The sequence below is a fragment of the Neopsephotus bourkii genome, unplaced genomic scaffold (genome assembly GCF_033783945.1).
Source record: "Neopsephotus bourkii isolate Nb327-2 ecotype Australia unplaced genomic scaffold, CSIRO-AGI_Nbou_v1 NB_991, whole genome shotgun sequence".
Lineage (NCBI taxonomy): Eukaryota > Metazoa > Chordata > Aves > Psittaciformes > Psittacidae > Neopsephotus > Neopsephotus bourkii.
Genome location: NW_026901483.1, coordinates 1,325,547 through 1,397,635, shown reverse-complemented (window position 1 = coordinate 1,397,635; position 72,089 = coordinate 1,325,547). Strand labels below are relative to the sequence as shown.

Here is a 72,089-nt window from a genome sequence, read left to right as displayed (position 1 = left end):
CTTCTTACTGCGATTCATTTCTTGTTTTCTCTTTCCTTGAAGAGCAGCAGGAACAAAATAAGCATCAGCAAGCAGCATTCCCCCTCCTGCTTTTTGGAAGGACTCCCCTTGGCTCAGTCTTGTGCTGCTTTAGGAGGTACAGCACGCTCCTCAGAGCTATAGTTCTGTCTTCACTGAGCACCTCTGAAATAGTGTAGGAGTTACATTACCTGTTAGCTGCAGGCTTCTCTTTGACCTCTTGTCGCAGGTGGTAGCACCAGGCATCCTCTTTTGTGATTTTACCATAGAGAGGAATTTAATCTGAGTGCTTAGTATTCTTGTATTTAAATGAGATCAGTTAACATATTTGCTTCCAGATCCCATAGAGGAGGACCATTAACACCTCATTGCTTACAATGTATCTACTAAACTCTGTGTATATTAAGTAGTATCTGGAAATTGCCTCTGCTGACAGGTTAGCCACCAGGCTGTTGTTACTGATACTGAATTCCAGTAGGCTAATGGAAGAGTTGAATGCGTAATATAGTATGTGATCAACTAATGCAGCTGGCTGGATCAGCTGTATTTTGTTCCTTGAAGCACGGACTTCTCTGAAAACCTGTCTGAAATAGGCCGTGATTCTGGTTTCTGCACGAGGAAAGGGTTAACGCTTTAGGGAAAGGTTTGGAAGCCAGGATTGACAACAGCTTCCTAAGGAGTGAGTTTGACAGCCAGAGAAACCACAAATGCAAGCAGGTGAAACTGTAAGAGTCAATAATTGCAGGACAATTGCCTATTTTTTAGCAATTCCTCCACCAATGAATGTGAAATAAAAGAAAATAAAAGTCCCCAGCACAGAGACTATTGATAAACTTTTAAGGCAGAGACTGTAGAACAACTTCTCTGACTAGCAGTGTGTCTAATGTTTATTGCATTTGATGGTAAGCTCAGAAAGTTTTGTTAACAGGATGGTCAGGAATCAGTCAGAGAAACTATAGCCTGGGGGGGGAAGCACCCTTTTGTTCTCTTGTATTGGTTTGAATTTTCTCCAAGTGAGTAAGTCAAGCAGAACAGGAAGTCTTGAAAGCATTTGTTCTCTTGCTCCTCTAAACTTGGCTGCTCTGCAGTGCTAAAATCCCCAATCAGCAGCTGAAGAGGTGAGATTTAAAAACTGGATATAGTTTGAATTAAATCAGCATTTCAAAACGTGATTTTCAGTGTTTGTGTGCTAGAAATGAGAGAAGCTACTTGTACCTACGTTAAAATAGCTTGATGATGTTCCCTTTCTCCTAAGTGTTGGATTTATATTACATTGTTATTCTTCAAGGATATGGCACTTTTCACTTCCCAGGTGTTCTATAGTACTTTCAGGGTTTTAAAAAGCTGTTGTTTTAGTTCTAACAATCCTCAGCTGCCTGGAATAACAGAATTTGTTTGGATCCTTTTGAGAGAAAGAGGAGAGGGAAGTGTTTGTACCGGTGTTTCTTGATTCACAACATGTGTAGACCACTACATATGTGTTGCTGGGTTTTCTCTGGCTTTCATAAGGAAGTGGAGATGCACTGGGGGAGCATGTCATCATCATCTAGGTTCCAGTTCAGATCTCTCATAATGTGCCATGTGAAAAAGGAAAGGGAAAACTGTAAAAACCTGAAAACATTCTTTAACTAAGTTGGTCTGAGTAAGGTGCCGACATGACTGCTCTATACCATGTTAGATGTGGTTGTATTGCCTGCTGTGATGTGACTCAGTCGCCTGGTGCAGATTGATGCATACTCTTCATTGCTTTCCTGTCTGGAGTGTACTGCGTCCTGAAACAGGCAGTTCACAGGTAAAACTGCCCTGCTGCTTTATGGAGCTGTTTTACAGAATACAGTACTACACTCAAAACGTTGTTGTCATCAGAATTACCTAGATTAACCTAACATCTGTGAGAAAACAGTGAGGCTGACAGCTTGTTTGCTAATCATGAAATAGAATATTGTTAAAACTGGAGAATGGGTCGTCTTTGATTAGCTGGCTTAAATATATGCTATGAACAACATCTAGTGCAATGATCAGTCATTTTGTGCTCGTCTGAGTAATTTTAGAAGTGAAATAAAATTGACTTTTATGGGAAACAGTCATACAGGAGATAGTTCTATGCGTGTGGTTTAACTGTTGCTGCTTTTCTCTCTTTTTATGAGGTTTCAGAATATTATGCCTTTTTTACAGCAATTCACTGGTGTGCCGGGGACCAAGGCTTTATGTACAAATAAGAGCAACTGGATAAGAGCCAAAAAGAAAAACACACACACTTAAATTTATAGCCTACATGAAATAGATAATTCTCTATTCTGCTTGTTAACCTCTCCTGCAGTCTAGTTTGCATTCAGGAAATGAAATCCCATACTAGTTAAAGGGCACTATGTTACACAGTGTAATAATATTAAAATACAAGACGTGTAGCTTGGTGTCAGGAAAAAACAATAAAATCCCTCAAACCAAAAGGAATAACTGGCTTGTCGTAACAAACACAGCAAGTGCATGACTTGGTTTAAGGGTCTTTTCTGGCAGCTGACAGGTCATTTCCTCCTGCCATCCCTTGTGGTTACATGCACCCTCACTTAAAAAACTTAATGGCTAAATATATCTTGGTACCCAAATGCGGTGCGGTTCTGAGGAGTGGTAGGCCAGCACAGGGATGATGAGTGATGATGTTTGGGATGTTTGTTGGTGTTTTTGGTTGGTTGGTTGGTCAGGTCTGTTTGGGTAGTTTTTGTTTGCTTATAAGGTTAATAATCTTATTTTCATTTTGTAACTAAATATTCTGTACTATGAGTGATATTGCCCACACATTTAATGTTTTACCAAACCTCCCTAGAATAATGTGTATTCTAAAACGTGACTGTCATGAGCCTGCTGTGATTATTTTCAAGGTAATTCTGAAAAGGTTAAAGTTGCTTAAAGAAAAACAAAATAAAGGTAATGAAACCTCTTCTACTTCATGACTGAAACCTCTTTGCACGTTGTATAAGAACTTCACAGTATCTTGCAAGGTGAATCAAAAAAATGGTGGAGGTTTGCCCAAAGCAAAGAAATGCTTGATCACCTCATTCTGGGGCTGTGACTGTTGCTCAGGCGGCTTCCACAGTTCTGTCTAGAAGCAGACAGGATCGTGGAGGGCACATTTCCAGGCAGAAAGGGAGGTAGTAATTTATACCCCAAGGAAAAATACTGAGAAGTGCACAGTGAAGTATTTCATAGTTTCTTGAAGAGGAAGAATTCATTAAGTTTTCTTCAATACTTTTCAGATTATTCCCTTCAACTAATTATTTGCTCAGAGATGCTTTTGCATCTTCAATGGAAGCATACAAAATACCTCCCTGGGTGGTTATATTGGTGCTTGTTTAGGGTAGATTCCTGTTTGTCTTCCAGATGTCTTCATCTCTGCTGTTCAAGGAGAAGAAATGAAGAGTTTACTCAGGGACTTTACCTTTGTCTCATCAGAGAATGCTGACTTTATGAGGTAGAGAAAGTAACACAGCAATCAGAAATGCAAGTTTATGAAATGTAAGTATTAATATTCATGTGGGGTTGAGAAAAAGGGGGGAGCACTTAACAGTGTTAGCAGACCAGTGTCTCAAGGATTTATGTTTCTCTCTGAACATGTTTTAATTTTCAAGGACCTGTGGTAGAAACGTATTATTCAAAACAGGATATTGGGCAAAACTTAAGTAAGCAAAGCACTACACATGTTGTAAACATTGCTTGCAAACTGTAACTTGAGTTGGAACAAAATTGTCCCTTATATAATTGATGGAAAGAGAAAAATAAAGAATCCTAGTCTGTTTGTTTTTATTTTGGCTCTGGTGCTTAGGAAACTGACATGGCTGTATCCCCATGCTCAGCTTAAACCCAGTCTCTCTTTTTACCAAAAGGGAAAGTGTACTTACAAGGATCTTTCCAGGTTTTGTGATTAGCTGATGTCCGTTGGAGGCAATACTGGAGAGAGTTGGCATTGCACAGCCAAGTGCTCAAAACATGGCAGCACATGCCCAGAGCACACATCCGTGCAGCAGAGCTCCTGCTGCCCCTTCCAAAGCCTGTCAGAGGGTGACTTTCCCAGAGTCTGATGATGTGTGGCCTTCCCAGAGCCTGACACAATGGGTGTCCTTCTGGAGCCTGATGGGGGCAACAGCTGTGCTGTGTCCAGCTTCTCTGGAGCTGGAGACATTCTCTGATTCACCCTTGACAGAGGGAGCATGGGGGCATTCTCCAATTCCCCCTTGCCCCCTTCCTGACAACAGATGTCTGAGAAGGGAAAGAGCAACCAGTGCCGCAGTTCAGAATGAGCTGTCTGAAGGAGTTCTGTTTATTTTTTCTTCTGTCGTGCCACATAAATGGAAAGGGGTTGGCAGCACTTATCGCAGTAGAAAGAGCAACACTGTAAAAATTACAAAAGAGGACTTGACAAACACTTAAAGTGGTTTTTAATTTCAGACACCCTGCAGCATGATGCATTTGAAAATTTTTAATTGGGAGCTTGAAGTTTGCTAGATTTAATTGCGAAAGATAGTCCTGAGCCCAATGAGAACAAACAGGAATGTATAGCATTTTAAAGCTTTCTTTTAATGTTAGAGAGCCACCCTGTGCATAAATATGCCTTGTTTGTATCATTCATGCTGTGACCCCTTCTTCCACAAGCAACCGAGTTCATCTCTAATTTTCAAAGCCTATATTTTTGTGTCTCAGAAGCTGTAAAATCACATATTAAAAGAACATGAGTGGGGGGATTCATAAGCCTCAGGCCAGCCGCGTAACCACAGGAACCACACAGGGCTTTTGTGTCTGCCAGTATGAAGGCCGATAGCGCTCCGTGTAAGTACCGTGTGTTGTCAGCTGTCAAGTTAAAACCACTCCACTATATCCTGAACAGGGTTTTAACACATTTCTTCAGGAAAAAAAGAGTTTATATCATCTGTTGGTTTGGGGTTTTCTGGGGTGGGGATGGGATTTTTGTCCTTTCTTAGGCTCCCTTTATGAATATCTTTATTTCAGTAATTCTTTCAGTTTTAGTCCAAGTTTCCAGCAGACAAATTTCATATATATATATATATATCATCATCTTACTTAAATACAGGGTTTGGTGTGTGTGTGTGTGCATGTTTGTCTGTTTTTATCATGCTGGCATGGTGTGCTCAAACACCACTCAGTTACACCCCTGTTTACTCAAACAGGAAAATCTACAGGGATATATATATATAGGGAGAATTAATCAGGTCCATCTGTGGGTCAGCAAAGTTGTGTATTGCTCAGGTAAATTGTATATGCTTCATTTAGAAGGGGTTTTTATTATTACTGTTATGCACCGTTAGTGCCTGCTTGAAGCTTGGAGAGCTTGTTGCTGATGATGATTCTGCCTACATGCATATCATATAGGAAAAAGTCTCCTTCATCCTGGTCCCTGAAGGTATATCTGTTTAGAGGAACTTTTTTAATTACTCTTTATAATGTTGCAAAACTTCCTTTGGGCTTTGGAGAGACAGTTACAGATAGAGAAGGAATCAATCTGGAAGCCAGGAAAAATGATCAACTCGAGCTGAGCTGAGAGTTAGAAATGCTCTAACTGTGTAAACAGAGTGAAATACAGGTTTCTTCCAGTGTTAGAGATTGCTGGGCCAGGTACTGCCCATGTTACCCTGCTGCCTGCAGTATCCAGAGGGTCTCCAGGCGTTAACCCAAGACCTGCTAAAATAAAACTAAGCACTGTTAGAATAAGGTTTTTTTTGCTGGCTCTTCAGTTTTCAATTGGGTATTTTCCCAGACTTGTTTGATTTGGAGCTTGGAGCTTGATTTGTTTGGGGTTTTTTTTCTTCTAAGTTTTATTATCAAAAGTCTCATCTGTTCAAAATATTGGCAGGCAGATAGTTGGAAAAAGAAATACACTTACGTAACAAAGAGATAATTGGTGATAAATCATGCTAAATACAAACTTCCCTCCCACTTCCCAACTACAAGCAGCTTTTTACAGCAGAACTTCATAGTACTACTTAACCTTACTTTGGAGCAATCTAGGAGTAAAACATTGGTAATATCCTAGCATTTTTTCAATCACAATGGGATGCTGAGCTATGTGATTTTACATGTGCATATGCAGTCTGGATGGGTAAAAGTTTTCTCAAATGGTTTGAGATGGGTAAAAGTTTTCTCAAATGGTTTGAAAATAACAGTCATATAATAGTAGTATCTTATTCATTTATCTGTTGTACTTTTCAGAAGATCAAAGCTTTATAATGCATTGGAAATATCTAAGAATTACACGGTTAAGTTAATGAAGTCGGTTTGCTCTTCCACTGAGTACAAACATCATTACAATTGAACGATTATTACTGAAATATGGGCTTCACAGGGTAACAAGGTTTAGGGTAGCTATTTTGCTTAATATTCCTTTCAAAATGTAATTAGTGAAAGTACTTTTCTTGTGAGTAGCTTGTATGGGGCTGGTCAAATTAATAAACTTCTTCCAAAGAAGTGGAATTGTTTCACTTTCACACATCGGCTTCTGAAGGTGGGGTGCAGGTTTCTTGGGTTTGTATTTCCATTGAAAACTGAAGACATTGGAGGGGGGGTGGAATATATAAAAGGAACAAGTGGAAAGGGGGAAAACTAAAGTAACTAATGAACTTCTTTGTGTTCATGTGCCTTGCTGGGAAACTGCTGAGCTAGTTGTGGAAAATAACCTGTTTGCTGTGGCATTATATGGTCTTACTTCCATGGAAATGACTTTGCCATTTTTATAGAGAAAAGGGTACGTATGTTTCAGTGATTAGTTAATTATTCTCTGTTGCCATCCTGCCCTTCTTACACCATAAATTAATTTTCTTTTAGCTGAATAGCCAGTGGAAGCAAAGAATCTATGAAAAAGTAGGGGATGGCTGGTAACAGAAGGAAGGAGAATTTATCTTCCAGTCAGTTGCATACTGAAAAATGCTGCAGAGTTCTCTAAAAATGTTACTTAGTTTCTTGGAGCAGTTAAGCCATACTTTTTAATTCTTAATTTTCTATACTTTCTCTAGAAGTAAGGGACTCAAGGCATTAAAGCTGGTGTTGAAGAGAAGTAGTTTTTAAGGATTTAGGTCATGATTCCGTACATGCGCACCCTATAAATGTGTTTGTTCTGTAGTTGCTGTTAAGCTCCAGTGCAAGGGTTTGTGGACAGATTTAGAATGAAATATCCTCAACAACTTTATTTTGCCCTTCTCAAAATCTCTAATATCTTGTGAGTCCTTTCAAATGATCTAGGTGTCCTTGCCCATGGCAGGGGGTTGGAAGTAGATGATCTTAAGGTCCTTTCCAACCGTAACTATTCTATGATTCTATATGATGCATTTTATGCCCATGAGGAAGTGATAGGTATCTTTTGGAGTTGCTGGGTTCTTGCATTGAAGAGTTGAGATCTAAAGACTTAGTACTGATGATGCCTTGTGGGATTTCCCCCCCAGGCCCCTATTTTTCCTATATAAATGTCCCCTTTAATCATAGCAGCTCTCCCTCTCATCTCACTTTTCTGCCCTCCTCACATAGATGACTAAAATTGCATCACCTTAATGACAATTTAGGGCCACTTTTTAAAGATGTCTGGTTAATATTCCTCTAATAAGAGAGTTCTTCTTTCACACATTATCAATAGCCACCAAATCCTGGCCATTAGTCATTTGTTATCTGCTGGTGATATTTTCTTAGAACAGTTGGCTATTTTCTTGATCATACCTGCTCATCACACATTATTTCATTATTTTGACAGTTATGTTGCAGCAGGAAAGTTGTTTTCTTTCTCCCCATTTCTTCTCAAAGGACAGTGGCAGCTACTCAAGCAGAAAGCTGATGTTTCTGATCTCCTGGCTTTTTATCTTTGATAAACTGGCACTTGTGGTATTTGGGGACCTTGAACAGTGGTGCATTTCTGACTTCTTCTGTAGATCATTCTTGTGTGAATGACATGAGCTAAAGACCGAACTTCCTAAGGTATGTTTGAGAAATTCAGAAAAGCGTATCTTGGATTTTTGTTATGTTTGTCATTACCAGGATTAATCATATCCACTCACACTATTTATATCTTTATGTTCCTTCAAGCAGTCAAGATCAAAGCCATTTCTAATCATTAAAAACCCAACATACTACATCTCAAATGCATGCAGAAAGGGATGCAAATTATAAGGAAAACAAATCCTGAAAGAGCAGCACTGCAAAACTGTGCTTCCCACACATTCCTGTTTGATTGATTGTCACTTAATATTTTATTAAGTAGCAAAGTCTAATCCCCTTTGTAAGACCTCTCCCCCTGCCTCTCCTTCAGAATATATAACATTTAAATCCATCTCTCTCTGGTGAATAAATCTATTTTTAACCCGTTTTCACTACTAATCTCACTTAACCTGGTTTTAGTATGCATCGGGCAGAAACAATGTAATTTAAGAATTATGAGATTTTTTCAGTGGGAATGGGAAGGCAGTAATTGATTCTTATACTTCTGTAAACTATTATTAGTGAAAATATACATCATATACAAAAGAATGACACAGTAGGTGAAATACAAACTTTGCTTTTCTTACCAAACGTGGCACAAAACACAAAGTGCAAGAATCACAGCAATTCACCAGGGTTTATGTTAACTGCCTGCTTCACCTTGGAGCAGTGAGTATTAGGGTATTGTTATTCCCATGGTGCTGGTGAATATTCCATTATAAATGGCTTTTCTTGTACTTCTGGATGAATGGCAGGAAGGGACCAAAGGTCTGGGCAGTCTAGGCTTTGAGGCTGCAATTGATTTGCTGTTTGCTGAATTTGCTTTATATAAATCTTAAATTCACTGTGACTGTGGTACATGGTGAAAAATATTTTAAAATTAAGATAGTTTTTTAAAAAAATCTATCAAGCATATCTTCATTTTAAAAAAGAATCTGGTTTCTGGCTGAAGAAGTATATTCAGTGTAAGAGAGAAACAACCTTTACTTTTGAAGACTAAAAGGAGAGTTACAGTATACACTGCCTGTGCTGATGTGGTTGCATTTGTTGTCCCAGCAGTTCCTTCTGAACGTGCTCCCTTTTGGTGACAAGCCGACAGAAGAGCCAGAATAACCAAAAGCTTAAATTTAGTCATTTGAAGAAAACCTTACAGATGGCAAAGGCTTTCAGATAACCCCTCATTTGCATGCCAGGAAAGGTGTTGTCAGTGATGTACAGTTTCTGGTATTACTTAAGCAGAACAAAGGAAACTGCAGTGTTGAAGTGTGGCTAGCTTTTCTATGAAGTATTTAATGTATTTTAATTAAAACTGTCATAAAGGTAGCTGTCAAGTGGTAAAGTAGTTACACAGAAGAAATGAAATACATATAGTGAAGCAAAGTGAAAGGAGGTGGTATTTTGTAACTCCCGATTTTAATCAGTGCATTTTCTCTACAACTATGCACTTGAGCATACAAGAAAATTTTGATCTGACACTCCTTACAAGTCTGCATATACTGACTTTCATTGCTTAATCCTGGGTTCAGTTTCACTAGAATGGATTTTCTAAAATGAATATTGAATCTCAAATCATGAACACTTTGGCCAAGCCAGTTTGCCTGGGTGGGACAGTTTTATGAGGTTTCTAACAACAGAACATAAACAGTGCCATGTGCTGCTAAGCATAAGGTCTGAACTGAAGGAGGTTGTGTTTGGTTGAGCCCTGCAGCAGCTAAGGACCACATAGCTGCTCATTCACCCCCCTGCCCTCAGCCAGAAGGCAGAGAGAAGAACAAAAGCAAGAAAAGTCATATGTCAAGGTAAATAGACTTAATAGATTAAGGAAAGAAATAAAAACCAAAGTCAAAACAGTTGCTGCATCGGTAATGGTCACCTCCCACAAGCAGACCACTGTCCAGCCAGTATCTGAGCAACCGCTGCAATGGAAAGAGTAACACAGATTGTACTGGTGGGCAGGATGCTGTCTGATGTCACATGTGATGTTACATGGCGTGGACTAGCCTGTGGGTCTGCTGTGGTGGCTGTGCCACCTCCCACCTCTTGTCCATGTGTCCAATAAGTATGTGTTTGGTTGTAAGCACACCTTTGTTTGTTTGTTTGTTTACCATTTTGGTGGATAAACAAGGAATGGGTCAGGGGTTTGGAATTTTTGTAATCAGTATTTATTTCCCTATATTAAAAAAATCCATATGAAGACAAAATATTCAATTGAAACCAAGATAGTATGTGAAATACATTAGTGAAGGGAATGTGACCTGTTTGTTTAGTCTGTTCCCATTACTGCCAGGCTCCTCGGCTTTGCCCCATATCCATGACTGTAGGGAAGAATGATATTTGGCACTTAACTGACAGCCATATACTCGGTTACAGGTAGATGCAGGCTGGGGATGCTGGATGTTGCTGAATGTTGGTGACTGAAGTTTGTTCTCATTTTAAACCTTGCCAGAAGATGTCATGTAGATGAACTGCACTCAGCTGCATCTGAGTCCGATTAATTGGAGTGTACTGTGTTAAAAGATTGGAATGGTTTGGATTGTACCAATCATATCTGTAGACAAAACAGAGGCTTTCAAAGTTTCAGTTTTCAAAGGAATATTTTCTATCAGACAACAAACATTCTTTGTGATGTTGACCCTATTTTCACACACTGCAGTATTTTCATTTTCTGATATTTTCTGTCTTTCAAAGAAAGTCAACTCTATCAAAATCAAGCCCTCGCTTCAGTGTCTGTTTCCATTTGCTCTTTACAAATGTACAATGGATCTGAAGACTTTTTTTTCTTCTAAATCTTTGAACTATGAGACAATTAAATCTTCCATGGTAGGAGCAGGTAGCAGGTTACACGTATAATGGTGCTCTGTTTCCTCAAAAGTTTCCTCAAGACACTGAAAAATGAGAACTTTAAGAAGAAACCACTACAGCAAAAAAGTGTGTTATTTAGGCTTTAATAACTTTCCCATTTGGTGGAATTAAGGTAAAATGAAATGACTAGAAATATCCTAATTCATAGAGAGGAATGCATATATTGACTGAGTAACAGAAAAATTATGTACAGATCCTTCCCACTTAAAGTCTATTTGTTAGCCTCTGAATCAATGTGGTTGTAGTGCTTTAGATTTCTAATAGCCTTTTTTACTCTCTGAAGAGATGCAGCTTTTATACCGATGTGTTTTGATGGTTCGTGTCTATTAATTCATCATAATTACGTAAAATGTGAATCCTACACGAGCATTCAAGGTCAAACTTAAGAGTTCTGTGAGGCATAGGACATGATAGTCTTCATTTTTTCAATATAAATGAAGCCATTTGAACACAAAGCCCTAGCTTTTCATCAAAACAGTTGTCAGCAAGAGGGTCACAAGTCCCTGCAGTTGCTGACAAAGAAACTTCTGGAAGTGCCAGACCAGGTTTTGACTATGCTCTTTTACTCCAAGGCATTCCTACTTTACAAATTTTGAGGTTTCCTTTATACTTCTTAAAGTGGCTCCTCCTTTTCTGAGGAGTCTTTCTGTAACTCACTAGTTACTCTGTAATCTGAATTATGCTAGGAGTAAACCTATCATTTCCTCCATCACACAGGAACTCTCACATATGCATTACATGACACACATTTCAGGTGTTTACAAATTAAGGTAAAATTTTCACTCACTGTGTTTTTTAAAATGATGTTTCCTAGCAATTTCTTGTTGCTCATCTGAGCTACAATTTCAATTTCATGTATTGTAACAATGTATCATTGCTGTAATCAAGATGGTTTTCCCTTAACTTGATTGAAAAGTCTGTTTATTTCTATGCTGCTTTTCTTTTCTCTGTAGTCGTCTTAGGAATACTGAAAGCCTTTGTTGTAGTTGTTGTTGCTATTGTGAACTGTAAGAGTTCGCTAAACCATTTTTGCCATTTTTTGGGTGGTTTTGCAAGAACAACTTGTTCACCTGCTCAAAAATTGCCTCTGCTAATTCAGTAGAATATTTTCTCAATTTCAGCACTATTACTTCATTATTTTAGGTTCTAAAATGTAGTGAAAATTTTTACATCACATAGTGAACATCAGTTATTGGCCTCAGCTTAGTGTATATATGCCTCTGTATTTCAGATATGAGGACTTACTGTTAAAACATGTTTGACTTTACAAAGTGTGCAGCAGAAACTACAGGAGCCACAGTCTTCTGTTGTCTTTTTCATTTTTCTTTTTAAATTGCAATATTAGTTTGTTTAATTTGACAAGCTCTGACGACAAAAAGCTGACACTGAAAGGCTTGAATAATAGCTCAGATGGTTTTGTCCTTTTGGAAGAGAAATAGGCCAGAGACAAGCTGTCCTCTCTGGAAATCTTATTAGGAAGATTGAGAAATGAATGGAGTTATTAGAAAACCCAGTTAGAATGTATATCTGAAGAATTATGGCTCTGCCCACAGGGGTGAAAAGCAATGACTCCATTTAGATTTTCAGAATTACGGTTTCTAGAAATGTAGCTGAGGAGTGAAGAAGACTCCATCTTCATTGTTCGTCGTGTAATTGGCTGAGCTGCTGTCAAGGTTCACAAGTGTCCTAATGTTGTCATTATTAGTCTCAAAATTCCAAGACAAAGGTAAGATTTTTGCTATGACATATAATCAAAAAGATATTACTTTTTAAAGATAAATAATTCATTCTGTTCCCTGATACAGATCTAATAAACTAAGATCAAAAGGAAGCCTTTTTTTTTTGCTATGTTATGAGATGCTACTTTTGGAACAGAAGTCAAAGATTATTCTGTTTCTTCAAGACTGCAATTCTGCAAAACTGGACCTTATCAAAGACTATCAGTTGTTCTTATTTCGTGAGTACTTCAGAATTACTGGATTCTGGTAAAAGTTCTAAGCAGTTGATGTGAAAAAAAATCAGCACCATTAGTTTTTAGAGTGCTCTGACTTCCTGGTTACGTCCTCATGTCTTTATGTGTATATATATTATGTAAACTTTATTGTAATTAAATGAAATAGAAAATTAGGTTAAATTAAATGGCTTAAATAGATGTTCAATGCCAGCAGACTTCTGAATGTTCTACAGTCTGATATCATTGTAGGGTGGGGGTTAACCATTTTTCTTTCTTTTCATGACCTAATACTTATACAGAGCTGGTATAATTATTGGGGTTTTTTTGTGTGTACTGTATTTCTTAATCAGTAAAGAACAGGTGGACAAACAACATAGAATGAATTAGTGGGTTATGTCTGAAACCTGGCATATTCAAACAAGAAACAGCATGACTTGATGGATTTAATGTGTATGATTTTATAGAATCATAGAATAGTTAGGGTTGGAAAGGACCTTAAGATCATCAAGTTCCAACACCCCTGCCATGGGCAGGGACACCTCATACTAAATCATGTCACCCAAGGCTTTGTCCAGCCTGGCCTTGAACACTGCCAGGGATGGAGCATTCACAACCTCCTTGGGCAACCTATTCCAGTGCCTCACCACCCTAACAGGAAAGAATTTCCTCCTTATATCCAATCTAAACTTCCCCTGTTTAAGTTTTAACCCTTTACCCCTTGTCCTGTCACTACAGTCCCTAATGAAGAGTCCCTCCCCAGCATCCCTATAGGTTGTTCGGGTTTAATGCATATCATTTATTTTTATGGTGTTGTTGAAATTGTAGTTACTTTTCCTAAGGGTTTACTGACAAAAAGAAGTTACTGTTTCACTCAGGTGGTAGTGACCAGTGTTTAACCAGTACCTTCACACCAAAGCACCACAGAGCATGTCTATTCATCAGCATTCTGGGGTGAAGCAGCAAAAGGGTAGAGCGAGATGGAGGAAAGGCTGGCACAGGCCTACCATCTCCTGTGCAGTGTGTAGACGAGGCCCTCAGTGCCGTGGGTTTGTGGTGGCCTTGGCAGTGCTGGGAGAATGGTTGGACTGGATGAGCTTAAAGATCATTTCCAACCTGGTTGATTCTATGATTTTGTGACCTGTATGGTGCAGTTTTATGCTCTGGCTTGTCTGTTGTTTAGCTTTCAGTATTGCATTTCATGAGTTTTCTGTGATCTCTGCATTAAATGAATCTCTGCTGTAAATCAGGGTGATGTCGTGCACCTATTATGACAGTTAGGTGCATGAGTGTTGGTATGAGCTTCTGTTGAAGCAGTATAAAACAAGGTGTAGGGCATGAGGCAGGAACAGGTGACTGTAAAAATACATAAGCTTTAGTACATTTGGGGCCTGCATTCTTTCTGTTCAGAAAGGGTCAATTCTCTTGCTTAATACTATGTCACTTTTTTATCTTTGGCATCTTATGTAAAAGACTTTTTTTAGTTTATGTTTAACCACAGCATATCTGATAGCAATTCCTTTTTTTTTCTTCTGCTCTGTTTCTGATGTCACATACAAGGCATGTAATTACAGATCGACATCGTAATTAATGGGTAAATAATAAAGTTTCATTTTATTTTGAGCTCATAGGGCCTGAATTAGAGGATTTGTCAAGCACGCTAACATCTTTTCCATTTTCAAATATGATTTTGTTGATTACTGAAAAAATACTTGAGGCCAGCAATAGAAACTGTTACAGTTCATGATACAGTTTGTGATAATCTCCATAGTTAGTCTGTCTGCATCACTAGATTCTGAAGTGCATTGGCAGTTCTATACTCTGCTCATTATTTTTTTATGACCAGCTTAACTCTTGTTGCTAACCTAACTGGAAATTCCTTCGTACAAGGTAGGGATGCTTATAGTATCAGAAAAATATTTTCATGTTTAATATATTTAAAATTTAATTTTCTATTTATTTGAGTTTATTTTGTTTCATACTTTCATTTTCAGTTATGTTTTGTATTTAGTTCTGGATAAATATAAAGGACAGCAGAAGATAGCTGTCCCAAGACAAATGATCTCATGGACAAAGTAAACCATTTTGAATGGTGTATTGCTGCCATAAGGAAGTGAAGGACAACTTCAGACTAACTCTGATGTGCAAGTATCCTGCAGCTTGTTTTGAGATTTTGCATAGGTTCTAGTAACAAGATTTCTGGAATTCACACAACTGCTGTTGAATATCTTGGTTTAGAAGGGCAGAATGGCAATTAAACTTAGATGATTGTTGATTATGATAGAGAGTTGTTATAGCAACTGGAGCTCTCATCTCACCACTGTGCACAGAAAAGCACATACTAAAGAAAAAAAAAGGGAAAAAAGACTGATCTTTTCCTCTCTCCCAATAGTCTGCAATCATAATTATCATAATTGATATTCAGAATCTTTCCTTCTGTGGTTTCTAGTTCCTTAAACATTACTGTGCAAATACAATTAATTCTGCAATCCTCAGACTTACTTCACTGTTTTATTTCTTGTTAATACTGGATTTCAGTTTCCTGTATCATTTTAACCATTTAAATAAAAATATGTAATTCTTTCAGTCCTTTTGCAATTTATAGGGAGATGAGGTTTTTGTTAGTTTTCATTCCTTTTCAAGTGTTAAGGAGATGTGATGCTGCACTGTCATACTGTTGTTAAAGCTTGGTTTATTCTCCTGATTATAAACCATAACAGGGCAAGCAATCAAAAGCAGTTAATGGAAAAATTGAGGCAGGAGTAATTCCTCTGTAATCAATGTATTGGATTACATTAAAAGGTATTAAAAATGCAAGTCCAAGACTTCCATTCCAATTTATACCAGGTGATTATTTGGACTGGTTAAATTGATGTTTTTCATCAATTCATGGGTGTCTTGGGGAGCTTTCAGAGAAGATCTTACTCAGCTGGCAATGTTCTGCGTGTGTGGCATGACTGAAAGTTAGGAAATCTTGAATATATTTCCTGTTGTGCCCCTGATCTGAGACATGAGCTATGTTATGGATGAGGAAGAGCCATGGTTTGCTACCCGTGGAAACCTTGCATTTTGCAACATGTGGAATAAGCCACGAGTTTTTAGTAACATTTTCTTAGAGTGATTTCTGAATTGCTCCCTTCCTTGAATTAATGATGCTATAGAACAGGAGTATTTGCCTTCTAAGTTGGTCATCAGAATATGTGAATCCTGGAGACTTACCAGCCACAGGGAATTGTAGTTGGACTTCTGCCTTCATTTGGTTAAAAGCACGGGGTTTTCTGTACTCTGTTTTACAGCAGCTGAAAAAATGTGTTGTTTTAAACTTAGAGGTCAAGGGAAGTTAGTTTTAGGTGAATGAAATTAAGAGTACTTAAAGTTTCGATTTTCTTAATAACTCTCAATTATTTGTTTTGAATATATTTACCATTTCTAAAGAACAATTTTAGGTTAGTTAGAGCTATTGAGAATTGAAATGTCAACTAATAGTTTTAATTACTTGCTCATGATCCTTTCAGAGGTAGTTCGAAAGAAAACACATGCTCTCCATTAAAACAGATGAGATTTAAATGTATCAAATAATGCCTACTTTCAAGGTGTAGAAATTTAATTTAGGTGAAGTGGTGAATGGACTGTTTTGTAGAACCAGGTCTAGCAAAGTTGGGGTGTGCCATTAGCATACCTAGCAGCAGAAGAGTAGTTAAGCCTGATCATTAGAAATCCTTCTCATCAGAGTTTGCTATTCAGCTGTAGAAATTTGCTCCAGGCTAAAAATTAGAATCAGCAATGCCCAAAAAGCGAGGGTTTAAATTACTTTTAGGATATACACAAAACAACTACATCAGTAGTTCTCTTTTAGCTCAATATCTGATGTACTACAAACTAAGTACTCTGAAAGTTGATTGAGAATGCTTATGGTCACTAGGCTAGAGCCTGTTTTCCTATCTGCTAGAACCTATTTTTCTGTCTGCTCCAAGTTTATTTCAAGGTCTTTTATGGAGCCTTTAAATCACATCTGTGCAAAGTTGAAGTATTTTATTTCCCCAGATTTAGCTTTGTGTTTTCCATTTTTAATAATTTTAATTTTCTTGAAGTATGATACTCAGGGCCATCTGCTTCCTTTCCTGCTTTTTTTAAGAGAACTTTTCTGGTTTGGGCAGCTTGCCTTCAGCTGACCACAGGGTGAAATAATAGAATTGTCCTGATTTGACTAGATCCCCAAGCCAAATCTCTCTGTAGTGCAGGTGCAGCTTTGTTCAGCTTTGTGTCTGCAGCCATAATACTGTTTTGTAAAGAATCTTTCCAAAACACAATATTGTCTAATCTCAGAGATGGGAATGAAGCGTAATGCAAGGAAAGATTTAGAGCTGTGAGAGTATGTAAGAAAACAGTTTCTGTCTTTCAGAGGGTTTTGATGTTTCACAGTGAGAGCGATTGGTTGGAACCCAAAAAATTCCTGGGCAAGAAAGTTCCACACTGGCTACAGCAGTGCTGCAGACCTGGGAAATGCAGGTTTTGGGCAGGCTGCCACTTTTGCTGCTAATGAGCCAAGGTTATAACTGTGCAGGGAGCTATGTAGGTCTCAGTAGCTTCTAAGCCAAGAGAATCCCTTATTCCTTGAGCATGGATCCCTGTGTCACTTATCATACAGACTATTACCTCATTCTGTGTTTTCTAAGAGCTACAGGTTTTATGTACCACAAAGCTCTGTTTTCAGCACATACCTTAGTCTCAGTTTCCGATTGCATCTGAGGTTATAAATTAAACATTTAATTGCAGTACAATGAGAGGCAGAGTCAACATAAATGACACCTACTTTACCTCGGAAGTACAGATGAGCCAGAACACTTTGTGATGGCCATCTATAGAAATGGGATTTCACCTCTGCTTTTCTTTTGGAAACTTTAGTAGTCACTTGTACAAACTGCCTCTGAAATAAATGAGGTTTCACACAGAGTAGAATCTGCCTACTCACCATCTTTCTAGTACTGAGAATTAAGTATCTAGATGTTGCAGATGCAGCTTTCTTGATAAGTTACAAGTAATTATTTTAATTAATCTCATTTAGTCACACAGCTGACAACACAATAGCTGTCAACATACGTACCATATTACAGGTAGCATCCAAACTTAATACCATAGTTTTTTCCCTTTGGAGTTCTAAATCTGCATTCACTGTCCTGTTACTTCAGTGCTATCTGCACCAGCTTCTGTTGCACTACATTCCAAACCTCATCAAGTAGTAGTAATCAGATAAAGCATTTTAAAATGTTAGTTGTAGTCTTTGTCCATGAATGTGATTATGCACACATTTATTGTTAATGCTGTGGTATGCTTTCAGTCTTCAAGACAATACTTGTAATACTTGGAATTTCATATGGTCAGACCTTTCCAGTTGAATGTCCAGAAACTTTTTTATGCAGTTGTCACACTTTGTCATTCTGAAGGCCCAATTTTGGTGGGTTAACAGAGATGTGTAATTCCCACCTAGTTCTAATCTGAGAGTTCAGATACTTTCAAAGCCACTTTCAGTGAGACACCGCAAGTAAGAGCTGTACTTTGTATTTGGCTTAACTGCTTTATTAACACTTTATCAGGCACTCCAGCAGCCGTATCGACACTGAGACATATATGTGGATGTCCTTAGTTCTTTCACTGTGATCACCAAAGATGTGGAACATTCTGTTTTACAAAGGAGAGCACAAGTAGCTAGCTATGTAGGATAGAAATGGTAAGCTCCGTTCTTGCTATGGCTTTGAAAAACTAAAAGAAAATGTGTTATGTTGTGCTTTTAAAGTGATTTCAATTTAGAAAGAAGTCTCAGTAGTTTTCACAATTATCCACATTATCTGAGTCTATAGTTACTCCCTAAAGCTTAGAAGGTGTCTGGGACCATGTTTTCCATAAAAGCAAACCCTGAAGAAGGTATTCATCTCCAGCTTGAGCAAGATTCTAGATTTGTAAAAGTAGCTTTGAATGTTTCAGCCCAGCTCATTAGCTGCAGAAAAGCTGCATTGTGTACACTATATGGTTTCTTACCTGATCTAAAATAAGGGTTGGTTGTTTCCTTGGGTTGAGATGAGTCAGAGTCAATCCCATGCATTTTCCTGTCTGTTCCAGATGAGAAAATCAATCCTACAATGACAATTTCATTGGTGTTTGAAGGGATAGTCCACCCTCACCCCCCAGGTATACTCCTGTGCCTTTGGGCAATATGCATTCTTAATTACTGAGGACAGAGGTCACAATTTCTTGTTATTCCTTTTTCATTTGCAGATAACACCGAGAAAACAATCCTGGGAGAACTAGCTATTACATTTGTTTTGTTTTCTAGACAAAGTTAACTTGTGTTCCTTTAAAAGTTTTGATTGAAATCAGTGCACCCACTTTCAAACCCTGAACATTGATACCTGTGAAAACAGAGCATGTATTCCCATTAGGAATTTTTTGCAGGGCTACAAAAGCTTATATAAAGGGAAGAGAGAGAATAATTAACCATAGCTTGTCCTGTAGAAGACATTGAGATCAAAGGAATGGAATTGGTTTGGTATTTTTAAATTGATTTGCTATTTTGAAAACTGTAAGCATGTAAACTAGAAATCTGAAGGATGTTCAGTAGTTTTATTAAGTTATTATTTTGAAATAATGTTAACTGAATAAACAAAGCCGGTCAACTAGAGGCATTAGTTTATTCTGAAACACTAAAATCTGGACAGAATGGATGTACTTTATGTTTCTGAGTATTTGAGGAGAAATGCCAGTTAACTATGCTTTCTTCTGAGTAGTTAACCAGAATAATTAGCCTCTAGGAGGCAAATTCTGAGAAATACATATTTTTAGCATACTTTATAAAATAGGGGTTACTGGCTAGTTGTTTTATCTTTCCAGTCAGAACATAATACTATTTAGTCATTTAGGTACAACATTTTAGATTCAGTCTTCTTTCTGATCAAGCAAAAAATTGATGCAAATCCACCGAAATTAATACCTTCCTTCCCACCAGCCAGCCACCTTTTCATATCATCTGGAAGAGCAGCTCCCCCTATTTTGCATCCTGAGGAGCTGCACTAGCCTGGTCCTAATCTCCCTTTGCTGAATAGACTTTCAAATCTGCCAGCTGGGATTTAGATACCTAGATTGATAGCTGTCAACTATATATACTTGTCTTATGTGAAGGGCAGTCTGCTTTAAAGTTTCTATATGTTTCATTGCAGGAAATGCAAATGCTGCTGTAATGTCAGCAAGAACAAATGAAGAAGGAGGAAAGTGTTTCTGGCATCATGTTTTCCAGCAGGCACAAGCTAAAGGCAAGGATTTTTGCTATCTCCCATGCTTGTAACTTCCATGCTTATACCAGGTGGAGTATTCATTAGGGAAGTGTGGCCTCTTGGAATCTTGCAGAGGGCTTTCGCCTTTTCCTTTATGATGCTTTTCAATTTAGAATTGGTTAAATGTGACCATTATTTACTTTTGTGCAGACTTTGCTTTTCCTTTTCTTCTGTATATTCATGAATTTCTCTTCTCTTGCCACCTTAATATTATACATTGTTCTTTATAACAGTGGAGGCCTTTCAAACAGTGTCTGATTTTTTTGCCCTCTTGAGGAAAAAATATCCTATGAAGTCTTCAGTAAAAACAGAGTAGATACATAAAGTCACTCTGATTTTCATGTATTTTAATCATTCCAAATGTCTCAAGCATTTTATTTGAAAAGAAAAAAAGGCTTTGTGGGATTTTTTGGTAACGCAAGGACAGTAATATTGTCACAGGAGGAAGTGAGGGCCTGATACATTCAATAGTGCTAAATGTCAGGTGGTTACGTTGTTTTTTATATTTTAGTGTAACCTGTATAGTGTTCCCAGCATGCAGAAAAGAAATCACGTTTCCCATTAAATGCCATTAAATACCATTATATTTAAAATAAATGTCATTGATTGTAAATGAACATCAGAGAATCTCTTTGACGGGATATAATTTACACTGTTTTGAATTGGAATCTGAAGCCAGCACAAATTGTGAACTAATTACTGATCAGGCAGATTTATGGCATGGATTTTTCTTCATTGCCAATAATTCTGAAAATTATTTTAAAAGTATCTGTCACATTAAGGGCCTGATCCTGCAGAGGCTTGCATGCAGAAATAGTAGCTCATACAGCTAGTTCTAAAATCAGGTAGTTGGTACTGTGGAAAGTGGAAAGCTGACCATGACTTCTTTACCAGGCTGAGTTCTCCAGTCTCAGTCAACCTACTTGAAATAGGCTGTAACTTCTCCATTTTATGTTTTTTCTGATTATGAACAGGTAATGAAGTAGTCTTTGGCAAAGCCTAGCACCTAAGCCGTAGAACCTGAAATTGTAACTGCTTCTTGACTGTTTTAATTGTTCACCCCTCAGTAGGCCAGAAACCATTTAAGCATCTGGTTAAAACGTTATTTCCTTTAAAATGTACTTAAGCATGTGTGTAACCACTTGCTGAGTAGAGAGGTAGATGGACTGTTACATCTAGGTCTCTCTGACCTTGGTACTGTGTCACAGAAGTGTCATAAAATTGGCAGGCAGTTAAAGTGAAACAGTTCAAGCAATACAAAAGAAGACTCTAAAACCTTATCTTGCTGTATTGGTCCTGCTTTCCAATCTTGCTGCATTGTGGATAAGCAATGGTATTATTAGCTAGGGTACTCAGTCAGTCAAGTATAGTATTTCCAACAAGGGGTTAGGAATAAAGCAGAACATTAAAATTTAAGAATCAAGTATTAGAGTATTACAGTTTGATTCAGTCATGCTTGGCTTATTTTATACACCAAGAAAATGATTGCAAGTGAGATATCAAGACAATTTTCTTTATCCCGTTTAATTATTGCTTGATTAATATTTGATGCAGGGTTTCCAGAAAGAGATTTCTTTTTTTTTTTTTTTTTAAGGCAGTAAAACCTACTTTTGGATAATATAGGTGTTCTATCTTTTACCAATCAATAAAATATAATCCTTCTCATTAGTGGGTGATTCTGCACTTTATTGTGTCAGTGACAGTCTTTATCCTATATATCTACTATCTACATTGACCAGAGCAGAAATTACTGCTTGCACCCTGCAATTTATAATCCACTCTACCCAGCTCCTCATCAATTATATTTGCTGCAAAATGTAGTGCCACTGATAGGTATTTTATCTTAGTGCTGCATTCCCACTGCCTGCGGAGTGTTGCTTTGAAGAGTCTTAAAAGCATTGCTATTTAATAGTACTAGCCAGTGCATCTGCTCTAAAATTTGTTCCAAGTTACTCAGATTCTGTTTTTAACAATACACTTTCATACATAGATAGTAAACAAATTTTGTTCGGTACCAATTTATTCTAAAGTGAACCGTTCCTGAATTCTTAGTGAGACTATGTTAAAATGTAGAATCAGTGAAAAAATTGCTCACAATGTGAAAATATAGTATTTTTCCTTTAAATTACTGTAAGAGTTTTATGTAATTAAAATGTAAGCTAAATGCTGTGTGCTTTAAAGAGGACATTGTGACCATTTTTCTATTAGTGTGTTTCTGCCAGAAAGGTTTCCTTCTGAAATCGTTACTCAGTGAGTTCTCACAGACTAAATGAAAATACACCAATGGATGATCACAACCCATATAATAATCATCTAATAACCCCATTTTCACAGGGAAAGTTCCCCTAAAAGGCTGCAATTAATTATTCATGCATGTGGTGATCTATAAATGTGTTAAAGCCAATGTAAAAGTACACTTGTATGTCTTAAATAAGTTTCCTTAAAATAAAAATTTAAACATGGACAATAAGTGAACTCATTTGAATTTATACACTCTTGAGGTTTATGTGTGTTCTGGAAGATTTTATATGTGGCTGTTAAGTATTGGTTAAAGTGCAGTGTATATATGATGCCATCTGGTTTGGTTCTGTGTTCCTCTCATAATGGCTGTATTGTGGACTGTATGGCTGTGTGGGTAGTGAGGTTCTACAGACTGATAAATCCCACCTTCTTGCATCTATACACCTTTTGGTAAGTGAAACCTTTGGCAGCTTTTGCATCTGAAGATCTTGGTTGTGTGGTTTTGAGGGTTTGGTTTTGTTTTTTGGTTTTTTGTTTTGTTTTGTTTTTTTTTCTATATGCTTGCCAGAGCTTTTTGTATTCTGGCAGCTGTCTTCTGGTCATACATTGTTGGTTATGCTCGGATAGGAAGATGAATGTATTCAGGGTTGCAGATTACATTTAGCATATGGCAGAAACATCACAGATTGTTACCACACTTAGGTCTGCTAAAGCATCTAGAAATCAACTTGGGTATTGACCAAGACAGGTGAAGTGGTGTCAGGAAAATAACTTTCTGTCTAGGGATGTATCTGCTATTATAATTTCTTAACCAATCTGTTTTCTGACTTGCATGACTTTGGTAATGGCATAAATGAAAACAAAAGAAATCTTTAGAAGAGATGAGTTTTTAACACTAGATAGCTATTCTCTTGATTATCTAGGTCAGTCCTTTTTGTAGATGCAGCATGAGATATAGCTTCATTTAACCTTACACAGCTCATGATATTTTATCCATTTTATCTTTCAGGTATCATTATCTCACCAGATATGAACTGTAATGTGTTACTGGCTTTGACCAGGTTTTCTTGAAGTATAGTAACCAAATCCGGGATCAGCAAAAACTGTGATGGATTTCAAATATCAGTATCGTTAAAAGAAGTTAGATCAGATAATGCATAATGGGAGAGGGGTAGGGACAGGAAGGGTAAGAACAATAATTTAAGTGTGGAAGAGACTCCTCAAAGAGCATGCAGTTTGGAATCTAGAACCATGAGACAGTGTGTGAAGAAGAAATATGTATATTTTTTAAGCAGAAATTGATAACGTGGTGGTGTAATAGCAAAGAAATAATCTTTATGTTAAAACCTGATAAGAAAACATAGCAAACTGCAGGTCTCTATTGGTGTAAATAGCACTGAGATTGTACTGTTTCTTGCAGTCTGTCAGCTTTTATGACTTTGTTAATTACCAGTCAAAGAGGTGCAGGGAATGCTTGAGTGAACATGCAACAAATAACAATTGTACTGAGTATCAAGTTCTCTTTTGGTAGGAACCGTGTTTATTTTTTGTCTAGGGAAACATCTGTGCAACCCTCTCTACACTTACCTTTCCTATTCTTTCCAGCAGCAGCTGTAGTAGCAGCAGCAATAGCAGAAGTAAGCAGGACATGAAAACTCCAGCTTTGGATTTAGTCTTTTTTTATGACAACTTTGGGGTGTTGTATTGCTTTCTGTGAATCAAGTGAATTACTTTTATGTGTGGTCATTTTTGGGCAGATGAATCCTGAGTAAATGTGTGTGCAAATAATTTCAAGCACCAGAAAATTTTCACCATGAAAAAGTTGAAACACAGTAGTGATTATTAGGATCTACAAGCACATCAGTTCTATGTTAATACTCTGTCCTGCTCCTTTCTTTGTGAGCAACTAGTCGGCGGTAACTAATCTCTTTTTAAGCTATCTTCCCCTCAATATGTCAGAGGAATTATTTGAAATAATTATGAAAGAGACATAGAATATAAATGTCAGACTAGATGTAGATGGGAAAATATTACTACAGAGGAATTTTGCAATATGTTGGAAATGTCATTTATGGTTCTGTTTTAATGAATGGCTAATTAGTTGGCTGAACATCGGCTCACTTCTTAATGGAATCTTAGTGGATTAACTACATGCCTCATTCATATTATCCTACAGAAAATTTCTGCCTTCTTATAATGAATAATCTTTTTGCAGGATGCCAGTATGAAAAAGGACAGGCTCTCCTAATGTAGAGGTTTTGTGCTTTAGTTCACCCTTAAATGAACATGGATTCTGATTTAAAATACTTACATACCTATTTTGGTGCTTTTCATATATTTCTTTCTGCAGAAACAAGCCATGTTGCTTTGGATACTAATCCTAACACCTGCATTTTCTGCATTGTTTGTATTTTGTGTTTTTTTGTTTGGTTGTGTTTTTTTTTTTTTTTTTTTTAATAATTATGACATTTATTTCATTGGTTTGCATGGTCTTACTAGCTTGTCTCTTGACATCACTTAGGAGATTCCACTTGCAGAGGTCCTAGTTCCTTTGTTGAAATGGCCACTCCTGTGCCACATAGCTGTGTTTGCCAGATGTCTTGCTCAGGATCCAGGGCTCCATTATTTACTAATGTGGTAGGTGAAGGCAAGAACATATCGTTCTGCTTAGCCACATGTATTGTATCCAGAAAACCGTGTTTTTTCTAATGCTCACACATACTGTTTGGACAAAACTGTTGGGTTATGGCAGTCAAACCTTTTAGTCTTGTTTCATATCCCTGCTATCAACTAACAAATGCATTCCTGAGCTTTCATGATCATCTGGTATATGGCTTATGTGGCTTATGGCTGTTATATACGCAGATATACACTTTACAGTTGTTCAGGTTCAGATAGACAAGAGTAGGAGTGTTACATAAAATTAAGTACTTCTTGCCTTAAAAATCTCCCAGAATAAACACCTAAGATTGTCTCTAGATTTAAATGCTGATTTCAACGTCTTTGAATTTTAAATCCTATAAAACTTTAAAATGTTAAGATACCAATTTTTTGACTTCCCCTAAAAATGCACATTGAAAACCCAGTTCAGCTCTTTGCTTTTCCTTATATATGAACATGTTCCTGTAGGAAATTTGTTTACTTCCATAAAAGCTCTTAACATGCAAACTGTAGTACTTTTTGCCTTTCTTAGTGCATATCGCATCTTTGTTACATATAATATTTTACACTTACTGTTATGTGTTTTCCAAAACCTGTTTCTAATTGGGCAGATGGCTGTCAAGGCATATTTAAAACAAAATTATAAAATCTGTATAACATTTAGCTCTGCTGTTTGCCCTAAAGCTGTAATTACTTAGGTATTTTTTTCATGTCACCAGCTTATAAACTGCATTAGGTTATAGCTTACAGAAAACCCTCTTGTCTGACGCACTATGCTTCTTGCTTATGTTACATTCACGTTTGTATATTGCTAGGATGATCAGGTACATTTCTAAAACATAGGTAAGAAGAATGTATGATATACAATTATGAATAAAGACACCTTACCATTGTTCTCTCTTTTCATTGAACCAGGAATTAACCTACTTTCTGAAGTCTTTTTTGATAGATCAGAATCTAGTTATTCAAAGAGAGAAGAATAAATACCTCATTTTTTCATGTGGCTATTTCAGAGAATTCTGGTACAGTTGTGAGTAAAAGAAAGTATCAATATTATGTGTCTGTGTTAATATAAATAAACCTATGTCTACTAGTTTTACTTGAAATAAAACCACACGCTAGACCAAAATCAAACCCAAGTCTTCTAATTTTCAAAATCACCACTGGACAAATCATCTGCTTGCTACATTATACCTTATGGTAGCATTATGTGCTTAGAAAAAAACAAAGTTTCAGCTAAAATAACTTGGGTTTATAATGTGTTTTCATTTTATTTTGTTTACCATGTAGCAAAGCATTACTTGCACTGAAATTTGGTATCTCAGCTGAGCTATTATATTCAACTGTAATTAGAATAAGCTGTCAGCATGAATCACTGTACATTGGTTTTAGAGACCTGTTTGCATACAGCCATTTCTTACCAAAGCAGAGACAGCAGTTCACTACCTAACTTTGTACATTCGCAGAATAGACTGTGACATTAATTAGGTCATTAGAAACCTATTATCTTGCCTCAAAGGAACTGATTTTAGAAGTAAGCGTGTATTTTTGTAAAAGGTGGCATCTCTGCATTCAAACCTAGTTGTGTGATTCATTCTTGAGCTTTTAATCTTGCTTTTCTTTCTTCATCAAACTAGAGAGGCATATAGACAGGTTTTAAGTAATTCTCAGTATTGTGGTGTATGCTAAGGGATTAAGACTAAAGGCTATCGTTCAATGGCATTACTCTTATAGTATCCAATAACTTGCATTCCTACGATGATCTTGAACCTGATCCTCTCCTACAGTGGCCACATGATGCCCAGAAGATTCTGATATTTGAAAAACTGTCTTGATATCTGAGGGAAACAAACCACAGTTCTGCGAAAAAGGAGGGCTGTGTTATGCAGCTGAGGAAGGAACAGTTTGCCTGTTCAAAAGGTAGAGACCTTCCAAGCTGCTTAAGCAGTTTGGGCTCCTTGGTTCCATCTATTTTGATAGGAGAAAATGCTCTCATATGGGGACATGTGTTAAAGCCTGGACTAACAATCTGAGCTAAGTGTCTTGAGTGAATGCTGAGTTTAATTCACAGACAAACAGCTGTGGTTTAGAATGCACTTCCTTTTTTTCCCTTTTTTTTTTTTTTTTTTCATTTTTGGATAATTGTCAAGGGCAGCTGTTCTTTTCTCTTCTTTAGCTATTTTTGAGCTCTGCTTACTCCTCCCACCCCCAAATTATGAACTGCCTGTTAAAAATTCATAGTTAACCCAATCTTGAATATTTTGAAGCTCCTGCTGACTAGTAATGATGAAGCAGGAATGACTCCTTTCTTTCGGGTAAACACTGACAGGGGCGTCTTTTAGCTGTGTCATCCCCCATAAGGCCTATGGTTATTTCTGAACTCTTGCTTTCAGGACCAGGTGAGGCTGTACCTACTGCTCCCATGCAGTTTATTCTTCTTGTGCTTATGGCTATCAGCTGAATCTTTTGCTGGCCAATTCCTTCAAATACACCACTCTATCTCATTGTTTCTTCAGTGTGACCCTCATTCTGTCCATTTCCTAAACAGAATATCTGTAAGGAAAAAAGAAATTGTCTATAATGAACTAGCCTTCCATATGTGCATGTGCTTTTCTTGCCCTGAAATGCTTTTCTCTCCACCCCTCAAAGTGGGGAAATCTGTGTAGACCCTTTTCCTCCACAGATGTCCTGCAGGCAATTTAACCAATTTCACTTCTCACTGGAATTTTTATTTAGTACATTTCCCTGTGCTTTCTTTAAAGCCACCTGCTTAGCTTTCCCTCTCTTTTGGAGACTTCCCTGCCGGGAGTCTGAATGCTGCTGATCATACGAGCAAGATTCAGTTCAGAAAAACACAGCAAGCATAATTTACCTTTTAGCTTCCAGTCCATGTGTTGTGTCAAGGTTTTGTTTTTGCTTTGTGAATGCAGAAACTTGTCACAGAGATTGGTTTTGCTGTTTTTAAAACATAGGAAATTTTCACCTTTTATATTCTAAACTTTTAGCACAGAACCCTAATAGAGAAATCCAATAGACATGCTTAATGTGACAAAGAGTTATTTTACAATTAGACTGCAACATGTCGAGACATTGTATTAGATAAAGGAGAAAAATAGCCATACTTCATCTATTGACCTGTGTTCTGAGACAGTAAACCAGAAGAAGTAAAAACCACTAGGCTTAAGAACTGTCCTGAAGGGCCTGCTTGAAGCACTTCTCCAATGAATACTGCTTTTTAGCTTGTGGATTACATGGATTTACAAGCATAAGGCATCTTCCTTTTTAAGTAAAGAGACTACAACTTTCTAAGAGAAACCTGGAGAAAGTTGGATTGATCACGTCTTACTCCTTAGGTATTCATTAAAGGTATGATAATACACACCTGTATTTTAATATACTTGGTTTGAGACTACATTGGGTGTTCAAATACTGAAATAAATCTAAACTCAGTACATGTGCAAGTGCTTCAGATTGTGAACGCGCATAATACTGATACAATCAACATTTTGGCCTCTTCTGAACATTTTAAGGGTAAGATGCAGGAGACTGACAGTGACTTTACAATTTTGCAGTGTCAGTTTATCTGACCATAATATTCATCTGATACTTTACAAGCTAAAATATCATTTCTGCAGAATAGTCAGAATACAGTTAATTAGCAAAGTGCTGACCAGGCACAAATCCAGATCTCTGTAAAATATTGAGATGACAGTAAGCTGATCCTGCAAGTTTGCTTTGTTTTTAATTGTCTACTTATGGCAGGCTTGCCCAATATTGATGCATACACATGATGCAGGCAACCAGTAGGCATTCTAATACCTCCTGATGTAAAGCCTGATGTAAACGTAACTTTGTATTTGCAGAAAAACAGCTGTAAATCCAGTTTGAGTCAATGTTCTGTTTGGTTTTTGTTGTTGGTTGGTTTTTTTTAAGATAACCTTGGCAAAAGGTGTTAGATAGCTGAATTGATTCAGCTAATCTCAGGAAGGCAGAAGACCATTGCAATTTCACTTTGTCCTTTCAAAAAACCGACAAGATTTTGCTGACTGGCCTCTGCTCCTACCTTGCAGTAACTGATGGCAAATACAAAGCTAATTTCTTATTACACAGTATTTTCTGTGGGCTAATGGGCAAACTGTAGAATACAAAATAGTAAGCCAATAAGGTGGTACCTAGGAGAATAAAGATCTGTAATTCATATTCTCCATGGCTGCATTTTTGGTTTATGTCTCTTCTATGTTCTCTTTTATGTAGATTCATAAACCAGATTCTTACCCCTCTTACCATAGGGGAGAACAGTTTAAAATATGAATGTGGAGCTCATTTATTTTTTCTTATTCTTGATTTATCCCATTTGTTTTTCCTTTTTATTGGCAGCTTCATTTTCAAATTAGGATAATAACATCATATTCTTTCTCTAATTGTGTATATTTAAGACTCTTTGTCTTGGGGGCTTTGTGTTAGCATAAAGAAATCTGGTGGAAATTGAGTGTTCTGTTATATCATCATGGGCAAGCTTCGTAATCTGAAACTAAAGTGCTCTTATTACAATGGCTCCTCACCCCTCCTTATATCCTATCTTCTTTCAAAAAACAATTATAACAATAACAAAACCAGAAAAAACACAGCAAGAAGATAGCAAGCAAGGCCCTGAAGACTTAGCATCTTCAGTGAATCTTGAGTTTTATGTCCATGCATTTAGAAGGGTGTGTCTGCTATTGCAAAGAAGTTAGGTGAGCTCCTTAGAGAACCTGAATGGTGCTATCTGCCACTTGTTTCAGAATGTTATTTCTAAGGCACTAAGTTTCCTTTGGAAGTTTTATGTAAAGAAGGGCTAGCAGTTCAATTTTATGTTTCATGTCAAGTTTGCATAGTTCTGTATTTCTAGAGTGAATAATCATATTTCACATTCTGGAGTGCAATGGGAGCTGGTTAACACATGGTTAAGTGTTCTGCTACAGAGCTGTCTCCATTATATGGAACAGAAAGGAAGAAGACATAGAGTACAGTTTTGCTGTTTTATTTAGCTGAATTGTATCTGGATTGGTTGATTTTGCATGGATATGAGAATTAGCAAGGAAGGGAAGGCAAAATCCATACATGTTACCTTAACAGATGAAGAAAAAGGTACAAGGGTTTGGTTTCCTTTGCTTTGGCTCTGCTGCCAGATAGAAAGCGGATCTTACATTTCCTGTGTTTTCTCCTGGTGTTCTGTAGGCTTTTCTATTACAGGGATGGTAACATGGTATTTAAAGGAGAAAAAATAAGACAAATCTTGCAGAATGTCAATGTAAACTGCTCCTTCCTGCCTCTTAGGATGGTAAACAACCAAAGACATGAGAGCTTTGTCCTCCTGCTGAACAAGAGCTGTGCAGGGAGCATCTGGGCACTGCACTTCAACTTTCTAGACTATAGAAAGACACGATATTTTAAAAATTGGAAATAACCCCTTTTATGGGACATTTGAAGCTAGGGATGTAGAGTGGAGACAGTTACATGTGTAATAGCTGAACCTAAACATTTAGACTGATGCACTACCATCTGTGTATTGTTTTATTTGTGGTGGTTTATACAGCTGTGTGAAAGAGATTGGTTTATTTGTGAATAGCAATGTTAGCAAATTAATAACATAACAGGCATGCTTCCTTTAGAAAGGAAGAGCTTTAACACAGAGAAAATTGACTTTATTAAAATCTATTAGATGCTTTTGCAACCAGTCCCAAGGGTGGAATTTCAGACAAGCCAGAACTGTGAAGCACCTGACAAGTCATTAGGAAGGTAAGCCCCATTTCATCAGAAAAATTGTACAGCTGATAGTGAGATCACATGTGAATGGTAGCTCCACTGTTCTCAGTGATTTATTTTGATTTAAGTAAAATCTTTTTTATTTTTGGTTGTGCAATAAATATTTCCAGGTACTGGTATGACTCAATAGGTGGCTAAAGGTTGGGTGAATAGCCATTTTAAAATAGTGTATGCTGCTAGAATGATTCTGGAGAGGCTCCCAACTGACTGCCCTGCAGGTTGCTCTCATCAGCTGCCAGACCTCAGGCTACTTTTGTCAATTCTATCCTTATGGGCTTTTTGTTGTTGTTGTTTGGTTTGGTTTGGTTGGTTTTTTTTTTTTGTTTTTTTTTTTTTTTTTTTTTTACCCAGTAGAATGTGCAGATTTAGGGCTTTTGTTTTATGAGCATTTCCCTTAGTGTGTTTCCTGAGTGGAAAAGGGATGAAGGTACATAAGAGCTCTTGAGGCTATTTAATAGAACCCTTAAATACTTGTTTTTCAAGTTTGTGATGATTTGGACTTAGATCTGTCAACTTGACTTAAAATTAATGCTCATACTGTTTTCTGATGGAAAATAATATATTCTAGGTCATTAGGAAGTTAGCTTTTTATTCAGAGCAGCCCCGCAGAGAAGGACTTGGGGGTGTTGGTCAATGAGAAAATGAACATGAGCCAGCAGTGTGTGCTTGTGGCCCAGAAAGCAACTGTATCCTGGGCTGCATCAAAAGGAGCGTGACCAGCAGGTTGAAGGAGGTGATCCTGCCCCTTTATTCTGCTCTTGTGAGACCTCACCTGGAGCATTGTGTGCAGTTCTGGTGTCCTCAACATAAAAAGAACATGGAACTGTTGGAACAAGTCCAGAGGAGGCCACGAGGATGAGCAGGGGACTGGAGCACCTCCCATATGAAGATCGGCTGAGAAAGTTGGGGCTGTTCAGCCTGGAGAAGAGAAGGCTGTATGGAGACCTCATAGCAGCCTTCCAGTATCTGAAGGGGGCCTTTAGGGATGTTGTGGAGGGACTCTTCATTAGGGACTGTAGTAATAGGACAAGGGGTGATGGGTTCAAACTTAAACAGGGGAAGTTTAGATTGGATATAAGGAAGAAGTTCTTTACTGTGAGGGTGGTGAGGCACTGGAATGGGTTGCCCAGGGAGGTTGTGAATGCTCCATCCCTGATGGTGTTTAAAGCCAGGTTGGATCGAGCCTTGGGTGAGATGGTTTAGTGTGAAGTATCCCTGCCCATGGCAGGGGGGCTAGAACTTGATGATCTTAAGGTCCTTTCCAACCCTAACTATTCTATGATTCTATGACTCTATTCTATGTTCTGTTTTTCTAACATCCTACTGAATCATTTGTCATGTAACCTGTTATGAATGTGTGTTTGGTACTTCTAAGAACAGTTTTGTGTGTCGCATTTCAATAGTCCTTTTATTCCAATGCAGTTTCTAATGAAGTCTGTGAGAAATTATTAAATAGCTAAGGAATTGTTTGGCTTTTGAACTTTACTAACATCAGTATCTTGTATTTCCATACAGAAATTGCTCTTCAGCACTCCAGCTGAGCCATTGGGATGCCCCTTCTTGTTCTATATGCATCTTTAAGTGAGGTGAAAGCCTGCTTTTCATTTTAACCACTTGTTTTGTATAGCTGAAATGGAAATACCATACAGATATAACACGTTTGAACAAAAGTGGTAATGAAGGAAGTGGAGGAATACTACTGGTGTCTCATTGCTGATGCAGTTTGTTTTATGGGTCTGTGTGAGAGATACCTCTGTGAAGTTAGTCATCTTGTATGCACCCACTTCTGAAAAGATGACACATTGATTGAGCAAATATCTTTTAGCACTGAATCAGTTAATGGAAGGCATCAGAATGTCTGTTTCATGTGATGATAAGGGATGAGAAAACTCCAAATGTTGGGCCAAAAAAAAAAAAGTCTCCATTTTGTTGACCTTACCAAAATGATCAGAGCTGTTAGATTCTAAGGTTCACATTCAAGGCTCTTACAAATATTAATGTACTTGAAATGTCTAGAAATATTTAGGCAAAAAACCCCAAAACATCCCACAACTATCAGTTTATTCGTTGTTTCCTGACTCCATAGTATGATTATGTTCACTGATTCTTTACTAAACAAAAGTTAATGTGCTTAAATTTAACCAAACGTTCACTGAAAAGTTTATCTGCTTATACCTGTCATTCTTGTATGCAAATGTAAGACAATTTCAAGAGGGATGGCTTGTTAAGCCATAGTACAGTAGGAAACACTGGTGCAAGATGTATTAGAAGATTACCTGTGGGAAAGTTATTGTTTGCTATAAATTTAATTTTTCAGAGTACTGAAAATGTTTTTTTCTTAACGTCTGAAAAATCAACAGCTTAACAGCTTTTATTAAATGTTTTGCAGTTTGTGTAAGAAATCTTTACAGCAAGTTGTACAAAAACCTAACACTCCTTACACATGCAGTCAGCAAGGCTCTCAAGATAAATGGTAAAGAAAGCATTAAAGACCCGCAACCTCAGTTTTTCTGAGATAAGAAGTCCACAAATCTGAGTGGGGGTAAATGAGGCAGAGCTACTTTGCTTTTTGTTTTTATTGCAGAGAAGGGGCCTGTAGTAAAACAATAATTGTATTCTGTTTGATTGAAGCATTTTCAGTACCAAAGGTAAAAACAAAAACATAACAGAAGTTTCTGATGGAATGTGAGAAAAGGTGAAATCTCACAGAAAACTATGAAAGGCGAAAGATGGAAATGAGCCCAGAGTAGTATTTTTCTTTATTCTGCCTGATATTGTCCTTCAAAAGAACTGAAAGTTTCACTCTGAAGTCACAGTAAATATGACTGATCTGATACCAGTTGTAGCAGCGGCACAATGGTACATACACACACAGGTCTTAAGGTTCACAATGACAATACACAAATACCCTTCACTGGAGAACTCTTTGTATTTGAGTCAGTGGTAAATAGTGTTTTAAGTGAAAGCACACCAGACAAAGAAAAAGGTTATAAACTTTCAGTTGAAGAATATTACTCATACTGTGTAGTATTGTCAAGAAAAGAATGACTTGAACAGATAGGTAGACAAAGACAGCGTGATTTAACTTCATGTTTACATCTTAGTCATATTAACTTCCTAGTGTATTGCATTCATTAGTCTTGGATGTTATCTCTAAAAATAGCACTTGAAACTGCCTATGAATTAGACTTCATGACATGAAAATGTCATTTCTGAAGTAATCAGATACTACACAAGATATGACAGTGCCCAGTGACCAAACTGGGAGCAAAACACTTGTCTTTCCCTTAGGTGTGAGTTGGAACGCTAACTTTACATGTAAGTTATTTTATGTAGACTTAATAGCTGGGTTTTTTTGTTAGGTTTTGGTTTGGTTTGGCTTTTTATTGATTCTGAGGTCTTTAAAATATCATATCGTGTATCTCTAATTTTAGCTTTTTTTTTTTTTGTACAATAGGTTAAATTAAGGAGTGACAGAGATTGTAAATCAAGCAAGATTATAGTAAATGTGTATAATTTATAGCATTGCAGAAAGGATAGCAAAGATGTTCTGAAAAGTAGCTTCTTGTGGGCATATATTATTAAAAAAAAACCAACCAAACAAACCCAATATAAGTACTTGTTTGTGTTAAAATTTATAAAGGATGGTTAAAGTAAAGAAAAATACATCACTAATAATATTACAACTGTAATGTGTATATCAAGTGCTGTACATTCAGTGAAAGCAAAACATTTGCTGAAAGCAATCTAGATTGAATCCTTTATATAGTACAAATATTTTCAATAGTAATTCGTCTGGTCTAGATAGTCTGTTACTGTGTGAGACCCAGCTCAGAGATAAAGTCTTGCTTGATGTACACAAAACTTTCTTTGTGCTGCTGAAATAACCATGTTTTAATTTTCTCTCATGTCCTGAGGAAAGCACTGATAACTGACTCGTGGACTCCAAAGCAGAGCCTATGTGATACTAAAAGTGGATGCTACTTGTTTATCTCTTTACAAGGGCAGTGTGGCACTGCTAGTTGGCTTTTAGTTACAGTGGTGTTACTTTTTTTCTGCCCTGATGTGACAGCTATTCCTTTTTGTTTCATTGTTTATTCTGGTTGGGTTTTATTTAAGCTAGCAGGAACATAGAAGGAGGTTTTTTGTTACTATTTAGTCTCTATTAAACACAGACCTGTGTCTCTGTCACTACCTGGCATTGTCCCTTTTTCTTATTGTCACTTTAATATTCTCAATGCTACATTAAAGAAACGTAATTCTTTTTAAATGTCTGCTTTAAGCCATGAAACCCTCTAAAATGGGCTTTTGAATATAGACTAAACTGATTAATAGACAAGTTGCAGTCTACCACCAGGCTTTTTGGATTCTTGTCACTGAAAACCAGACTACAGTAATCCAGCACAATATTTAAAGACGTCATAGCTTTAAAACTAAATGTCTTTGACTAAGAGATTTTTCCTAGATGGAACAGGGCTTGTATTTTTGCTCAAAATCAATGAATACTGCTCATTTATTAAGGAAAAAAAAAAAGTAAGTCTATTAGTGGTGAGTATTGTGTGCATTGAAGTAAAGGTCATTTAAGGTACACAGAACTGGAGCCAAAAAAAGATGTTTTCAGTGTCTTTGAGTATTACTTTGATTTTGATTTAATTGCAAAATAAATTTGGAATTGCTGATATCACTTAAGATCTGTTGACTTACTGTTCTTCACTTATACCCCTTGCAATTGGTGTTCAAGTGTGTATTTAGTGATGGGAATTCAGCGCATAGAACACCACAGCTGTTAAGCAGTCCAGCAGGTTTGAAACTAGCTCTGCTGAGAGATTAGTACAATTAAATGCATTGATTCTCCCTGGTCAAGTTCTTCACAGGAGTTAAGCTGTTTGCATTGAATACAGTGGTTAAAAACATGTAAAATGCAGAATAAAGAATACTTCTTAATATTGATGTTAAGGGTTTTTTTTTCAGCTAAGTCATAATGTGAGAAAGAAAGAGTATGATGTCTCTTTCTTGTCTGTGTTACAATTTTTATCCATAGCATGTCTAGCTCATCTGTTCTCCACTCAGGGGCCTCACATACAGCTCTGAGCCAAAGGGAATTCTTTTTTTTTTCTTTTTTGTAATGATAACTAAATAAAACTAGAAATCTGCTCACTGAAGTTTTGAAATAAAACAATTTTCTTTCTGTATTCTCTGCTTACACATATGTTGTAGGAGGAGGATTTTTTTGGCAAGTGAAAGAAGAACTGAATTTACAGTAGACTCAGTGCCTGATCCCAGGAGGTGTGCATCAGATGATTAACTACTTGCAAAGTCTCATTGCTGAGAGTGAAACTGCAGGTACCAAAATCTCCACCCTTGGAGATAAATTTTGTGGTTTTGTTGGAGTCCAACAGCACTTGGAAAAGTGACACTGCTATTATAATACAACTATATATAGTGCTGTTCAATGCAGTATTTGGTTCAGTGTTTTCTGTGATCATATTTAAAGCTGAAAAAGCTTGAAGAAAAGCTATCTGGCAAACACTTTCTCACTGAGGATTTTTTTTTTTCCAAAGCTTTTGTATCTACAGAGAGTTAAGTTAGGGTCAATGGAGAATTTAAAGTTAATAATTAGTTAGGGTAGGGTGCAGTAGTAAAATGTGTGATGGAGGAAATCATTGAGGACATTAGTGAAGGGCAGAGAAGTCAAATATTAAAAAAGACAAAAGTAGTAATCTATTGTAGAAAATATGATGAGAAGACATACTGTGAGAGTCCCACCTACTCATTCTTAGCTGAAAAATAATGTGCTATAATTATGCATGTCAAGTATATATGATTATGGTCACTTGCTGCTTGAAAATACTGTCAGAAGTATTTGTCTAGTGTGATCTGATAATGTACCCTTAATCATAGTAACTGAGTTATAGAGAAGTTATTTTACTAATAAGTCAAGAAGTGTTCTATAGGAATTAAAGGGAAATAGAAAGCCTCTAAAAATTTGACTTGACACAGAATAATATAGCTAGTGTTATACCTTGCTATTAATTAATAACCCAAAATCTGGGCGTCTTGACACCACTGAGATCAATGGTAAAAAACCTATTGTCATACTGGGAGAATAATTTTATTGGAAAAATAATTCCGTGCTTTTAATCAATTTTTGCCAGATATATGGTGCTTTTAACAGTGCCTTTGCATATCTTTTTTTTCCTCTTGAATTAATATATCACACTAGAACATGTTGCCATTGTCAAAGGATACTGTATAATCAGCATGCATAGTGATACAAAAGGAATTAAGAGTATTCTCATGAAACGTAATAATGCAGTGTTAGGATACCAGTCCTAGTATAGAGACATGTCAATGATGAGTGACAGGAACTCACATTGCACTACATAGGCAGGTGTTATGAATAATAGTTTACTTAGTGAGGATAGACATTCTGTGTCTCAACTGGGCCTGCAGGTTTCAGAAGCAGGTCTCGAATGCTTGTTTTTCTTTCTATTGCATCTTGATTAGTGTGATGTAAACTGAAGATATTGGAGAGAGCTTGTGCCGACTGTACTAAAGAAGCTGAAGATAATCAGTGAATGCAGTCATTCAGCAATTCCTCTCCCAAGTAATATTTTAAGATATTGAACCAATATAGCTATATGGCTTGATGGGTGAAATGTATTAAAATCCATAGTACGTGACTGAGGAGTGATCTGGGAAGGTATTTGCATTTGATTCTTTTAGTAAAAGAAATATTTCAAATTGTGATGTCCATATGACTATTTATTTCCCTTCATCTTCACTGTAGGATAGCTTTATGGGTTTCTCTTTCATCCTTCCTTGTGAAGTGGAAGAAACCACGACAAGAGAATTTCTAATGGAGTCTCTGCTGAACAGTACCGTGAAGAGGACAGTATGATTTCTGACTTCTTCCAAGGTTCCCTCTTTGAGATTTCTTTTGCATCAGTAGAAAAGAGATTAAATAATATTCGAGGAAAACTAGCTTTTGAATGTCATAGTGGTTAATAATTGCTGATATGTGGATATTAAAAAAAAAACAATCAATATATCTCAGCAGCAAACAGAAAGTTTTCTTGTTTGCATTATTCTGGCTGTAATGTACTGGATCAGAGGAACCCAGGCGTGCAGGAGTTAAATGTTACTTTCAATAAGAAATACCTGTGGGAGAAAATGGAGTAACAGGAATAATGTCTGCAAGCAAACATAGCGAGAAGATAACTTTTAGCACAGCCAGGACCACAAAGAGCATGGAGAAGACGCAGAGGCAGTCCACAGAATTAATGGAAAGTAAGACTTTTTTCAGTTCTTCTAAGTAAACTATAAAAAATGTATTGCAACCAGAAAGCCTCTGAAAATCATTTCATGGACATCCCAAAGGAAAAGACCCCCTTCAAAGTCAGTTAACCCATTTTATTTTTGTATTTTTTTTTCTCCTGTATCCTTCATTTTTTGTAATTGACAGTGGTCATTGTTCTCACATCTGTTCTGATGTGAGAAAAAGATACATAATAACCTTGCTCAGGAGGTTATAAAGCCCCTTTGTAAAAATTGTATGCTTGATGTTAGGAAAAGATGAAGGCAGTACCACCATTTCTGTATTGCTTTACATCAAGGAAAACATTAATTAATATTTTGACTGTAATAAATAATCTTGCTTTTCCTGTTGTCCACCTTCATTGGATCAGTGGTCACCTTGGGGGAAAAAAAAAGATATGAATCCTTTTTGTTATTTAAACAGAGGAAGGGATTCAGCACTGAATAAAAGCTTTAAATCTGGTTTAGATGTTTTTGTTTTTTTTTATGACTCAACATTACACAACTGGTAGAAACAGTAATAAAGAACTCTGTATGTTTCAAGTATTCTACCATTTCTTCTTCTGATTATCTAAGTGTAGCTTTATTTTCCTATTCACTTGCTGTCAATGAATATATAGTTGTTAATAACTGATGTCTGAGGACGCCATCAGTCCAGTGACTTCATGGTGTCAGTAAAATTTGTGCAAGATGTGAGCTCAGACCTCAGAAACTACTGTGCGGCCTCAGTGTAAGTACTCTCATTTTATCTGAGATAGTAAACCAAGAACATTTAGGGAATCTTGCTAAAGAATAAGTAAAATGCTGAAGAAATGTTATTTCCTAAAGTGAGTTAAAAATCTGGAGATAAGCAGAGACTACCTCTTAGCACTGGGATTTCATTGCCCGAACTTCGTATTGACTGGTTTTTGCTAACTGGGGGGGCAGAACTGGGTATATGGTGTTTCTCAAGGCCTTGCCAACTCATGCTGTGTTGTGTTTCTTTGCCTACAGCTAAGTTTATTGCTCACTCTAAACCTAAAGTAAATTAAAAAATAGACTGAATGTACTCTTGGAATAAAAAAGAAACAAGAAATAAGAACATGTAGTCTTCTAAGGTTTTCTGAATGAATGTGGAGGTAAACATTTGAACCTAAACAAAATGCTTTTCCTTTTCTATAAATGATTAATCTGTATCACACAAAGAATTAATATAAATATAATAAAAAAATATTAAACTGTTTGAGAGGTCATACTGTGGAATTCCAGTGACCCATAAACATTTTGTGACCTCAGAAAGCATTTGCTCTTCTTTTGTAAAGAAAATTATTGCAACTTAGAACAAGCTCTCTCACGCATGTCTGCATACAAGTACAAATAAATTTTTGATCAGATGAATTCTGATCTAGGGCTATCAAAAAGTTTTAATTTTAGATTAAAATCTTTAGTTCTTTAGTTGAAACAACTTATGTCCTTCAGGTGAAACTAGATGAACAAGAAACAGCCAACAACCATGACTGGAATATTCAGGTTTTCTTCTGTCTAGGAAAAGATTCTTATCAGTTCCTGGATTCCATTTCGCTTCAGATTTAGCAGAATACTATCATTAAAATACACTGTTTATCTCTGCTTCTAGAAGATCCACAAATAAAACTAAATATGGCTAAAATTAAAGATACTGTATTTGTATGGTAGGACATGAAACCAGTAAGTGTGACTGACTTCGTAAATATGACCTGAGTTTTGTCTTTGAATTACACTGGCATACTGCCAAAGCCAGAAGAACTAAAAAAATCTGTCCTTTTGAGGTATGATTACTTAAGCATTTTTCCAGAAGAAAAATGTAAATATTATAAAACTGAAAATGCAAATTTTGAAGAAATAGAACATCTGGTATCAATTGCTTAGATTTATTTTGCAAATTATGTTTTTCCCAGTGGCATTATATTATTTTAACTGATTTGCCAATATTTGGAAAATATATAAACACACAGTGCATGCCAGTGATTAAAATAACTCTAATAATATAAAAATACTTCAGTATTCACACTAAGTGGTGATAGTATTTGGCAGGTTAGTTATCAAAATAACATTTTACTGAAATGTATGTAGATATTCCTAGTCTGTTCTTGTTGGAACAGACATACCAGTGAATGACCTGTGTTTGTATTTGTGCCAGTAACACAGGAAATGGTAGAAGAGTTGCTGGAGTTGAAATGTAAACATCAAGTTAGGAATGGCCTCCCAGTTTTTGAAGCCAGACTGAAAGATGGAGAAGCAGCATTTGAAGATACAGCTGAGGAAATTTATATGTTCTGTGGAAAATGAATTAGCTTCTTTATGAAACAGAGAACTTTTTGAAATAAAGGAGTAGACATAGGAGGAATAATCAAAGTTAAATTGAGTAGCATTAAAATTAAATATAGACAGAAGAGTGAGGAAAAGTTGTTGTACATGTAAGAGCACATCACTAAGGTTGCTGCACTCTTTGAAGCAAATGTGTACATTTCAACAAATGAGTCTAAGAGAATCTATTGGAAAACCTAAATTTACATCAGCTTCTGAACGTAATACATATGCTAGAAACTAGCATGCTAGAAATATACATACTGAAACATTACAGTACTAAGGTAAGGGAAACACTGAATATTGATGGAAAGTTGAATACAAACAAAAACTAAGAAAAATCAGGTATGTAAGCATGTTAGTAGGTAACATAGACTTTAACATATCAGGAAAACCAGTATTTGTCTGTAATACAGCTGTGAAACAGGACAGCAGTAGCGAGTTCAGTGTGTTAGGGGAACGCACCCCATGAGAAAGAATCTCAATAAAAAGGTTCAATTAGGTAAGACAAGAAATGTCACGGGAGGTGCAGTGCACAGATTAAATTTCCAGATTTCATAAGTAACTACTTCACATGGCATAGATTGGTAACCCGTAGGAGATACAGTCTTGGCTTAGTTGATCATTGCCCAAGAAATGCTTCAAAATTAGCTACTTTTTACATTAGTAATAGCATATTCGTATTTAACCTTCCTACAGAAACATTTTTTTTTTAAACACCCGCACATATATAGCTTTAGGAAAGGAAACTATGTACAAACGGGAAATCCTGCTAAAAAGAGAGTTGAGGGGCAGTCAATAGGCAGAAAGTTTTCAAGAGGTAAGTAGGGTATTTAAAATACTATGTTGATAAATGTAGCATAATTGCATTACAATGTACCAAAGAAGACTAGGAAGTGAGTGTGTGTGTGTGTGTGTGTGTGTGTGTGTGTGTGTGTGTGTGAAGAAATCTACCATGACTTTCATAAGGAGGTCTACAGAAGGAAGTTTTGCTTCAAGGAACTGGAATGCCATCTAAAGAATAGCACTAAAGGATATAACCAGGACATTAGCAAAGAGAGGTAAACATTTTTCAAAGAGTTTGCATAATTATTTTCAATACTTCTTTCAAAATATCAATAAGGGAAAATTTCAGAGAGCTACAAAGCCACTGTAAATGGACAGTCATCAGGGTGATCAAGGTGCAAAATGACATGAACCCAACTAAGGTCTTGCCAGAAAGTTATGCTTTTGCATGTGTATTTACTAATGAAGAGCTCAGGGTTGTTTCAGTACTGAAACAGGGGAAAGTCAAGTTTAGGTATTAATAGAAAAAGTTAATTGCCTGGACCAGATGGCATTAACTTGAGTTCTAAAGAATTTCATCTTTGAAAAATCTGTAGTCTGCAGTCTTTTCTTTTAGACTTTCTTTGGCATGAGTAAAAGACAAAGTAGCAGATCTTTTGAAAGGAATTTTGGAATTACATATATATCAGCTATTTGTAATTGTATGCACAGTTAAAAAATTAAAACTGGTTGTACTGAAAAGATCAGTGTGGCTTAGTAAAGGGAAGTTATACCTAGCAAATCATTGAAGGAATGAAAAAAATAGGCAGACTACGTATCTTTCTTATATTGTATACTTAGATTTTCTTAAAGCTGTTCCACCAAGAACTTTTAAAGTGCCATAAACTGCCTTGAGACAAGAGGGAAGTTTTCATATGGGTGAACAATGTGTTAAAAATTACAGTACTTAATGTCTAATATGGACAGTCAGGTTTAAGTCTTGGCTGTTGACATTCATTAGTCTAATTCCTTTTTGGGGAAGATGTATAAATACAAAAGCTTGGCATATTCTTGATTTAGTTTGCTTTGAAATGGAAAACCTTTGAACATTTCATCCGTCTTTATGAGATGGGAAAAGCACTGCTTAAGAATCTTAAGTTCTTGCTGATCACTTCCTGAAGTCATCTGAAGAATTCAGTGATGAGATTCAATGACTGAGTCCATAAACACTGTCCAACAATTTGAAGTTGATTCAAACCTGTTAAGTCATTTGAGTCTTCTGTACAAGAGTAAAAGTCTATTTGCCATCTCATAACTATATCAGATTTTTGTTGGCTTATTTTTGTTTGGTGTTGTTTGGTTTTTTTTGTTCGTTGTTTTGGTTTTTTTTACAACATCTTGGTATCAGTATTTATAAAGAAACAGAATAGTATGTTTCAAGAAAATTGATGGACATGAAAGAATTCTGTATGTGTTGCAAAGCTGTGTATCTTTCCCCTCCCCTCCCCCCAGTTACTTAGTGGAGCCTTTGGGCACTTGCAAAGATGAATAAATGTATTAAATATACACACTGAGTAGCAAGATCTTTGTAACATAAAACTAGACTGCGTTAAGTGCAGCTGTCTTTAGCTTGTTACTTAGACCTGTGAGACTGTATCTGGTTTTAAAACTTTATGACTTTGTTTTACAGCTGTAAACCAGATTATACCAAACAGAAAAAGAGTGTAAATCATATACATTATTCTAAAGCCAGAATATAACCATTTGAATATGCCAACTGCATAGCAAATCCATCAAATACTCAAAGGAGGGTGCTAGCAAAAGATGTGATCTTTATAATGGGCCTTGTGTATGAAGAACTTTCATAGTAAGTATTTTAGCCAGATTAATGATTTTTACTATTTAAATAGTTAAATTGATGCAATCCCTATGTGAATAGTTAGACTGCAATAAAAATAAAAGTATGTTTATGTCAGTATGTTGACTCTCATATGTGATATGTATCTTCTTACTGATATAATTCATGGTCTGAAGGAAACTGTTCCTCTTGGTCGTTATGTAGTTAACAAAATTATGGCCAAGGTCACGGGAACAAAATTCTCTCTTCTCACTCCTGGGGAGTTCAGCACAGAAGAGTTCACGGATAAAATAAATATGCATAGCCTCGTAAAAAAATATTTTCTTTGACATAATTAGGCAGCAAAGAATTTTGATTTCTGATCAGCAAGAAAAATTTGAATGTATGTTTTGTTGAATGTTTCCCCAGTAGATTTCTCTTGATGCTGTGTTGGTTTGTACATTCTTCACGGAATGATCAGTCTAAACTGAGTGTATATATACAAATTACCTTGTGTATTAAAGGTCATGTTTTATATGGCCTGAATTTCAGGGTTTTACTTTCTAATCTTATTTACAATTTCAGTGCTGCATTGCTCTTCTGTCATTGCAGTGTTGACAGTAGTCCTGAGATTTTTGCAGTAGAACTTAACACTATACTGAACATTATTTTGCAAGACAGATAAGGTTTCAGTGAATCCATTAGCAAACCATTATGACTCTTCCAGATAGCACCAACAAGAATAAGTTTGTGAAAATTTAGAAATAACATGCAATTAGTATAATGCTGGTGCAACTAAAGCTTATCTCTGCTAAGGCTAGTAATAGCAACAGAAATTTACTACATTGACAAAATGTACAGTAAATTTACATCTGACCTAAATGAATTATCTGAGAATATCTCTGTAAATGAGATAGATATATGAGTGAATATCGTGTCTGCAGAAAGAACATTTTATGTTTCTTGAAGTGGCAGGAGCTGCTTTTGGTGCATTTGATTTTTCTTCTTAAAGCCCACCCTGAGTGACACAAGAAAATGCTTATATGAGCCTGAACTTTTTCAGGCCTTAGGCACAGGCTCTGTGAGAAAAATAACTGAAATAAAGCAAACCTCTGGGGTCTGATCGTTGTGCAGGGACTATTTCTGTTCTTATTTGTACAATGCCTCCTACAACGGGGATATAGCCTCTAGGAAATACAATATTATGTATAATAAATAATGATGTTGGAAGCAGGAATTTTATTCAAATTATACAGTAAACAGCTGGGAAAAGAATATTATGTGCCAGCCATCTTCCAAAAGTTTCTCTGTGCATACTTATGTGTATCAATCAAGGACAAGCAAAACCAGAAACAACTGGATTTTGAGTTTAGGAATGGCCCATACTTTCCTTCCATCAATTTTCCCTAATACTGTGATGACAAAGTGCCATCAGTGCATGTTTAACAGTAATAGAGGTGAAAATCAATGGGAATTTTGTGGGTTTGTGAATCTTTCTTCATAGTGCCATGTAAATATCAGGGTTTGCTTCGAACAATATGTGAGCTGAAAGAGGAAGGATGGCACAGTGAAAACTAGGGTATGGTGCATGTCCAAAATGTTTGGTGCTAATATCTTGCTGATTCTGAAATGTCCAACCTTCTAATTACCTTGCTGAAAATTGGTAAGTACCTATTATATAAAAATGGTGTTGCAATGCCTGCTGCACTGGTGGAAAGTCCATAACCTGTTCAGGTGGGTGGCAGTTTTTACAGAGAGCAGAACTTCATATTGCCATTACCATATGGTCTGGAAAATTACGGTGGCACATTTTAAATGGAATACACATGCTGCTCCTTCTGGAACTCTCATTAATGCTCTAAGTTATACACTTAATAGGAAACTTCACCTTGGAATGGACAAAGATTCTTAATAAACACTCAAATGAATATTTTATCACAACCAAGACTCACATGAAAAGGTCTGTGTTGCAAAAAAAAAAAAAAAAAAAAAATTTATTAAAATATTTATATAGTTTTTCTTTTAATACAGGCATTTGAATATTTCAAATGGGTTTATGACAGTTTTCATAACTTTGACTTAGCGGCCCTTATGGGCGATTCCAAAGATATAGTTAGCAAAGGTTGTTCATCGGTCGTGGCATGTTCTATTAGCCGCAGTTTTGACCAGTTAGGACCTAAACAGCATGTATTAGCTCTTACTTTATTGTTGTCAATGTAATAATTGTTTCTAATAGAGTCTATAGGAATTTTCCACTTGAACTGTGTTCACTGTTGCAGTTTTGGTGATCTAATTTTACAGTAGAAATTCAAATATGGTGATATCAAGAAAAACGAGCTACAAGAACTTAAGATTCTTAAACGCTGGCCAAATTGCCACCTTTTCTAAGTGAGAAAAATCAAAATTCTGGTTCTGCTGAAGGGAAAAAAAGATTTTAGCAGTAGGACTAAACAGGCTGTCCCCAATGCTTTACGTAACCACAGTACTTGCCTTAAGTTTTGTTCTGTGTTTCCTCAAAACTTTCACCGATTCCCCTGATGTCAATATACTTAATGAGTTGTAAATCAGTGCCAAATTTAGCTTCTACCTGAAGCACTAAACCAACAAAAGCATAGCAATTCTGAATTCACTAAATCTTAATGTTGTTTTAAAATAGTTTTTAATGGGGTTAATTTCTTTAGGTTTTTCTTTCTCTCAGGGTAGTATAACTTGATTAATATAGTTTCCTTTCATTTTGACATTGTAACACGGTCTCATTAGGCCTGCAATGAAATTGAATTGCCGTCATAATATCACATCATAAAGGCATATTAACAAAATCTCTATAGACCTCTATTGGAATCATTTTTCCATCATAACCTTAATGTCATTGAAGAAGGCTCTTCCTGAGTGTAGGAAGAAAGCATCAGAAGAAACAAACTGGCTCTGGGATTCTCATCATTAAGACCTAGATTCATCTTCTATTTCTTCACAGTTATATCAAACTAACTGGTTTAAATTTTACACATAGTGTGAAGTATCTCAGTTGTAACTCCAGCCAATTCTATTCCTTACTGTTTCCAGGATTTCATCTCACAAAAGTCTTATCAGTCAGTTATGTTTCACTGTTTTGTAGAATGCTCTTCATAACTGATGCTCTTCTTAGTTAGGTAAATCAGATCAATTTTATCCATTTATAAACCAACAAGATATTGCTGACATCTTTTGGTGGCACGCAAGAGTTGTGAAACTTTAAGCTGTCTTTTGATCCTTGTTGTCTCCACAAAATGGATTCTAGTTATCTTCACTGATCTGCTGTCTGTAATTCTGATTATTTGGCTGCATTTTAAAAAGCTGAACATGTTACACAGCTGAACTAAAACTGTTTTTTCCAGTTGATTACAGGGCAGGATTTAAAACTTGGGGAACTGTTTTTTAAGGTTTTTGGAGACTTATTTCTAAAGTTTATTTTCTGGATTGAGCTCCTTTGTTTTCATTACCCTTACTTGTTTTAACAGTGTTAGGTGGGTTAATCAAGGAATAGAACTCAGGCAGTATATAAAGTTAGACTTATGTCTTAGTAATAGCCATAACATATTTTAATGCGAATTAAATGCTTCATCAGGGAACAGGTAAAGTATAAAAATTCTTAGTGATTGGGTTAACTTTATAAAACTGTTTTTTTCTTCTATGATATTCTGTCCTTTTCCAGCTGCTCTAATGAATCAAAGCTTTAAAGAAGATCAGCTGCAACCTCAAATTATGTGATTTAGATGTAGTCTTTTCCAGTCATCCCAGAGACAGGAAAGGGGATGTGGTAGGAAAAGTTCAGATTCTGCTGCAAATAAAATAGTTTTCTCTGAAGATGGAATACGTGATTCACCTAATTCATCTGGAAATTCTCCTTCACACAGAAAGTAAGGTAGAGAAAAAGGATTACTGTGAGTAGTAGATGACTCATATTTGGTGGAAGTTGCCCATCTCCAAAAAAGAGTGTGCCGTACGCACAGAAAAATTGAATTCCACAAAGTACATGTAGTAAGCTCAAATGTACGTGCACGAGCAGTGAAGTTGTGGGATACAGTGGCAAACAATGATAGGACAAGGGGCAATGGGTACAAACTGGAACACAAGAGGTTCCACTTAAACTTGAGAAGAAACTTCTTCTCAGTGAGGGTGACAGAACACTGGAACAGGCTGCCCAGGGAGGTTGTGGAGTCTTCTTCTCTGGAGACATTCAAAACCCGCCTGGACATGTTCCTGTGTGACCTTATCTAGGTGTTCCTGCTCCGGCAGGGGGATTGGACTAGATGATCTTTTGAGGTCCCTTCCAATCTCTTAACATACTGTGATACTGTGATAAGTTTGGTTTTGGAACCATTCTGTATTCCTTAGTCCCTTCTAATTGGAGCCAATAGGCCCATACCTCTTACAGTTGTGTAGAGTTTCTGGCAAATTTTATTATGTTCTTCTGATCAAAACTTTGTAATTGAATTGCTTTATTTAGCTTAAGTGTTTTTCTAGTTCATAACTTTTTCTGCTGCCCTGTCACTGAACAGTTGCAATTCGTACCACAGAATACAGATGCTTTGGAAGAGTGCATGCTACAAACACAGCTTTGCAAATTGAAATATCTGAAGACATTTGCATGATTAACTCTCAGACTATCCTGGGATGATTAGATCTGCTGGAGTCACATGTTTAAAGCATTCAGCCAATTTAATCAGTCTGAAAAGGCTTAATTTATTTCCAAATGTTTAGTGTGATTATTGGTTTAAATCATAAACAAAAGTTAAAAAAAAAAAAAAAGATGTGGGTGGCACATCACTTATTTCTTTATGTAACGAGGCACACTGATATAATGTGGCACATTCTAACACAGAATGAGAAGTATATGTAATTTTTTCATATTGGCAACTATGTATTATGTTAAAGTAAAATATGTAACAAAAGCAACACCTCCCTCTTTGTCAGCCCCCTCTCCTTCTAGCCTGTATGATCACAGCTTGAATTTTCACAGCTCCTGAAGCACTGAAGTACATTTTCAGTACAGAGCTAGAGAGTACTGAGAAATGATGTGACTAGCAGTGCTCTTTCTCACTTTCATTCTCTCTTGAGTATTCCTCACAGTTCTTTCAAATGAGAAAGAAAATTAATTTAGGTGAAACTAAAAACTGTTTATAAGGAGCATTGAAAACCAGGAAGATTTCTAATTATAATGGTTTTGTTGCTATTTGAAATACAGCACAAAAGCAGTCTGCAGTTTTTCACAGGGCATCTTTTATGAAGATATTATTAATCTAAGGAACAATAGCATCATTTATGAACCTTAGCTGTGTCATCATACTAGACTTTTGTGTTTTGAAAGTATCATTAAAACGTTAACCGACTGCTTAAATTAAGCAGCATCCCTATGAGGTAGGTAAATATTATTATAGGTAAATATTACTAAAACTGCTGAAATGTGTATCCACAAATAATTGTTTGATTAAAAATTGCCTGGTATTATTCAGATGGTTTACTTAGATGACTGGGAAAATGCTTCTCTGGCTTACACTGAGAAACCACGAGTACTGATGGTCAGGAGTTCGCCTAGTGTCAAAGAGAAAGCCAGTTTGAGAAATCAGCTACAAGTCGTTGTCTTTATTGATGCAGTGTATCTTTAAACATACTTCACTTCTTTCTACAAGGGCACCCTTGGAAAATCCCAACAGGCTGTTTGTACAGCCCAGTATGGTGGCTATTTTTTACCTGTTGTGGTGCATGTACTTTTTTAGTAAATACTTCTTATGTGTTTCTTCTCACAGGAAACTTTTTCTTTGTTTAAGCATATCAGAAAGAAATGCTTTCCTCAACCTATTCCCCAATCAAGCAGATTAATGTCTTATTTGCACACAAGGTGTCACTACTGGTTTGTATGGTGCAGTGCTCCCCCGAGCTTGTGGTGGTGCGCAAGGGTGTTGCTCCGGGGTACACCAAGTCCCATCTTACTCTGCAATGATTAGAGAAATGTTTGTGTGTTGTTGCTGATATTAATGAATATACTTGTAATTCCTGCTGACTTCTTAATTTCTGTGTACTCAATTTCACAAACACATGATAAATTGTTGAGACTGTGTTTAATCTCTCACCTTTCCAAGTTCATCTTGAGCAGTTCAGAGTGAATACGGTGTTTATGGAGTGTAACAGGCTGGGTTGTGGAAGGGCGGGTGCTGCTGTGGTCATGGCACTCTTGTTCCTAAGTGTGGCAGCATCTACAGTGTGATAAATCAAGTGGAAAAAATAACCTTCAGTAATGGCTCTCTAGAACACTTCAGAATAAAACTTAAATAATTACAGTGTTGGGTAAGTACAGTATAAATACAATCCTTACCTAATCTGTATAGCATTCTGTGTGTGCAAGACTTAAAAGTATTTCAGACACTGCAATGTACCAGTATAAACTTAGATATTCTTGGTGCCCATAGACCTTCTTTCTTTCAACTCACTCAGAAAATAAACTGATAATTTTGGATTCTGTTCCTAAAAATGATATTGTGCTTTTAGGTTTCTGGTGTGATAAAAGTGCAAAAGGATCTTAAGAATTTGCAGAGGTGGTTTGGAAAAGAGTAGGATGTAGCTCTGAGGGGAGAAATGGAAAGTATTCCATGTGGGTAGCGCCATGGGTAGAACGGCCTTTGACTTGGAGATTTTTGAGTGAATTTGATTTATTGGAGATTAACACGTTCTTCTGATCAGTTACCTGGTATTGTAAAAAACCCAACCAAACAAAACAAACCCCCAAAACAATAACACACACACGCACCACCACCACCAGCCCCCCCCCCCCCCAGCAACTCAACCATTTAAATAAGCACACTTTTCCCTCCTTTCTCTGTCTCTATTTAACCAATTGCTTCTCCTCCGGCTTCCCAAACCCGTGCCTCTGTCTATCCCCAGCCTGGTGGGATCTGGCCGCGGTCCTCACCTCAGCGCGGGCGCCCGCCGCAGCCCCGCACACTCGCCATGCTTCCGCGCTTCCTCCCTCCTTGCCTCCCGTCTCCTCGCGCCCCCTTCGCCCCTGCGCGCGGGGCAGTTCTAGCGTGCACGCGCCGCTGCCGTTAGGCTGCAGCCGCCTGCAACCGGTCGCGGCCGGTTGACGCCTGCTTCGTCCTCGGGCGGTGCGCGGCCCCCGGCTACCAGAGCGCTGCCGTCTGTGCCTGTGCAGGTAGGAAGGAACCTTTCCTGTGTAAATACGAGCCAGCCACAAGTGGTGTGTTCCATGCGGAGGTTGTTTCAGGTGTGGATTGAGAGTTAATAGCCCACGCTAAGGTGTGAAAAGGCGGCCCGCCGCCATGTGCGAACAGGAGCCTGGTTTGTAACTCGCACACGAAACAAACTTGGTTTGTCTTGTGTTTCACCTGAATTTAGGATGTCCTGCAGTAGCATTCACCGAGAGGTGAGGGCAAGGATCGTGGGAGGCTCGGGAAATCTGCTGGGTGGAAGAGATTTAATTGTTCAGTCAGAGTGAGGGGTGGGGGAGACTGATGAGTGGTCAAGTGTCTCCAAATTGTTTCAGAGAGAAAAGGAATAATCTGTTTTCCATTGCTTCTGGGGACAGGATAAGGAATAATGGAATTAAACTGCATCAGGGAAGATTTAGGTTAGACTTGAGGAAAAATATTCCAGTTGTGGAAATAGTTGTGTCCTAGAATACATTGCTGGGGGAAATAATGGAGTCTGTCACTGCAGTACTTGCGGTCGGACTAAATAAGCATTTTACAGAGGTTGCTTCTGCCTTGCTTTATGAGGATGAATCATTTCAGTTGTCCAGGGTCACCTTTCTGTTCTGTGATACGTATCACTTCAACTTATGAACCAGACGCAGTTGGTTGCTTTAGGACAGTAGTTAAGTGATCCCTCTCTCCTGTCCACCATAAGGATGAGGACAGAAGAGACACAGGTTAAATCTTATTTCTGGCAGTCGTTACTGTAGTAGAAGGGCTTTTACTTCCAGAAAAATAAAGGTGTTTCTTTTGCTGTCTGCTTCCTTGCTGTGGACTATAAATTACAGCACTTTATTTTCTCTGTATGGTTTTCACTTTGCTTTAATCACAGTGGAAATATATTCGGTGAAGATGTTGATCTGCAAAGTTCATATTGTGTGCCTGTGCATATGCATAAATGCCTTGATAAACCAAGGAGAATAACCTGTCACATTTAACTTGCTGAGTTCATTAGTGTGTATGGCTTAATGCATTAAAAATGAAAATTTACAATCCTCACTCGACTTCCTTAATTTATAAAGAATAATGCCATGAGATGGGTGACTTTTTTTATTTTGATGCTAGCCCAAGGTAGCAATCGTGCAGTCTAACTTTAACATAATGCTAGCACAGCATGTACAAAGAATGCCCCCTTAAAAATAGCAGACCATACTGAGCCTTCAAATGTCACTGCTTCTTCCCACTGTTGCTTGCTTATGGCAATCTTTTGACAATTTTATTGAAACAGATAGTTCATTCTAACCATATTTTAAGGTAGAAGTTGCATGTAATTTTTGTTAATTAAGGAGGAGTTACTTTAAGGAGACATCATGGCAGATCGAGCAACTTTTACTTTAGAACATGAATATTCCATTTGTATTTCTGGGTGATGCACTGGGTCTTTTGCTTAGGGAAAGTACAGTTTATGATTTCTTTTACTGTCCTTTGACACAGGCATGTCGCATCACTGTCATGTGTGTTAAAGATACTGCTGTCTGAATTAACTTGATTTTTACCTTGATTAGACAGTCGCCACACATTTGAGATTTCAACACGGAAAACATTTTGTACTGCACTAAGGGTATTTTTTGAGAACAGATCTAAAACAGTTGCAAGGGAAAATTTTCACCACTTAAAAATGTTCACTTTTTTTTTTTTTTTTTTGCTTATCTGTAGTTTCTGGGCTTTGTTCATGATGTTCATGACATAAATAGATTTATTTTTTGTTTTTTTTTTTTTAATATCATTCTGCTACCTAGGTTTTGCAGTTGTTTTTTTTTTGTTGTTGTTGTTTTTCTTGGTTGTTGTGGGTTTTTGTTTTTTTTTGTTTTTTTTTTTTTTTGGTGGGCATTTAGACATTTTCACAAAAACCTCTAAATGTTTAGCTGAGTTTGGCTATGTGCCATGTCAGTAAGATTAATTGGGTAGGCTTGCTGTTTAGAAATTTGCACTACTGATTAAGATACTTACTGGAGTTTGTGTGCAATTGTAATAGAATGTCCTTTGTAGCAGAACAGGATATTAAGAAGTATACCTAGGAAACTGTTTGGAAACATCAAGAATGACAGGTGGCACTATTTAAATAAAAAAAAAAAACTATTAGCCTGTTCTCGCTAAAACACCTGCCATTACCTACAAATGTTGTATTTTAAGAGCATCTGATGATTAAAGAAATGACAAAGTTTATTTTCAGTCCTGTGTTTGAAGAAAAAAGCATCCACTGTAGATGTCTATTAAAATATATATGTGCAAATAAAAAAGCAGGTTATCAGCTGCACAAGTCTGCCAGTTTCAAGCAAGAAAATCTTCATCTCTACCTCAACATGATTACATTATGTACAGGGTTATGTATATATAATGCATGCACAGAATCATTCTAGTCTTACTTTCATGCCCTCTGTGCCAAATTCAATTTGGATATATTAACTACAGTCTGATTTGATAGTAGTCTGTGGAAAATTTTTGGTGAAATTTTAAATCGCATCACATTATGTGACAAATGTATTGTGTCATGTACTATTCTTTCGGTTTCTAGCTGTTTGATGTGATGTAATGTAATCTGAGATGTAATGAGTGATGTAGAATAAGGCTACATGCGATGTGTCAGAAACAAGTTTAATGTTCCTGAATGTTCCTTAGCTTTCTGTCCATTTTACTGATCTGGAGCAGTAAGTAGTATGTCAGCAAAAGTGCAGGTATGGCAAATGTAGCAGAAATGTCATGGGGAAAGTCCTGTGCAGGAATCACTCTAATGAATGGCTTCATTACATTTGGATCAGACCTGTAATCTTGACATTTACACTGTGTGTAGTCTGCCTTATAGCAGACATTGACTTCACCAGGGAAGTGGAATGTGTTTGTTGCAAGCAGCACTTGAGATAAATCAAACTTCATGCTGTCTCCCGTAGACAGCTCAGCCCTGTCTTGAAATTCAGAACATGCTCTGTCATTCTTTGCATTTATATGTGATTGTTTCTTGCTCATTGAAAACTGTAATTCATATCCTGAACTCTGGCAGGAAATATTAGGTCAGTCCCTAGGACCTGATGGTGTCTGACACAGCTTGGTTCTGTCTGGATCTCAGAATCAGTCAAGTCTTAAGATTAAAAACTGAGTTTGTTGTGTTCCAATAATTTCTTAAATGTGTGTTTAAACAAATGATTTCACTAACATCATCTTCCCTTGATTGCTTTTGTCAGATATGTAACATCCCAAATTCTTGGTATCTCTTCTAGAGACTTGTTATTCTTTCAGACTGCTTGTTTATTGACACCTGTTCTCCTCTTACCCACTTCTCTTCAAAGGGGAAATTAACATTTTAAACAGTATCTGTTTACAAAATCTTCACTTAATAGATGGGTTCACTGGTGACAAGCAGGAAGTTGTCATTCTTTGTTGTTGTGTTAGAATGCAAATCTAGCGAGAGTAACCAGGGGAACAAGCAATTTTCTGTACTTTCAAGCTACACAAATGCCTGCTGGAAGTATTGCAGGCTCCATGTTATCTGTATATCAACGGAGCACTGTGCAAACAGAATGTAAAAATAATGCATATAAAAAGGAAGGAAGGGTATACATTATGTAGATTTACTAAAAAGCCGTCAGAATTACTTGTGTTGAAGTAACATGGAAACTGTGATTATAATATATATGGAGACCTTTTCCTGGCTTTTTGGTGATTGTTTGTGCTTAGTATGTGTTTGGATATGTCAAATAGATGTGAAACTTTTTTCAGAGGTCAGAAATATTCTGCAGTTTGCAGAAGTTCAGTTCACAGCTGTATAGGGTAGACACAAAATTGGTGTTGAAGGCTGAAGATAAACCTGTGATCTGTATAGCATGCTTTGAAAATACAGGCAAAGTCATGCCTATCTGTCAGAAAATATTCTGGTTAAGTGTTAATGCATGGAAGAAGTGGGTGAAGTCAGTGTTTTGTGATTCTCAATTGTCAATCTATAGTTAGTCCAAAAAAGAAAAACAAGCAAAAACTTTGGATTCCTCCTTTCAGATATAATATGATTTGGGTAGTTTTTGTATTGCTGTATCTTCTTCGCTTAGTTACTTATATCATGCAAGCATTAGGTTTACCTTGTCTTCTAATAGCTTATGCACAGTGGCACTAGCTTGTAATGAGATACATGAAATACTGAGAAACTCAAGGTGAGAAATAACAGTCCTGTTATTGCAGGAGCTGACTCTCTTGCACAGTACTGAAATTTTGGTAGTCTGTCCAGTGGAATATTTCCCAAATATTAACTAATGGAATGGGGAAACAGATGAGTAGGCAAAGTCATGGGACTTGCTGTGTGGAAATCCCATGTGGCAGAACTGAGGTTTTGCTTAATGTAGGTCTGTAAGATAAAGAACTTCACTAGAAGCAGATAGTCTTCAGCCTTTGAAGAGCTGTAGTTACTCAGCTTATAAATTTGTATGCGAAGAGGAAAAAGTGATTTCTGAAATGTCCCAATACTATCCATGGTAAATCTTGGATTATAATTTGGATTATGAGAAACATCTGCTTTTTTTCTGATGTTTTCAGTGAATGTAATAACTTCAGATTTATGTTTGTGCTTTGCTTTGTATTTTGTGGTTTTGGAGTTTTTTGTTTGTTTGTTTGTGGTTGTTTATTTTAAGGGATTTTTTTGTTTGTTTGTTCCACACCCCACACAACCTCCCCCCCCCAATGTATAGGAAAATTTTCATTAAACAGCATGTTTAATTCTGCAAGAGCCACTAGTTGCCAAAATGTTAAGTTATATGTTATGTCTTAATGTGATGTTTGCATCGCACAGAAGAAAGGAGAAGCTTCAGGTTGTGTTTTGTACTGGTTTTGTGCTCAACTGAATCTCTTTTCCTCTCCTTTTAAGTATTTTTACCTTGAAAAAAGTCTATAACATTTATATTGGATGGTGCAGGGACTCTGACAAGATGGATGGGAGTATGAAGGAGAAGCATGAAGTGGAACAACACACAGCTGGGTGCAAATGATTTGGCTACTGTTTGGTGCTTGATGTCCTCCACTGAATTCCCAAGCAGCAATTTGACAAAGTCTTTTCTGTCTATGTCTCTTGTGTGGAAATGACGGATGAGGGGAGAAAAGCATTTATCAGAAGTGAAAGGGTTAAAAATGAGAGTTCAGTGCATTTCTAAGTGTATTGTTACAGTATCCTATTTACTTACTGCAAACTGCCATAACCCTTGCAGTAGCTTACAACAATGCTCAGATTAAAAAATTAAAAAACAATGCTCAGATGGTAGGATTTTAAAGAGTGTCACAGGAATAAAGGTCTTTTTTTTTAATTTTTTTATTTTATTTGTTGGTTGTTTAGTGGTTTGTTTTGGGTTTTTTTTTTTTTTAGTTGTTCTTGTCATTAAATAACAGCAGTAGAAGAAGCTGGATTTAAAAGAAACAATAACAAAAGAAATACTTTTTTAAAGTGGTGGACCGTGTGGCATTTATACTGTTTTGAGTGGAATGGTTATCAGGGATAAATCCAGGAATAGTTGTGTAAGGCTTCAGGAAAATGTTTTACATTCATGCATGTTCAACTTTCAGACTGGCAGAAACATGTAGAATAGTACAGAGCCTAGATCATCTGAGATACTTCCAAGATGTATTTTGGGGCCTTTTATGATAGACGCCACTGCCCTTGGTTGTACTCAAGAACTATACAATGTAGGTGAAATTAACTATAAACTGGATTTTATGCAAATTTTTTCCAAATACAGTCAATGTTCTTGTGCAGTTCTCCCAGGTGTCAGCTATGTACAGTATTACTCATGTTGGCTTAGTACGACGGCCGCTCTTGAAGGCATTGTCTTTTTTCTATGTATGTATTCTGAATGTTGGCAGCTGGTGTATACCATTCTGCGTTGCTTGCTTGAAACCCCAGGTCATTTCTGTGGGAGCAACAGACAGCCTGGGATGTCAGCTTTTGTATTCGTTACAGCTGTTTTTCAAATACCTTTATGCTTTCTTTCCGCATACATTTTATACTTTCTGTCCGTATTGTTATCATATGTTTTCATACCTTTAAACATGAGACACCAGTCTCTGTTAGTTTGCCTTACAGTACTAGGTTGGCCTTTTGGTTTTTGGGTTCATCCAAAATGATTTTCATATGAATTAGTGGAGTAGAATAATTCTCCTGTTGTATTAAATAGAATAACAAGTAGGCAGTGATTGGGGTTTAGGGAGCTTTGCATATCACTATTTAAATGCCAGACTGCACAAAGGCCAAAAACTGTTGAGAGGCTTTGAGCATGGTTCCTAAGGTTTGAGTACCTTTTCTGTTGTTTTTTGGGGGTTGTTTTTTTTTTTTTTTCCTTCAAGCAAACTTGACACAAATTACTTTTTAGAATTCAGTAGAACTGGTGTTCTCTATTCTCCTTTTGAACTCTGCTAACATTTAACCAAAGTCATCCTGACAGTTTACGAGATCTCTCTGGATTTGCTGAAATCAACGTGACTCTCAGTCACTTGACAGGAATTGGTTTAATTTGCAAGTGTGAAATGGTTGTTGCCAGCTATAAATGCACATTATATCTAGGAAAACAAATTTTATTTTTAGGCCAGTGACAAAGATACTTTCCACTACGCTCAGCAAAGGTTTTTTAAGTGGAAAATAAAACTGAAGGCTAAAAAATCTAAATTTGGATAAGGGCTTTAAGGTTCACTCTATTCAGCATTCTAACTCATGGATTAAACATGTAGACCATTTACCAGGTACACTTGATAGTTAATCAATAATTCTCTGCTCTATTCACCAGCATTATTGATATTTAACATTCCAGATAAACCTTATCTAATTTTATCTGTGCTATATTCTATCATTAAAAGAAGAATTAATGATCCATCCAAAATTACTTTAGAGACTGTGGCATTTAAAAAACTCAAACTGTGGACATTGAGGTTCAGATTTCAAAGAGCTTTGAAGTAGCAATATCTCAGTATCATGTAAGTTGTGCTTTTAGTTTTGTTAAGTATAAGTAACTTTTAATTCTGCTTTCTTGAAATTCTCCATGGCTTTTAAGATAGATTCATAATTATTTTTTGAAAGATCTTAGTAATCAGCTTTTTTTGTTTTGTTTTGTTGTTGTGTGGTGTAACACACTCCAGTTTGTAAGTGGATGCATGCTAGAAGTAATTCATACCTATACTCCATATCTCATGCAAAGATACTTCTGAGACTTTGGTGAAATGCAGTTCAGTTTTACTGGGTTTGTAGGGACTGAAGTAGTTGTAATTTCTGGTATTTTCAGAAAAATTTAGGCTTTTCAGCTTCTATAAGCTATTTGAAGTCTTCAGCAGGAAATCCTAGATGATAGGAAAATAGTTGTTAAACTTCTGCTAATACTTAGGTCTGAATTAGTATGTCTGAGAGATGTTCTCTACATCGTTATCCATAAATTTCTAAGGACATGGAGTGTTTCTGCTTGGTTGTGGGTTTTTTTGTTTGTTTTGGTTTTTTGTTTTGTTTTTTTTTCACCCCCAAGAGTATCATGTTGTTGAAGCAACTGACTGTTTTAAAATTATTTAGCATGTGTTCTTTCCAGGGAAAAGAAGATACTAGTTTGTCATCACACCAAGCCTAGAGTTCGTGTATAGTATAGTATTTTGTCAGCGAAATTGGATTAGGAGGTAAGAAGTGCAAATGTATAACAGTCTAAGTCGTATGCCAACGCCTAGAACTTGTCATCAGCTTCTCTTCATTTTTGAGAAACTCGTTTCAGCATGTATCTAAAGCATTAATGTGCAGTTTAAATAAAACACACAATTCCTAAAACTTCGTTCATATATCTGTTAGCAGCATATGCAATACTCCAAGTACAATTTAACAGCAGCTGTCTGTTGGACTGATACATGACTGACAAAAATACCCAAAGTACTCTTGGGTCAGATATTTTTAAAGAAATATGCAGTACATTTGAATTTGTCTAAAATGTGAATATTCTGCAGTCTGATATTCTAATAAATCTTGTATTAATCTTCACTCATTCTTGTCCTAATTTCAAATCCTAAATTTTAAAAGTGTTTTGTAATGCTTTATAAATAAGAACTCTGACACAAAGAAACAGTGAAGACTTATGTGAAGTTTTTCATTGTCTATTATGTGTTCATGCAACTTGATAAAACTCTAATACTTGGACTCTTCCTTCTCTGCAAATCTGGGAACTAAATGGACTTCTTGCATGAGTTGATCTTGTATTTAGAAAGGTTAGAAGTTGATTGGTTTTCAGTTTCACTAGAAAGTAATGATCACTGGCAGATTTTTATTGCACTGGGACATTATCAACGAAAGAGGGGTTTTTTTTTGTTTGTTTTCTTGGTCAGTCCATTTCATTTGATAGTAGAATAATATTGTGTTTTGCAACTAACAGTATGTCACCAAGGAAGGACCTGCTATTGAGAGTTCAGGTCTCAGCCCTGACACATTAATATACACAAAAGTATGATTTGTCATATATCATGGTATCTATAGTCTAATAGCTACCAAGGCCAGTAATATTGATTGTGTAACTGCAGAGATCGTAGTGTGACACACCTGTTTGATACAGTGTATGTTAGACTATATTTTATTCTAGAAGATAATGGCTGACAGCAGTAATCCATGCAGGCTAGGTTAAAATTAGCTAGGATGTGAAACATTGTTATGATCTACCTTGACTTGGCTGAGGAAGGGTACAAATATCCTCAGTGGAGGAATAGATTAGTGGATATGAGAAAATGTCCTTGTTGGCTAAAAAGGTGCAAAATCACTGTGCAGAGATTGAGCGATAGGTGGCTGATTAGTGTCATTAGTATCACATTTATAAGTAATATGCAAATGCATTTCATGTAAATGTCATGAGATTCCTTTTTATTTAACTGACTAATCTCAGAGTACTAAGAGTACCTCAGGAAAGAAGGGTTATGGTATCATAAACTCTAATTATAAACCTCAATTATGATCCTTCTGGGCCAGTCTACCATTTTTGTAAATGCTTCCTTTCTCTGCATAAAAGCAGTTTTCATTATGTTGTCTTCTTACTATAAAAGTATTTTAATAAAAAGTTCAAGTGGAACTGGAGCTTGGGGTGGCTAACAACAGTAGCAACTCACTGATGAATAACATAAACATGGTGTAACTTTTTCTCAGTTAGCCTAATCCTAATACCAGAGCTGGGAACATCAAAAATAACATTTTTTATTACACCAGTCTTTTCCTTTGATGAAAAATACAAACCCACTGCCAAAATGTGCATAGTATCATTCTGACGAGTGAATTATTAATAAAACCAGTGATAAAGCGTGGTCCTGCTACTGGCAATGGCAGAAAATCTGTTGACTTAGTGGGATCAGGCTTGTCTCTCATGACTAAGGACAGTGCAGGGAGAAAAGACAGCCTGAAGCCATTTCTGCATTTCACAGTCTTTGGGATGCTTTATACCGCTTTTTAATGCAGAGTTGCTTAAAAGAGGATCATGTTAAGTGCCAAGAACTGCCCCAGTGTGTGCTTGGAAACAATTTCTGATCTTTGAGTAAATGGTTAGTTTCAAATAGTGCACTCATATCTGTAGTCTTTATCACCCTTGTTTCCATAATGTGTGGGATTCTCTGTGTCTTTTTTACAGAGAAGGAAGTAAACTGACAGCTTTATATCTGAGTCATGCTAGATAAAAATTTATTAGGAGTCACAATGTAGTTATTATCATTTGGGATATTATGTGCCTGCATAAGTCATTGTATAAAGGATTAAAAGCCTAAAAAATGTTAATAATAAAACCCCTAGATCTAATAACTTTAGAGATTAGAATTAATTGAATTAGTCTTTGATCTTGGCTGTTAAGTTTTAAAAGAAATGTTCAGTAAGCGTTTACCATTCTGTATTCAAAGAAACAGTATTGCTAACTATAAAGTTGGAATGCATCTGTACAATCATCTGTATAGCAAAAAAATGGACCTCAAAAGCAAAGCTGAAGAGACATTTCTGTCTTGCTTTGTGTCGAGTCAGAACCGAAGTGATTTTTGTTCCAAAGTGATAGATGTTTTAGCTTTTAATTTTAATTTGAGTTGGTAATCCTTAACCTGGTCTAGTAGGTGTGTTTGCCCATGGCGGGGTTGGGGGTAGGGAAGGTATGGGACTAGATGAGCTTTAAAGTCCCTTCTAACCTAACCCATTCTGTGATTCTAAGATAAAAGATCTTTACTAGATGATGAGGTGGTAATAGTAAAAAATGGTGAAGCCTCTGTATATGGCTGTCTGAACATTATTATTACGTAGATTAAAGGAGCACCTACATTATTCAGTATCCATCATCAGCTAATACTAAGCATTAGCTGATGAATGCTTACTCCTATTGCTCTGTTGTCATAAGCTTCAGGCAGGTAGTGAGATCAGAGGCATTTATTCAGGATCTTTATTTTTATGTCTAATCTGTAGAACTATTCTATTTCACATTATTCCACCATCATATTTGTGTCTAATGTAAATGCCCTCAGTTTTATTTTTCAGTTACACAGCTGTATACGGAAGATGTAATGCTACTAGAAAAATCCTGGTATGATACTGAGAGGAAAGCTCTATCTCCTGTTACTTTCCTTACTGTATCAGAAGTGGTAAGCATATATCTTCTCAGATGCTTTCTTTGCTACAAATCATGGGGTTTTTTTTTATATTTTTGTTGTTTTTTTTTTTTAATAATTGAGAAAAGCTGTAAGAACTCATTCATTGCTGAGTGAATATAGTGAATCCCAAACACAAAAATTTTCTCTTGTCAGATGGTAGTGTTTTTTTCTGAAGAGGTTTACAACTACCAGGAAAGTTAAAGAAAGGAAAGGCAGAACCAAAGCAACAGGACATGATTATTTAGGACATAGCCTAGGGTATTTGTGCCTGTCCGAGGTGCGATATGCTACATGTTGATATCTTAGCAACTTTGGAAACTTTTTAAAGTGTCTTTAGTAATATTTCTTGCCTTTCAATTTTGCCTTCAGTGCACCTCCAAGCATGTCTTTGCATTTGTATATGCCTGTTTGTGACAGTAGAATTTACTGAATTCCTGAATTATCTTTGCTGTAATAATTAGTAAAGTACAATGAATATTTCAGAATGAGTATTTTATCCCATTAATTTATCCTCTTAAGTAATATACAAACGGGATGCATCTTTCCCCTCCCCACCTCCCTCTTTTTAAATTATGGCTTAGTTGCAAGCATCTCTGTGAAATGTAGATTCCTTAGCCTTTTCAGTTGTAATGATTACTTTTTTCTTCAGATAAGTTGTACAATAGTGTTGTTTACTTCGATGTCTTTAATGCTTACCTGTTTATTAAGTTAAAATAGCTTCAGTACCTGACTGAATTAAAGCTTTCCATCAGCAAAGAACTGTGTCTTGGCATCAAGACATATTCAAACCTGTAAGGGGTCTTATTTCTTCTCTCTCCTTTCATTTCCCATTTTTCTATATTGCCTAAACATTGAAGTCCTCTTAAGCTTCATATTGCTATATGCCAATTAGCTATACACCAACTTTATGGAAAATGCAGATTCTGGGAGGATAGGGGTGAGAGAATGCCATGTAAAAGCTAACCAGATTATGTTTGACTAGGCTGACTTGTAGTCTTTGAGACTTAAGTCAACAAGTCAGCCCTTGCTTAACCTCACTGTAGTTTGTACTGTATTATTGCCATGCACTATGCCACAAATAATGGACCTTCTGTGCTGAAAATTGTGTGTGGTGAGCAGCACACTGAACTGTTCCTGCTCCTGTCTTGTGAAAGTGCATAAGGTAGCCTGTACCCAGTCTCTGGATTTCAGTGAGAGTCACAGGGCAGAGTGAGCCCAGCAGCATCCCTAGGTGATCATTAAAATAGCCAACTCAATGCAGATTTTTGAATGAGCAGATATTTGCCTGTCATACTTGAGTGTGAATTCTGAATGGAGAAGTACTATCTTCCCACAACTATGTTTCTCTGAAACTAAAGCTAGATTCCCTCATATACGCACTTGATCAGCATCTTAGTAAATATTGGGTAAGTAAAGGGCATAAAAGACCTAATTTAACCCTGACATTAATGGGTAGCATTTTCCTTGGCTTCAGTGAAATTTGCATTTGTCTACTGACACCAGGCTTAGACCCATGAGTCATTGTGGCATTAAACAATTATGATATGGGAAATCAGAAAAAGGTACAAATCGTCAGGAGACTTATCTTTTCTGATGCATGAATATCGTAGAAGTGACTGCTGTTGCTGCTCTGTCCCCTTTTTTACAGTAAGCTATCCCTTTGGGTTGCATATTGAAGTATGAATTACTCCTGTGACTGCCACTCAATGAAACTTAGTCTTTCAATACCTTCCTGGGAGAAGAAAAAGAAAAAAATTGTCTAAAATTGGAGGTACTGACCACTTTGATCATAGCTGATAGAGGTGAAGTACTTAGGTCTGATGAAAATCCTTTAAGTGATTGGCAAATATAATAGGAGTATAATAGTCTGCAAAAATTGAGGTCAACCATCGATGTTATCTCTTCAAGATCTAAGAGGAAAACATGTATTTTGGTCCTGAAATAAAAGTGGTTACCGTCAATCTAATCTACGTTAAAAACATGAAAGAACTGAAAAAATGGTGCCCTAGTGAAACTGTTCAGTGTGGCTACTGAAGCTTTTACATTTAAGAACAAGAAACCTTCTAACAGTAAAAATCTTATGCTTGTGCATCTTTACATTTTACTCATTCATAAAAAAAGAACTCTTACTGCAGTGGGGCAATATCTGTAGGTTTTTATATCTTCACCCAAGTGAAGTGAGTATCTATGTACTCCATATTTGATCATACATATATATGGCTATATATTAATAAAAACAAGAAGACAATAAGCATATTTTATATTTAAAGCACATGAAACAGTAAAAGGACTACACGAAAACAATTAATGCAAAATTGAATATGCAAACTAGTGAGACAGAAAAGCCTGTCACTTACATCGGTTAAAATCCCTCAGGCCTGGAAGGCAGTTCACCAGAACCAGAGAATCTCAATTTTCCACATGACAGGCTACCATCTCATTTATAATGATGTTTTAATAATAAGACATCCTTTGTTTTAAAAGGAAAAAAAAAAAATCCTAGTTCTAATGAGCAAAACTTACATTGAACAATTCTATCATTTCTCCTTTTAGCTGACAGGTACTGCTTTTGAATTGCAGAGTTTCATTTAAGAGAAAGTTTCATGATAAATGTTTCCAGTGCGAACTAGTGAATGGTAGTCAGCTGTGAGTATTCTTCAGGTCATTACAGTCATGCTTCTTATGTACATTGCTGATATCTTATTTCTGAAACATATTTGAATTTGATTGAATTGCTCCTTTTTGATCTGAAAGGTAATGTCAAACTGAAACCTGAAAAAAGATCCTACAGAAATAGGTTGCACAAAGTTTTATTAAGCTCTTTAGGAGCAAATATAATTAGAAATGAAGTAAACACCAGTAATGTTCCATGTCATCCTTATGATTTGAAGCAAGTGAGGCTCAAGTCAGATTGCTATGCATAGCTTCTTCTCAGTTTGGTTATTGAAAAAATCCATCGTCCACAAGGATGCGAAAGCAGTAAGCTGTTTTGTGGGGTTTTGAAATGTCTAAATCATTCATACAATTATATGATAAAAACAAACTGTAAAGGGTAAATCAACTGCTCATAGAAAAACTTGTTATGATTCTGCAAAGTGTGACCTCTTATCACATTGGTGGACACTGATATCAAGGAAATACTGTTAGCCTAAGTGTGTAAGTTCTCTCATTTGAAAGGGAGCCCACATACTATCCTCTAAATTTACTTCCCTTTTCCTTACTCTGCTAAGATGTTACACTTCAGAAGACATATGGCTATTTTATTTTGCATTTCAGTTAATTCAGGAGCTGAAACTGCTGATTTGACCATGAATTGCTGGGTGTAATTTAGATTTGTTCTAATGTTATTAAAACTTAAGGCAGGGTCTGGAGCTGTTTAAACACTGTCAAGGCTGGAGGAACAGGAAGGTTTTCTAATTAACTTTTTTTATCATTCATCTTTACAAAGCAATAGCAGGTATTGACCTAAGATAACAGGAAACAAAACATAAAAATACCCTGAGGTCTAAACTCTGGTTGATGTATATAGGTAGTACTAATTCTTATGCAAATTCCTTCATTTCTAATAATAAATATTTAGATACTTAAGTTAAAAAGTTAGTGATGGGACTTGGTAATAAGCAAATGTTAAGCCTGATTGTTGACAATACTTGTAGACTTGCCACTGGCACATGAACTGGGTGCTGGATAGGTCTTCAGCAGTATCTGAAATAGATTAATAGTCATTTTAACTTAAATGGGTTACCTCTTCAGTGACCATCACCTAGTAAGTAGCCATGTAAGCTTTTTATTTTATTTTATTTTATTTTATTTTATTTTATTTTATTTTATTTTATTTTATTTTATTTATTTAGCATTTTTGTCCCTTTCATTGATAGGGCAGAGTTGAGAAAATTCTCTTTTCTCTGTTTCTATAACAGGCTTCTGGGAATTCCTGTGTTGTTTTAAAGAAAAAATTGAAAAAAAAAAGCTTGATTTCACATCCATTTTTGTTGGGATTTGAAATGTTTTTTAAACTACAGTGTTGGGGGAAATGTATTTTAACTAATGATTGACAGGGAATTCCTAGCATTACAAGATAGAGGATAGTATAAAAAAAATTGGTGATGTTGTAGAAAAGTTGGGTACGGGCAAAAGTATTTTTTCATTATTTATAATGAAATATATAAGGCTGCAAAAATATTAAAAAATCAGTTGCTTTTCAGTAAAATAAAATTTCAGAGTGCTTCCATCAAAATTAGAAAACGATGCTTTGTCTTCCTACAGCTGGCCTCATGATGGCTTGACAATTTTAAGTTCTAAATATAACTGAACTCTAACTTTTCCTCAATGTCAATTTTAAATACATTCTCATAGAGCTTTGCTGAAAAAGGTGTTATGAAGACATAGACACAATAACACACCGCACCAGCTAGTTCTGTTTACAGTGTACATATTCATGGCAATGCAAATAAGCATTCACTATTTCACAACTCATGACTCAGCTGAATTCGGTGTGGATATACACTTGGAATCTGTGAGGTACCAATGGTGCATTTTGTTCTCAGGCAAAAATCTGATTCAATGAGCGTTAGCTATTAACAGCCTCTGTATTTTGCAGTCAGTGTGAGTTACTGATGCACTGCATCTTAAGATCCCAAAGTGCTTCCTTGATGGTGTTCTTCTGAGAAAGCTGTTGCAGTTTTGTTTGGTTTTTCCCTCTATTTTGTAACTGGGAAATGAACCCATAGAAAGCCCAATAGATTTGGCTGCTGTCATGAGCAGCATAAGGGAAAATCAAGAGTAGGAGCTGTAAGAGGGATTATTTTATGCCTCTCAGAGGGAGGGCTGTTTCTGGACTAATTATGCAAGTGATGCTGACTAATTTTATCTGCATATGGTAACCTTACTGACTTCTCTTTGGATGCCACAGACAGAATTTCTGAAGCTCTGATAACAGTGTAAATATAAAAATACTTCTTGTCAATACTAGTTTAAATGTGCTACTTTGTGTCTATTTGGTGCTCTTCATCTAGTGTTTTGAATGGCATTGACAACACTTCAGAACCTACCCAGCATGAGTGGGATGTATAAACCTTCCAAAGCTAAGGAGGTCAGATGCAATCAGAAAGGGAGGAGCAGGTTCCAATGACTTTGTTGATAGCTGAGGGATTTCAGTAGTTTAGATTCATTCTCCCACTCTTCAGGTGTGTGATGCCTTCAGAAAGACTGATTGACCCAGGTTCGTTCCACTTCAGCACTTAGTTGAGGCAGCTTTGAAGCTCATGAAGTCATGAGGTTAAGAAGCACCTCCAGAAGGTATGTCAGATACTGTGTATACTGAAGTGCCTCAGGTATGAACCTCTTTCTTTCTGATGTAGGAGGAGCATTGAGCTTCCTTCTTTCTGCACCTCGGTGCACTGGTCAGGACCCGGAGAGCGTTAAGTCAGAGATGAGCTGACAGTCCGGGGTCAGCTCCTTTGCTGACCAGAGCTGTATTAAAGAAAGCAGATGTGTTTGGTCTCATTCTGGCCATGCTGGTTTGGTTTTCTGGCTTGACCTCACCCTGCCCTGTTACTATGGTCTATCTGGGTAATCACTATTGTGTACAGCCCTGACTGCTGTCTGTAGCCCTGATCCTGACCTGAACTTGTGCCTCTGCATCTTGTCTCCTTTTTGATTAGATAGCTGTCTTCTGCTCCAGCCTCACCTCCCCTTCTGGAGCAGCTGGGCCTCACTGCTTCCTGACATGCCTGAAGTGAGGTGGGATGAATGCGCCTTCATTTCACTGCCATTAGCTGTCAGGACAGAGGGCATTAGGCAAGTGTAGATAAGTTTGTGGTGGTCGGGCTACATATCAGTACCTCATTGTTATATAGCACTGTAATGGTACTACACGAGGAATTTTCACTCTTACATGGCTCTGTAAGAGTACTGCAATAATATACACAATGTAAATAGATACTGTAGCATAAAAAGTTTGTGTTTGACTTTTTTTCCAGATGAGCTAGAAGCAGCATTCAGTGGAAGTAGGTGTGTAACATTCTTGCAGCTGTCATTAAAGCTTAACATGCAAATTTAAGATAATCTGAATTAACTATTTGCATTGGAAAATCTCCGAGATTTAGAATATGTTTGTATCTATGTATGCCCAGTATAAACTTGGTGCATTAAACTGGTTTTTAGCTCAGTGGTTTGTTCAAGGTCACATACTAATTGCTAGCAGAGCTAAATAAAGAATCTAGGAGTATCTGCTCTAACCAATACATCATATTCATTACTGGTTATTTTGCTACTGGCTGGCTTATGGCTCTGGGACACCATGTCTGGCTGACTGAATTATTACTTTGAGGTTTGCAGAAATTAATAAATGTTTAATGATTCAACAAATAACTACAAATCTAGAGAAATGAATGGTAAAGTATCCTTAACCCACCCTTTCTTTCTCTAGAATCTCAGATTTATTTCCAGTTTCACGATGATCTTGGCCAAGCTTAATTTTTGTAGGAGATAAAACTATGACTTCATGATAAATTCCAAGACTCTGTTAGTTAGGCTGGTGCAACATAGTACTTCTAATAGTACTTCTAGTGCACAACAATTTTTTAAAGAGATGTCTGAGTAATAACCTGTGATTTATTGGTCTACTTCGGGAGGCGGGGGGGGATAATAATAAAAAAATCAGCTGTTTCTTTACCGGGAGCATGCCATGTAGAATATAAAATTGTAGGTAGTTGATCTGACTTGAACATGATATTTTTATTAGAGATCTGCTGGTGTTGGTGATCTTTCTCCTACCTTTTTCTAGCTCTTTGAGTGAACCGCTGTGGCAAGGAAGCTTTCTAATACTGTGTGAATGTAAGGGGAATAATGTTTTTGTAATGTTCATCTGTTAATAAAAATAAAAGTTTATTTTCTTTAATCTGAATCTAAAATATAATGACTCAAATTAGTTTTGATCCTAATACAGTTAGGCAGCCAAAACTCCTGGGACTGAACAGAGGTTTGAAACAGACTTGGTGCAGATTATTTCTATGCTAATGTCTCTGTTAAATGAGAAGCAGCACCTACAGAAACAAGGAGCAGTTCAGAGGCGATGAAGAGAAAGTGACTGTCTTCTTTATACTTCCTTCCCTGTGTTTCTAATTACTAAATTCAGTTTCAGTAGAAATTGTGATTTACACTCAAGTGCATATAGAATCTGTCAATTGAATTACATGACATTCAGTGCTGTTAAGTTTCAGGCTCTTGTGTCACAGGATTGTCTCTTTGTATATTTTTTCCCTGTGAATTCCTCAGTCTGGGATATTCCTGTCAACAATAAGTACTTTGAGATATGTAGTATGGGAAGCAGCATCGCAAAATTAAGAGACTGTTTCCCCTACAATGGTTGAGATTAATGACAACTGTATAATACACTTTTAGTAGCACAGAAGGGAAAAAAAACCTATCGTGAAAATATACCTTATGAGCTGAAAATAAGCTTTCTTATTGGCTCTCCAGCCGTTAATGGATTTGAAAAGGAATGGTCTTCCTTTTCACTGTTGTGAAATTCAATAATGGCTGAAATGGGTAGAGTAGAATAATGAAAAGAGATTTGGTTCTCTCCATGTCTGCTGGGTATGGCTGTCACAATATAATTGTGTTGTGTTTCTTTGTGACTGCAAGTAAGACCAAGTGACTTCCCAGCTGTTAACAGGAGACTGACATTGCAGTAGATCTTTTACAGTCAATCGGTCAGTTTACATCAAAAGCAAAAATAATGAGAATAAGAAATGGCTAAAAAATTGGGAGGAAAACCTGCAATTCCTGTCCATCACCAGAGGCATCTTAACTACGTATTTGCAAGCAGTAGAGGTGTTCAGGATTTTGCATGGCATTGATAGGATTAGATGCGGTCTGTCTTTGTTCTGACAGCATTCTTTTTTGGACCTTTTGGGAAAGAGGTTTCTCAGGCTTAGGTCTCAACAATTCCTAGAGGGGCACATAAAACACCTGAGGAATTCATAAAAGCTTGTGCGTTTGCTATGAAAAGAAATAATCCATGATCAGATTGCTTGCTTGGGTTATACTCTGGGACTGCATAAGGTTTGCATGAAAGGACTTTACACTCTTGCAAGTATTGGTTACCTGATGACGTGTGTTAAACCAGATGGGCCAGATAATTATTTACAACTGGGCAATATGTTGCTGGTGGTACTTGGAATATTATTATGTTCAGGTTTGGGCCCCTTAGTTCAAGAAGGGTATTGACAAAACAGAGGGGCCATAAATATGAAGCCTAGAGCATGTGACCTATGAGATGAGGTTGAAGCAGCTGAGCTTGTTTTATTCTGGCAAAGATGAGACTTAGAGGTTGTCAAGCAGCTTAAAACTACGTGAAGCAGTGTTGCAAAGTCAGTGAAGACACCTCTTTTACATAGAGACACAGAGTAAAGGCAAGGACCAGGAGCTCTGAATTCAGGCTGGAGATACTTGTAGTGCACACTGGAGGCAGTTTTTCAGTAGGACAGCAGAGGAGTAGAGGTTTCCTCAGATGCTAGTCTGATTTAGTACTGCTTTACCCAGAGGTTCCTTCCAGTCAGTGTTCCTATGATTCCATATTTTTAACTCGTTAAAATATCAAAATCAGATGAAGAAGAAAAAAATAGAAGCCGTTATTAATGTTCATTGTGTTATCTTGATTGTTTTATTTTATGTAAAAGAATATGTAGTATACGAAGAGTCCTCTTAGTGGTACTGTGAGAAAGGAAAAAATGTCTGAAAGTAAAAATGTTATAAAGGGAATGATACTATACTACTTGATTAACTTTCTTCCCATCCCATCTCTGTTTTCTTGTATGGTACTTGGATGTGGTATTGTGCTTACTTTATGCATATATAGTGCATATATATATATATATATATATATAAAAAGAGAGTTCATTTGTGGTAATATATACACTAAGTGTGTCGTGGTTTAACCCATCCAGACAGCTTGTCCACTCACTCCCCCCCCCACCTTCTTCCCCTCCCCCTACTCCTGGAGGGATGGAGAGGAGAATCAGAAAGAATGCAACTACCACGGGTTGAGATAAGAACAGTTTAGTAACTAAGGTACAACACAAATCACTACTGCTACCACCAATATAGTAATGATAAAGGAAATAACAAGGGAAGAGAATACAACACCCCATCACCAGGCGACCGATAACTTGTCCCCCCAGCCCGATCAAGCACCGACCGATACCTCCTCCAACCCTGCAGTCCCCTTAGCCCTTCTGGGTAACTCCAAGTTACATCCTGGGCATGACGTCCTGTGGTATGGAATACCTCTTTGGTCAGTTTGGGTCAGGTGTCCTGTCTCTACTTCCTCCCGGCTTCCCCTCCTCCCTGGCAGAGCATGAGGCTCACAAAGTCCTTGGCCAAACCAAAACATCATTTTTATCAGCTTTGTTCCCAGCTGAAAGTCAAAACACAGCACTGCACCAGCTACCAAGAAAGAGAAAAAACGACTGCCACTGCTAAACCCAGGACAAAGTGGCAAGCTCATAATTTCTTTGTTTATGCAGAATGTCATATAGCATTAATCTAAATCTAAAGAAGTGACCTGGTTTCAGCTGTAACAATTAAGTTTTTCTTTCTAGTAGCTGGTGCAGTGCTATGTTTTGGCTTTAGTCTGAGAATGATGCTGGTAATGTTTTAGTTGTTGCTCAGTAGCACTTACCCAGACCAATGACTTTTCAGTCTCTCATGCTTTGCCAGTAAGGAGCAGCACAAGAAGCAGAGCCAGGACACCTGACACATAGTGGCTGAAGGGATATTCTATACCACAGCACATACGCCAGTGTGTAAACCTGGGGGGGAGTTACCCAGAAGGGACTGATTGCTGCTTGGGTCTGACTGAGTATTGGTCACTGGGTGGTGAGCAATTGTGTTGTGCATCACTTGTGCTTATTGTTTTTTTTCTCCCCCCCCCCCTTTCCCTTATTATTATTTAGTAGTAGTATATTGTACTTTAGTTATTAAACTGTTCTTATCTCAACCCATGGGGTTTACATTCCTTTGATTCTCCTCCCCATCCTGCACATCTGGTAAGGTGGGGGTGAGCAAATGGATGCGTGATGTTGGGTTACTGGCTGGCTCTAAAACATTACAAGAAGGTACTACTTATTACAAATTTTGTATTTTCTTAACTTGCTGAAAATATTCTTTAGAAACAGCCTGTAGAATAGAGAGAGAAAGTGAGGTTAAATTATAGCCTGAATTTGTCACAGAGCATTAAAGAACCTGATGAACAGAATGTTGAGCTGAAGAGACAAAACTCCATCATTCTGTTGATATACTGTCCATATACTGTGTATACTGAAAGTGTCTTGAATCCTGGAGCTGAGAAGTTGGCCAGACGTTGTTATCAATGGACATTCATTTTGGTCCACATCAGAGACCTACCTTTAGCAGGTGGGGAGATATACAGTGTCCTTTTAATCTCTGAATCTAGCCTTAAAATGCTCATCTAATTCATTAATCACCTTTTTAGTTCAACATCTCAGTTACTGGCTGTGAAACTTAGATGCTACTGGTTAAATAAGAGTCAAAGGTCCCCTGTATTTTTAAGAAGCGATCTGTATTCACTGGTTTAGGCTGGTCCTAAACCAACCTGTACACACCTCAGAAAAGAATCCTTTTAATACAGCATCCACAGGTAATTAATTTTATTCATTAGAATGTAATACAATATATGTAATAGTAGAAGATGGATATATTTTCTAGATGTAATTTATTTCATTTGATTGAATTTATTAATTCTTTCCTACAAGTGAAACAGGCTTATGATATGATAGAAATGCATTTGTGGGGACACACACAATGTCAAACTCCCTCACTCAACTCACACATCCGCCTCTGCTGTCTGTTCAGGTAATTCACCTGGTGCTTGCATCTGAATTACAAAGGCATTGGTTAAATGATCCAATCTAACTGAAAATCTAGTCTCTCCCATGTGTGAAGAGAAAATGGAAGCATGTCATGTGCATTAAACTCATTATAAATGTGATTTTTCAAGTGGACTGCTATAGCTTTGACAGAAAGCCTTGTTTTATCATTTATTTAAACCGTATCATCACACTTAAAAATTTTGAATATTTATGTATGATTTTTATTTTAATGAGATGCTCTTATTCTCAATTTGATATCTTTCAGATCTGCATTTAGCAGCATTTAAC

The 72,089-nt window shown here is 36.8% G+C and overlaps 2 long non-coding RNA genes across 3 annotated transcripts; one reads left to right on the top strand and one right to left on the bottom strand.

Annotated features, from left to right (window-relative positions):
• The first annotated feature begins 25,400 nt into the window (after positions 1–25,400).
• LOC133215601 (uncharacterized) lies at positions 25,401–38,497 on the top strand. The gene is made up of 3 exons (XR_009726419.1): positions 25,401–26,070; positions 36,049–36,174; positions 37,622–38,497. It is a non-coding gene; the product is annotated as an uncharacterized LOC133215601 (long non-coding RNA).
• Positions 38,498–48,699: 10,202 nt separating this feature from the next.
• Positions 48,700–50,027, bottom strand: LOC133215600 (uncharacterized). Of its 2 annotated transcripts, none has more exons than XR_009726418.1 (3): positions 49,914–50,027; positions 49,186–49,308; positions 48,700–49,046 (listed from the first exon to the last, which is right to left on the bottom strand). It is a non-coding gene; the product is annotated as an uncharacterized LOC133215600 (long non-coding RNA). The 2 variants fall into 2 exon arrangements; XR_009726417.1 differs by lacking the exon at positions 49,914–50,027 and adding an exon at positions 49,428–49,501.
• Between the last annotated feature and the right edge of the window lie 22,062 nt (positions 50,028–72,089).